Source organism: Lycium ferocissimum, chromosome 3 (assembly GCF_029784015.1).
Source record: "Lycium ferocissimum isolate CSIRO_LF1 chromosome 3, AGI_CSIRO_Lferr_CH_V1, whole genome shotgun sequence".
Taxonomy (NCBI): Eukaryota; Viridiplantae; Streptophyta; class Magnoliopsida; order Solanales; family Solanaceae; genus Lycium; species Lycium ferocissimum.
The window spans coordinates 34,742,784-34,814,872 of record NC_081344.1 but is presented as its reverse complement, the minus strand read 5'-3'; the positions used below and the strand labels follow the sequence as shown (position 1 = coordinate 34,814,872).

Below are 72,089 nucleotides of genomic sequence, written 5' to 3'. Positions count from 1 at the left end.
CTCAGGACGTGTGGGTTCCTGTTGTTGGTGTTTATTGAGCCGAGCTAAGTCTCGGGGGTGTTATATATATAGGGGAAGTGCTGCCGAAATTTCGGTAGACAAAAACAAAGTTAAATGAACTCTTAAGCCTTGAAACCTCTAATTGGTAACCTTGACCATTTGCAGATTTTGAGCGAAACGGGACTTGAGTTTTGGGCGAGCGTAAGACGTATCTAAGGTATGTAACGCTCCCCACTCCTTTCTTTTGGCATGTCTTAGTATGTTAGGTTGATATCGGAACCCCGGGAGCAAACTGCTCTCGAAATCCGACCTATAAAATGGCTACTATTCATTCAATTCAATTGAAGCCTAATGACTCCATTTTGACTAGAAAGCTATCAAACGTCCGAAACCTATGTAAAGGTGATCAGTTGACTTTGAAATCCTTATGTATGATCTTATAGACTCTAAACGTTCATAAATTATGATTGCCACCTCGACTTGACCCGAGGTGGGCCCGCTAACCCCGAGATGCCTTATTTGTTCTACCAGGATCTCTTTTTGGGATAAGTTTCGATAAAGAATCTCTGATTTTGAAATTTTCCCTTATGAAATAATGTTTGAACCCTATGAGATACTATGCTACGTTTTGGAACCATACGTACCACTTTGGAAATATTTTGTGGAATAAACTTCCGTACTAATTAATTATTTGACTATTTTGGTTAATGAATTAACTTATGAAGTAATCACGTTTTGAAAGGCTATTTTGACATACAAATTGCATTGTTTGCTCACGACTCCGCTCGTGCCTTATTATGACTTCGTTCACACGGTTCCGGCCGGTTTTGTGATCGTGCGCCGTATGCCGAATTCGGTAAGTATGTTGTGTTTCGATTTCCGAGACCTCGCCATAGGGCCGGTTACCGTATATGGAGTTATGCTGTGATATGGCAGATGATACGATTTGTTTTGTTGACGCGGTATGTCGCGATATGTTAGGTGTGATACGATATGTTTGGGGTTTGTACGGGATTTGAAACCTTCTGGAGTATGCTGTGTTGTGGCGCCAGCGTCGGAGTGGTGACCACATTCCTGAGCGTTGTGCATGATTTTGATTTGCATTATGTATATATGTCATAATACAGCTTTTGGTTATACTGATTCGATATATTTCTCTCCGTATCCTTATTTGCCTGTGATTTGGATTTCTGTACTCGATGCTTTACATACTCAGTACCTCTTTCGTACTGACCCCCTTTCTTCGGGGGCTGCGTTTCATGCCGTAGTCACGACGTTGGTGATCCTCCACCGTAGCCACACTCTCCTACGTTATATTGGATTGCTCCTTTGATCCGAGCTTATATTTTGGTATATATCTTTGTCATGTATATTTTGATGTATATTTGGACTATTTGGGGTACGGCGGGCCCCCGTCCCGTCATGTGATTCTCGTCGTCCCGTCTAGAGGTCCGTGGACATATTTTGTGGGTCAGTGCCTACTTCCGTATGACCGTGTTTGTATGGTGGTGTGGGCGATCCCATTCGCCGCGCGCCGGTCCGCATATGTATATACGATATTTTGTGGCCCGTGTGGCCTTTGTTGGTATTTTCTTCGTAAAGTGTGGTTATTTTGGTTAGTCCATAAAACAAAGGAAACTCTCGAAATTTTTCTCGGAAATTATCTAAATTTGAAATATAGCCTTGATGGCTTCGTTGTCTATTTGCTCGCATTCGTTATGTTTTGAGGTAGTGTTTGATGGATACGTTTGGGTGCCCAGATCGGGCACTAGTCACGGCCTACGGGGTTGGGTCGTGACAATATACGTGTATATGAACGTATATATGTGTATACACGTGTATACAAAGGGGCCACACACAATTCTTTAATAATGGCCACCATTTAAGTGATTCAATTAATTTAAACCCCTCAAATATGGTCAAAACATCTAACCAATTAAACAAACTAACAAGCAGGATTAATCAGGCAAGTGGACTCGAATTGCAAACGTAGCGTTAATTGAGTTTAAACCATGAACTTTGGTCATTCAATTATGGCCACTTTTGCTCAATTAAACAATTAAGGGATAAATTATAATAATGACCCGCATTGATTAAAACCCAAGAATTTGGCTATTTCAAATAAGGCCAGAATTAAACATCAATTGATTATTTCAATTGTAGCCACTATTAACCCCCATGGTAAACAATTTATAGAATTTAAGCATAATTAAACGTGTAATTAATTATGATTAATTCTAGTGAATTGTATAAATACACGTTGAATATGCAAAATTAAGAATTGAGGGGTAAAATGATTAGTTCATTCAATTAATCAGATTCTTTGAAATAAACAGAGTAAAATGCTTGCTAATTGGTAATTCCAACAATTAAATAAATAATTGTTCTAAACTGCTTTTCTTGATTAAAAGTAGTGAATGTTTCATATTTAATTAAAAAATATATAAATTATTTTCTAAATGATTTAATAACATTATAGAAGTTATTTTGCCAACTGAAATGGCAAAACATTATCTAAATAATTTATAAAATCATTTTGACTTGTAGAAATACATATTTCACTCTGTTTAATATCCAAGGACTCTGGGTAATAAAATAAATCATGGAAGGTCAAAAATTAGGTGTCAAAAACCATTCCATGGCTTGTGGGAGGGGATTTCAATGTCGTTACTAAATATATTAAAAAATTGGGAGGACTGTTTGTACAGATTGTAAAAACAGAGGATTTTAGGCAATGTATTGACACTTGCTTATTGATGGATTTGGGATTTACTGGGAGCATATATACATGGTGGAATGGAAGGTCTCGCCGAGGCATGTATTTTTAAAAGATCGGATAGATGTCTTGGGAATCAAACATTGCATAATAGTTTTTCTAATCTGGTTATTGAACATCTTATCAAATAAGGTTCTGATCACTCTTCCTTACTGATAAATTTGAAGGCTGATAAAAGAATTATTAAGAAATCATTTAGCTTTTAAATTTTGAGTTGAACATGGAATATAAATTTTGGGTTGAACATGGGAATTTTCAAGAAGTGGTCAAGCAAAATTGGGAGGAATCTTTTAGCTCAGACCCCTTTTTTAACTTTCATAATAAGCTAAAAAAGGTGGGTAGAGTTCTTTTTAAATAGAGCAGGGATTCATATGGTGATATCTTTAAAAAAAATTGCTTCTCTATAGGAGGTGGTGCAAGTGCATGAGAGGGAATTTGAACAGAATCCTACAGGGATGAATAGAGAAAGGTTGCAAAGAGTACAAGTTGATTTGATTAGATTCTATGCTATTGAAGAAAAGTTTTGAAAACAAAAGGCAGGAGTGCAGTGGTTTAAAGATGGAGACATAAACACAAAATTCTTTCATGCTCATGTCAATGAAAAGAGGAAGAGATTACAGTTGCAAAGAATTCAAAATCAAGCAGGAATATGACTAGAAACTGAAGCAGAGAAACTCGAAAGCAATTAGATTCTTCTCGCACCAATTTAGAAAAGAATCCAACATTACTTGACTTTTCTATATTGGAGAAGATTCCTAGGATGATTACAAAGGAACAAAACCAGAAACTTTATGAAATGCCAGATGATGAAGAGGTTAAGAAGGTTGTGTTTGGTTTGAATAGGGACAGTGACGGGGGTCCTGATGGCTTCACAGGAAAGTTCTTCCAAGCTTGTTGGGACATTATTTCTAAAGATATGATCAAACTGGTGCAATTGGTCCGAGATCTGCATCTATGAATTGAAAGGTTTGAATGATCAACTATGCAATGAGTTAGAATAATACTAGTGCAATTGGTCCAAGTCAATTCCTAATTTTCATACAATAGCTTGTGAAGTATCATTTATAAAGCAACTTGATTAAATTGTAGAGAGTTTTCTCACCAATTTAAGGCATCACATAAGCACATTCTTTTCCTAATGCAAATTTGTTTTTAAAGAATTCTTTTCTTGTTTCTTTTCTTTTTAAATCCCTTTAGCTAGTAAAAATTGGGAAGTAATATTTTTCTTCCTAATCTCGTTTTATCAATTAAAATAGAATAAACCCATGTACTCTTTTAACTGACAATATAGGTCATATATATAAGATCATAGTAACCCATCATTAATTTTTATTTAGATAACGATAAAATTTTCTATCATAATAAAATAGGAAATATTTATTTTTTAATCTTTTCTGAGTTGAAGTATGATAAGCATTTACTAATATAATCCTTGGTTTTAAAGTTGAACTGAAGAAAAAGGTCAATAGCAACTCCATCGACACTATTTTAAAGATATTTTGTGATTTGAATCAATGCAATATTTTTTCTTATTTTATGACGTTATGGTTGTTGTATCTTCACCTATAACATCTAATTTAAATTGTACAAAATGGCTCGATTGTGTGCTCTATGTGATCATACCTTAAATTTGTGAGGAAGTTCACTACTTAATCAAGTTGCTTCAAATAAATGCTACTTCACAAGTTATTATATAAAAGTTAGGAATTAAATTTGACCGACCATCCTTAATGTATGCATTGAGATCTAAATATGCCCTTATTAGTCCTCTAATGTAACGACCGGTTTAGTCGCATAGGCATTTTGACTCTTTTACCCCTTTTGATCCTTCCACTAGTTCCGTTAGAGCGTGCTTGACTTGTGAGGATGGGTGGAATGGTTCTCGAGGTGTCCGGGCGAGTCTTGGCCAAATTTGAGGAAATTACAGGCTTTAAGTGAAAATGGTCGACCAGAAGTTGACTTTTGTGTATACGAATCTTTTTGGGAATTTTGTCAATTCCATAAGGTCAGGAGAGTCGGTTATAACTTGGTAGAGGGGTTGGTTTGATTCCCGAAGCACTCAGGAGCCTTTTGGTCCTTTGGTTGGAATCTTGTTTTTGGGGGCTTGGGGGGTTAACCGGGTCAAGATGACCTTCGTTGGGAATTCTGAAGGCACGGGTGAGTTCGTAGCGTGTTTTTATACTGGTATACAAGTTTGATTTGTATCCGGAAGGTCTCGAACGAGTGTCGGTTTTCGGTTAAAGTTGTGAAAAAATAGCTTTTTTCGGTTCGGTGTGTCGCACCGCGGCCCGCTTCTCGCGAGGCTTGGTTCGCAAGTGCGAGACCGTGTAAGTTCATCGGGGTCCGCACACTGCGCAGTATTTTTCGGCTGTGTGGGACCGATTTTGTGGAATTTCCACCGTACCGGCGAGAGGGTGAGATTTTAAGTGGGTTAGCACCTGAGGAACATTTTTTCCAGGCGGGTTCCCGCATCTATGAGAGATCTGTTACACCTCAAAAAATCTCACGTCGTTTCAATCGTAAGTGAACTAGCGTAAACCCGATGAGGCCATGGAACTCCTATAAGGTTAAGAAAGACCTTTAACAAGTGTTAAGTAAGTATCTAAAGGTTCCGCAGTCAAGCAAATCGAAGAAATTAAGTTTGTTAAAAATCGGGAAAAATTTGGCAGAATTCTAGACAGGATTTTGGTCCAACTTTAGGGAGGTATATCTTCCAGAATATGAGGATTTATGGAATTCATAGCTTATGTAAATTCAAGTTCAGAGAGTCTTCTTTCCAATGCAACTGATAGATCACAAATCTGAGAAGCACGGTGCCAGGTAAGGCCATACAAAAATGTACTATTTCAAGTCCGGATCGTGCCTCGTAAGCATAATGTTGCATTTTTGAAGGCCCAAGTACGGCCCGTACATTCTAGGCATACTTTGAGGCGGTGACCGACCTTGAAATGTTTTAAATATGTTTTTGGGGTTTATTTTACTCATTTTTCTCTACAACTTCGTCCATAAGCTCCTAAGAAACCCTTCTACTAAGTTTTGAAGGTTTCGAAGTGAAACCAAATTACTTTACCCAAGGACAACATAAAAGATTGGCTTAAGTGAAGAAGAAGGCTTTTATGGCATTGTGGTGCTATTGAGGGTTGTTGTAAGCTAAGGGAAGCTTGGATTTCGTGTCACGACCCAAACTGATGAGTCATGATGAGTGCCTGACCTCTACTGACCAGACACCCTTATGCTTGTGTCTGGATCTCGCTAAACAACAGGATAGCCCACATATAACTTATAACTGTACTATACCGATTCCCGTAAGAACAACTTAATAGTCTATGTTTCAACAACTCGCAACCAACATATATACATACATGCTGAAGATAACAGTGCAAGCTGACTAGGCCGCTACATATACTGTACAACAAAAAGGAGCCGACAAGGCTACATAACATCCCCACTACATACAACTTTCTACAGACCTCTAATGGAGTACAAAGCTATAGAAAGGATGGGACAGGGCCTCATCATACCCATATATACATCTCAAAATAGCATACCAAAATAGACTGCAGCTTCGAACCAAGTGGAGCGCACTGATTACTGATGGGTGGAAGTCTACCGAGTCGGGATCGCCCGTTCGTCTCCATCCGAACACAACGGACATAGAACGCAAATTTCCCCGAGCAATAGGGGAGTCAGTACGAATAATGTACCGAGTATGTAAGGCATAAGAACAACATATACATTAGAATCATGAAAGATATCTTAAACATGAAAGCCAATCTCAACATATACTCTGGGTAACCTAAAGTGCCTCTGCGGCGTATGATATGCATCTTTGCCTTTCAAAATTGTATACATATATCATAGTGTATCTGCTAGTGTTATGGAACGTATAGCTCGATCCATCTATCATGTGATCCCGCATCCGAGGTAATCTCGTAATCTGCCCACTGCAGTGGTATGTACATCTACGTGCCTGCCCGATCGACTATAGCGCGACGCGGGGTAAGAAAATAGCTATACATATATACATACATGAACGACTCGTAAAAGGATACTCTGAACTCCTCTGAGTAATATAAGAACTAGTGTGTCTAGTGTGTCAATATAATAAATCTCTGGAAACTTTAAATATGGAACATATGAAATCAAGGATACAATAGATCCTATATTGTCTACGAATAGAATCTTTGGACCTCGCTCGTTTACTTCTTTCATTCGTATCATAAGGATCATGCCACAATGAATAAAAGGGGTAGCCTTAACATACCTTGAAGTCTATCTAAATGTCAACGTCTACTTCTCGAGCTCGTAAATCTACAATTAAGATAACATAGGTCACAATTAGATCATTTACATCACTTATTATCCAATCCAAGTACGAATGAAACTTCACGAAATTCGGGGATCATTTCCCCTATAATTCTCACTCCCATCCAAATCCAAAACAGACCACAACATACACAACATCACCCACAACAACAACAACATCATATAGAAATATAACAAGTAAAAATCTCTCTCCCAAACTCCAAGCAAAAGTACCTAAAACGTTTTAACCATGACTTTCAACCTATACTTCACAAGTTCTTCATCAATAACCAAACTATGATCCAAATGACCTCAAATACATGGAGAAGAGTATGATATCACCTTGAACAACCAGAACAACAACACATATACATATTTATAACTATATTTCCAGCCCTTCAACACAACCAAATTATCCTCAAATACACGACAAGAACCTTTATTTCTACATCAAGAAGAACTCAAAGTGAAGTTCCCCAAGTTGAAGATGAACTTATTTAGAAGGATTGCTGAATTCTTACCTTAATTATTTGAAGAAAAGGAGTAGGATGAACTGGAGAGAAGACTTCCCAACACTTTCACAAACAACACCTCCAAACCAAGATGAAAATTGCAAGATAATTGCCTTAAAAAGGGCTGGCCGTATGGTTTATTTTGTGAAAAGCTTATAAATGATCAAGAAGTTCCTATATATATATATATATATATATATATATATATATATATATATCCAAACCAAGATGAAAATTGCAAGATAATTGCCTTAAAAAGGGCTGGCCGTATGGTTTATTTTGTGAAAAGCTTATAAATGATCAAGAAGTTCCTTATATATATATATATATATATATATATATATATATATATATATATATATATATATATATATATATATATATATATATATGTATGTGTGTGTGTGTGTACGTACATCAGCTCCCAAAATGGCTTCCTTCACTTTGAAGAATTGATATGTGTCAATTTGTAATGGCCAAATTGCCATGGACGGTGGAAGAGGCAATTGTTGTCTTTACTTGCTAATTGATAAATTACAAGGAATACATATATACAAATAACTACTTGAACATATCTATATTAATTATAGGACCTATATTATGCTAATCATGTGTATTATGCATATTTGCATGCTAGTATATCTCATGTTAACATCATAACCAATCCTTATTACTTTCTAAATTAATCGGCTTTTAATCTTTTCCAACATGTACTTAGCACTTGTTAAACATGATATAAATACTTATAACCTCAAGGATAACCTTGCTTTTCAAGCTTACGTCGGGTACTTATGACACAACTCAAAGTGTAAAGGTACGAGATGTAACATCCTTCCCCCCTTAGAAACATTCGTCCTCGAATGTTTAGCCTATAAAGTCTTATAAAAATTTTGGCAGAGTCTCGTCTATAACTGTACCAATACCAACCTGTCATATAGGAACCCAACATACAAAGCCTCACAGGGCTACACGAAACAATAATAACTATGGCCTCACACGACCAAATAGAATAACTATAAGTATATCACATACCTGAAGTCTGGATCTCCTCAGGAGATAGAAATAGATGTGGATATCCGGATTTCATGTCATCTTCTGCTTCCCAAGTCATTTCCTCAACGTATTATTCCTCCAAAGCACTTTAACAGAAGCCACATCCTTAGTTCGCAATCGACGAACTTGTCTATCTAATATCGCCACTGGGGTTTCCTCATATGATAATTGCTCAGTCACCTGAACATCACCTACTGGTACAACTCTCGAGAGATCTCCTATGCACTTATGGAGCATGGACACGTGAAATACTGGATGTACAGACTCCAGATCAGAAGGTAGCTCTAACTCATATGCTACCTTACCCACTGTACGAATGATCTTGTATGGCCCAATGTATCAAGGACTAAGTTTACCCTTCTTGCCAAATCTCATTTCTCCCTTCATAGGCGAGACTTTCAGGAAGACCCAATCGCCTACCTCGAACTCTAACTTACGTCGTCGCGTATATGCATAAGATTTTTGTCGACTTTGTGCGGTGAGTAATCTTTACTGAATCACCTTTACTTTTTCAACGGCTTGTTGTACTAAGCCTAGACCTACTAGCTGATTCTCTCTAACATCGAACCATCCTATGGGTGATCTACATCTCCGCCCATATAAAGCTTCATAAGGAGCCATCTAAATACTGGAATGGTAACTGTTATTCTATGCAAACTCAATAAGAGGCAAATGATCTCCCAGCTACCTCGAAAATCAATTACACAAGCCCTCAGTATACCCTTAAGTGTATGTATAGTACGCTCAGCTTGCCCATCTGTCTGCGGGTGAAATGCGGTACTAAGACTCATCTGAGTCCCCAATCCATTCTGGAAGGATCTCCAGAAGTTAGCTACGAACTGCGCCCCTCTATCTAAGATAATAGATGTAGGAACACCATGAAGTCGTAAAATCTCTCTAAGGTAGAGCTTCGCATAGTCCTTAGCTGAATAAGTAGTTCTGACAGGTAGAAAATAAGCTGACTTTGTAAGTTTATCAACTATGACCCTATGAGCGTGACATGTGCTTCCTCAAAATTGACAATCATGTTGTTGCTACGTAATTTAAACTCTCGTTGATAGTATCGTATCCCGTACTTTTGTATTTGGATTATTCGTAAGTTGAGACGGGGCCCACACATCGAGATTTTTTCGGACATGTGACAAGTTATATGAATCACATACGTGAAGTTAAACACAACTCATGAAGGACCCTTGGGCCAAATCAAAGTGGAAACCCTCCAAACGAATATTTTAAGAAAATGTTTTCGGGTGACCTGACTTCGAGGGGCAAAAACGGTATTATAAGTTTGGAATTTGGAAAAATACCAAGAGATAGAAGTTGTAGATAATTGAATTAGCTTTCTAACCATAGGTCGTGGGTTTCCAGGTGACATCGGTACAAGGAGATATGGACGTTTTAAGGTCAAAAGGTCAGTGGACTAGGCCAACTCGGGGCCAACCGAATTTGGCCCATGGAAAAAAAAAAAAGAAGGAGAAGAAGAGGCCCAATAGAGGCCATTCGGCCATGGTCCATAAAAAGGACCCAAGCCCATGTAATTAATCATGTGAGGAAATAATAAAAGGGGTCAAATATTCATTTTAGTCCATAGAAGTTTCAAGACAAGAAAGAGATAGAAAAACAAGAGAAAACAAGAAGAGCAAGAAGGAGGGGTTCGGCCACCCCTCCAAATTTTACCCCCAAAAATATTATTCCAAAAATTATTTTCTTGTGGTATTCCTACTAATTCAAGGTTCCTCTACAACTTGGTGTAGTTGTTTTGGAAGATTGAGCATTTGTTTTCTCAATCTCACACTTTGGACAAGTGAAGAACCAAGGAGAAAAAGGTAAGAATTAATCCCTTGTTATTATGTTATGAAGGTTTGTTTGTGTTGTAGTATATGGAAATGAGTAGAATTTATGAAAATATGGAAGTTTGCAAAGTGGGTGAGCATATATGTAAGTGGCCGTATATGTATATTGTTGTATGGATAATATGAGTTGAATGTTAAGTTGTATTCTAGTTGTGGTTATTGTGGAATTTATATTGGAAATGAAAGTTGAATGAAAATTGGATGAAATTGGAAAGAAGGCATGTTGGCCGTGTGGTATATGTTGATGAGATAATGTTGGATTTATTTTGTTTAACATGTTAGTTGTGTTGTTGTGATCTTCACAATGTAAATGAAGATTATATGGGTGAAGTTGGCATGAAAATGGAATGTAGAGAATTATGTCATATTAATGTGATTTTATGATATTAAGATAATGAAGTTGTTAAAGTATAGATTGTTGTTGTTGGAGATGAATTAGTAAGTAGAAAATGTGTTGGAATGGTTTTGTTGCATATATGAGAATTTTGGATGGAATATGAAAATGTTGAACATTGGGTATAAGGCTTGAAATACTCTTGGTTTATGTTTGAATGATCTTGAATTAGTATGTGAACATGAAAATATGGATATTGACTTATAAGTGTAAAGTTGAATTTGGAGTTGTTGCATTATTTGGAAAATAAGACTATTTGCGCTAGAATGCGTTTCTAGTCGATTGTTGTTGTTGTTATATTGTTGTTGGTATGGTTGTTGTTGTTTTGGCCGAGTTTGAATCTCGGGGATGTTATATGTGTAGGGGAGATGCTGCCCAAATTTTTATAAACAAGTATTGATTAAGATTGAAACTTTAAGCCTTATGAATAGCAAATTGGTAAATGTGACCATTTGTAGGTTTTGGACGAAACGGGATTTGAATTTTGGCAAGCGTAAAGGGCAAGAAAGGTATGTAAAGCTCTCCCATTCTTTCTCTTGGCATGTCTTAGATGTACTAGGTTTGAATTTGGACCTCGGGGACAACTATACTCCTCGGAATCCACGTCCAAATTTCTCCCTTTTTCATTCAGGAGAATTGAATTAATTATGTTGCGATTGTTTCAACAAGTCATCCAAGTATCTAGAACTTGTACATATGAAATCCGATTATCTTATACCTCTCATAAATGACATCATAAGGTTTAATATGCGCCGTTTGGGTACGCCACCTTACTTGACCCGAGGCGGACCCACTATTTCCGAACTTTGTGTTGATATTCCGTTTGATCTTCTTTAAAATGAAAACTAAGGGAAACTTTTAACTACCTTTCTAACTTCCAAAGAATAACTGTTATAATTATTTATGTGAATTATATGACCTACTCTGGGATTTGAAACTACTTCAGAAAGATTATTCCGACACGAAACATTCTGACGTCCGAAAGACTTATGCTTTGATTATTGTCAAATGTTCGTTATAAGATCTGCCATCTGAGTATGCTATCGAGTTTCTGTATATGTTTTATATTTTTTGATATGTACAAATGACCCCTGAAGTTCTATTTTGGTAAGAATCCTCCGCGGCCTTTTAAAGGTATGTGCTATGCCTCGTCCGGACCCTTTTTCATGATATGTCGTTTGATTATTCCGTCCGATCTCTGTATATGTTGTACGTTTTATATTGCATTTAGTTTCTCACTACTCCACTCGTGGACGCCTCAATGCTTCCTTCACTGAGCCCGGGCCAGGATATGTTATCACGCGTATTCCACTGCATTGTTCGCCGTGCCTCGATGTGAGGGGCGGTATATATATACATGGGTTGTGGAGTATCTTGTGCCATGTACACTCGATATGATATGATATGATATGATATGATATGGCCATCCGATACGCTATGATGTGTGCACATTCGATATGATCCGATATGTTGTGGCGCCGGTGTCGGGGGCGACCACTTTCTCGTTTACCGAGTCCCATAATGGGGCCGGCTATGGCATATTTTTCGTTATGCATTTGCCTATGTTTTATGAGTAAGCATTTCGATACTACCGGCTATTGCATTTATGTTCGTATCCTCTCGTTCGGTTATGATTCGTTTGTTGGTCTTTATGCTTTACATACTCAGTACCTATTTCGTACTGACCCCCTGTTCTTCGGGGGCTGCGTTTCATGCCGCGCAGGTACACCCAGATGAAGTAAAGCCATTATAGAAGATGTCCAGCGGCATTGGCAAGCTCCTTTTGCTCCCGGAGGCCGCCGAGTCGAGTCCGTGTATTATGTTTCCGATCATTTTGTAGAGACTTTGCGCAGACGAGTTGTGGGGTTCGAATGTCATTTTGTTTGTAGGCGGCTCCATTAGCCGTCATGTCATTTCGTATTATGCCATAAATTCCATATGATTACAAATTCGGTCGGTTTGTACATTACAAAAGGTATTTTTAAAAATATCTACCGTATGTGTCATTTTTGTGTCAAGGTAAATTTATGAGTTCAGAGTCCGAAATATTATGTATGTAATAGGAGTCAGTGGGTTCGCTCGGCTCCAAATGTGGTGTCGGGTGCCCATCACACCCTAGTAAGATTGGGGTGTGACAAAGTGGTATCAGAGCAGGTCTGTCCTAGGGGTTGTCTGCAAAGTCGTGTCCAAAAGAGAGTCCCGTTTATGGTGTGAAGCGCGCCACATCTATAAATAGGAGGCTACGGGGCATCTAGGGATTGTTGACCTTCTTTCTGTCTTAGATCGTGCGATAGAGCCAAGTCATAGGAGGATGAAATTCCTATATGTGGGCCTTACATACGATAGAAAAAAAAATAAGTGATGACATAAAAGTGACAGAAATGAATTTTGATATATTTGTTTCGCTACCGGAAATTGGAAGCTTTGGATGGTTGGAATGCGTCATGTAACCGTATGTTCCGTGAGGTATCGTTGGCATTTGCTGCGTATCGAATTTGAATAGCAACAATGGTCAAAGAGATTCTGCTAAAATTGCTAATTAGGATAATTCGTCAGATACGTCAAAAAGAGGGAAAGAAAATATTGTAAGTAGATAATAAATGAGATGCGTTGTTCAGAGGGGTTATGGATTTGGGGTATGGCGTGAAGAATGATTGTGAAAGAGACGGTTAGCAGCCTGAAAGACCGAAACGGATAACATTTGATGCTTAATAGAAGCGAAGTCTGTTGGAAGACTTAGGGAAAGCCGACAATCGGTTTTGTGGTAAATCATCATGTAGGGATGCCGAGTGGAGATCTATACAAGATCCTACCCGAAGGACTTATAAGAAGTGACGACGAGGGTATATTTGTTACTAATGGAAAACTGGAAATCTAGAACGAAAGATGATTATTACGGAATAAGAAGGGTAAAATAGTAATTATGGAAAATAGGACGTGTTACGAAAACGTCTCGAAATCTGTAAGACTTCGATCTGCCCCAGATTATGTAGTAAAGGTCATGTGACCAAGCGGACATGATTATACTGGCCTTAGAGCATCGTATTTCATCCGAGTTTCAAGGTTAAGCGTGCTAGGACCAGAGTAATTCTGGGATGGGTGACCCCCTGGGAAGTGTACTCAGGGTTCCATAAATGTAGGTGTATGAAATGAATGGGAAATTAGGATAGCCAAAAGGAAATTAGAATATGCGGAATGGTTAGAAATCTTAATAAGGATGGCCACGAAGATAAGAAAAGCCTAATGGCGAAGTGGCCATAAATAGGATAAGATTTATGTGACTAGAATACACAGGTAAAGTGTGAACGAAAAAGCGAGTTATTGAATGAATGAAAAAGACTTACCAAGTTCTGTAGGGAAGGTGTGGAATAAAGGTTATATGTTGATGGAAATAATAATAAGAACAGGAATAGAAAGACTAATATGCTATGTTGGACTAAGCTTTAAGAAACACCTCCCACGCCATCTGTAAGGGGCATTAATTTCATTTGGGAAAAACCTTGCTTTGAAGAAGCATATATGAACGGCGAATTCGCAATTCATCTAAACGGGCTAAAGTATGTTCCAATCACATTTTGTTTGGGTAGGAGGCCCAAATTGACGAGTAATAACGCTCGGTAACCGAGTGCAAAATATACAAGTAAGTAATTATGACCTAAATAGTTCGTTCAGAATGCAAAAATAAATTTGAAGGCAAATCATGCGAATCAAGTACTAAGATGCCCTGCGGTGCGTGCCAGGCTCTAGTTCCTCCTGATGGCGATTGAAGAATGTCTCCTGATAACAGCCTATTAAATTGTGATTAACCGCTTGGAAATGGAATCTGTGGGAGAAATGAAAGGGGTACCGAAGGAAGATGATATTATAAGAAAGTTTGGAATATTTATCGTCAGCATATAATGTTACTAAATGAAGAATTTGAAACGATTAGACGCACTAACTAACTTTTGATGGGAATGAATGAAATACGATCTGGATATGTTGTTGCCAATGACGTTATCCGAGCACTAATCACTAGTGGGGATTACTAGAATGTAGCTCAGATCAATTGTTACAATAGTGATATTACCTGAGCCCTAACCGTCGATATCGAGAATTCCTATTGCCCCGTGAGCGTGTTAGAATTTCATACGGGGGTAATCTAAATTACAGAAGAAGGAGAGGTGGATACGGTATGGTATGCTGAATGTATGGCATGCTGAATGTATTCGGAAAGAACCATGTGAATTTGAAAACTTTGAATGAAGACATAGAACAGTATATAAATAAATAATGATATACGAACACCCTAAAAGGGGGAAGCGACAAAAGAAACTCAAAGGTAAGGTGGAGTCAATCGACATTACGGCACATTTAGTGTGAACGCTTGAATTTTTCGTGAGATCCTATGCCGAAACGAGTTAGTGAAATCTGAAACCGACAACAAACGGATAGTAAGTAATTTAAGAGGACAGTACAAGATAGCAAAACTACGCGGGATTAAAAGCCAAGATGTTGGCTATAGAGTTATTCGTTAATGATGGTACGATGAATGAGTGACAACGGAGAAAAATCTCTTATGGTAGGAAATGAAGAAAAATGTGGAATGACTGAGTAGAGAAAGGGAAAGAAACGCGATAAGATAGAGTGAATGAACTTTGATACGGATGGGATACGTATGATACAATGAATCAGAAAAAGAAAAGGCTATGTCTGAAATCGGATATGATTTATACGAATTATGCAAGGATCGTTATGCAACTTACAAATATTTATGTGCTAAGCAAATCAAATGAGTAAATACTTGATAAGGAAAGTAAGGGGTTCAATGATAACAATGTAACTAAGATATTTTAGATATGATGCAGAAAATACGGAGCTAGTTAGATCGAATTATCAACAATAGAGTCGGTACTAAGGGCAAATAGAACTTGACCAGGGTCAAACCAAAGATCCCTTCCGATATCGATTGTAATGTAAAGAAGGTAGTAAGATTTCATAAAGTTCCGCATCTATTATATCGAATGAAGGCTTAGTATATGGTTAACCCCTGAGATCTGTCCGGAAGGAATTGAAAATACAAGTAAGTCTTAAAACAGCATCTACTCTTAGACTGACGGGCAAACTAAGCGTGTCATCTAGACGCTAAAGGGGTAAGTTACGAGCCCGTGTCATTGATTTCAGAGGCAGCGAAAATGAACACTCGCCTCTTGTTGAGTTTACTGGTAATAATAGCTGCCATCCTAGCATTCGAAGGCCCCGTATAAGGCTCGTATGGCAAGAGGTGTGCGCCATTAATTGGCTGGTCTAATAGTGACAAGGCTGAACTACTTACCACGGATATGATTCAACGGATAATTGATAAAGTGAAACTCATTCGGGAACGGTCATTAGCGACTTAGAGCAGACAAAAAAAATCGTATACGAGTGATCGTTGTCGACGCTTAGAACTCCGGATTGGTAAATCGGACATTTTTGAAAATATCACCCATGAGAGGTGTTATGGAAAAAAAAAACATAGCCGAGATGTCTTGGATCTAATCGGATAATTCGTGAAGTAGGCAAGGTTTCCTATGAATTAGATTTACTATCTAATTGAGGAGCGGTGCATCTAGTGTTCTGCATGTCTATGCGTCGTAAATACGTTGTGACCCCTATAATATTCTCCGTGAAGGAGCATTCAAGGAACAGAAGAGTTGTCCTACGAGAAACGGCCAATAGTGATCCTAGTTTGGCAGGAAAAAAAAAACTGCGTGACAAGGATATGGCTTCCGTTAAGGTACTGTGGCGAAACAATAGTAAGGAAGAAGTGCCCCACTTGTTCTTGGAAAAAAAAACTTATGGGTACTCTGAAATCCTTATTTGATTGGGTCGATTAGGGCATGAGTTGTATGCGAAAACCGTAAAAAGGGAACTCCCCCAAAGATCTTGTGAGTCCCTATAAGGCTAGTTTAACATTCGAGGACGAATGTTCTAAAGGGGGGAGGATGTTATAACCCGCATTTTCAGAGTATGAGCGTGACATGTGCTTCCTCAAAATTGACAATCATGTTGTTGCTACGTAATTTAAACTCTCGTTGATAGTATCGTATCCCGTACTTTTGTACGTTGGATTATTCGTAAGTTGAGACGGGGCCCACACATCGAGATTTTTTTCGGACATGTGACAAGTTATATGAATCACATACGTGAAGTTAAACACAACTCATGAAGGACCCTTGGGCCAAATCAAAGTGGAAACCCTCCAAACGAATATTTTAAGAAAATGTTTTCGGGTGACCTGACTTCGAGGGGCAAAAATGGTATTATAAGTTTGGAATTTGGAAAAATACCAAGAGATAGAAGTTGTAGATAATTGAATTAGCTTTCTAACCATAGGTCGTGGGTTTCCAGGTGACATCGGTACAAGGAGATATGGACGTTTTAAGGTCAAAAGGTCAGTGGACTAGGCCAACTCGGGGCCAACCGAATTTGGCCCATGGAAAAAAAAAAAAAAAAAGAAGGAGAAGAAGAGGCCCAATAGAGGCCATTCGGCCATGGTCCATAAAAAGGACCCAAGCCCATGTAATTAATCATGTGAGGAAATAATAAAAGGGGTCAAATATTCATTTTAGTCCATAGAAGTTTCAAGACAAGAAAGAGATAGAAAAACAAGAGAAAACAAGAAGAGCAAGAAGGAGGGGTTCGGCCACCCCCTCCAAATTTTACCCCCCAAAAATATTATTCCAAAAATTATTTTCTTGTGGTATTCCTACTAATTCAAGGTTCCTCTACAACTTGGTGTAGTTGTTTTGGAAGATTGAGCATTTGTTTTCTCAATCTCACACTTTGGACAAGTGAAGAACCAAGGAGAAAAAGGTAAGAATTAATCCCTTGTTATTATGTTATGAAGGTTTGTTTGTGTTGTAGTATATGGAAATGAGTAGAATTTATGAAAATATGGAAGTTTGCAAAGTGGGTGAGCATATATGTAAGTGGCCGTATATGTATATTGTTGTATGGATAATATGAGTTGAATGTTAAGTTGTATTCTAGTTGTGGTTATTGTGGAATTTATATTGGAAATGAAAGTTGAATGAAAATTGGATGAAATTGGAAAGAAGGCATGTTGGCCGTGTGGTATATGTTGATGAGATAATGTTGGATTTATTTTGTTTAACATGTTAGTTGTGTTGTTGTGATCTTCACAATGTAAATGAAGATTATATGGGTGAAGTTGGCATGAAAATGGAATGTAGAGAATTATGTCATATTAATGTGATTTTATGATATTAAGATAATGAAGTTGTTAAAGTATAGATTGTTGTTGTTGGAGATGAATTAGTAAGTAGAAAATGTGTTGGAATGGTTTTGTTGCATATATGAGAATTTTGGATGGAATATGAAAATGTTGAACATTGGGTATAAGGCTTGAAATACTCTTGGTTTATGTTTGAATGATCTTGAATTAGTATGTGAACATGAAAATATGGATATTGACTTATAAGTGTAAAGTTGAATTTGGAGTTGTTGCATTATTTGGAAAATAAGACTATTTGCGCTAGAATGCGTTTCTAGTCGATTGTTGTTGTTGTTATATTGTTGTTGGTATGGTTGTTGTTGTTTTGGCCGAGTTTGAATCTCGGGGATGTTATATGTGTAGGGGAGATGCTGCCCAAATTTTTATAAACAAGTATTGATTAAGATTGAAACTTTAAGCCTTATGAATAGCAAATTGGTAAATGTGACCATTTGTAGGTTTTGGACGAAACGGGATTTGAATTTTGGCAAGCGTAAAGGGCAAGAAAGGTATGTAAAGCTCTCCCATTCTTTCTCTTGGCATGTCTTAGATGTACTAGGTTTGAATTTGGACCTCGGGGACAACTATACTCCTCGGAATCCACGTCCAAATTTCTCCTTTTTCATTCAAGTAGAATTGAATTAATTATGTTGCGATTGTTTCAACAAGTCATCCAAGTATCTAGAACTTGTACATATGAAATCCGATTATCTTATACCTCTCATAAATGACATCATAAGGTTTAATATGCGCCGTTTGGGTACGCCACCTTACTTGACCCGAGGCGGACCCACTATTTCCGAACTTTGTGTTGATATTCCGTTTGATCTTCTTTAAAATGAAAACTAAGGGAAACTTTTAACTACCTTTCTAACTTCCAAAGAATAACCGTTATAATTATTTATGTGAATTATATGACCTACTCGGGATTTGAAACTACTTCGTAAAGATTATTCCGACACGAAACATTCTGACTCCGAAAGACTTATGCTTTGATTATTGTCAAATGTTCGTTATAAGATCTGCCATCTGAGTATGCTATCGAGTTTTGGTATATGTTTTATACTTTTTGATATGTACAAATGGCCCCTGAAGTTCTATTTTGGTAAGAATCCTCCGCGGCCTTTTAAAGGTGTGTGCTATGCCTCGTCCGGACCCTTTTTCATGATATGTCGTTTGATTATTCCGTCCGATCTCTTTATATGTTGTAAGTTTTATATTGCATTTAGTTTCTCACTACTCCACTCGTGGACGCCTCAATGCTTCCTTCACTGAGCCCGGGCCAGGATATGTTATCACGCGTATTCCACTGCATTGTTTGCCGTGCCTCGATGTGAGGGGCGGTATATATGTACATGGGTTGTGGAGTATCGCCGTGCCATGTACACTCGATATGATATGATATGATATGGCCATCCGATACGCTATGATGTGTGCACATTCCGATATGATCCGATATGTTGTGGCGCCGGTGTCGGGGCGACCACTTTGTTTACCGAGTCCCATAATGGGGCCGGCTATGGCATATTTTCGTTATGCATTTGCCTATGTTTTATGAGTAAGCATTTCTGATACTCCGGCTATTGCATTTATGTTCTGTATCCTCTGTTCAGTTATGATTCTGTTTGTTGGTCTTTATGCTTTACATACTCAGTACCTATTTCGTACTGACCCCCTGTTCTTCGGGGGCTGCGTTTCATGCCGCGCAGTACACCCGTATGAAGTAAAGCCATTATAGAAGATGTCCAAGCGGCATTGGCAAGCTCCTTTTGCTCCCCGGTCTTTGCCGAGTCGAGTCCGTGTATTATGTTTCCGATCATTTTGTAGAGACTTTGCGATACGAGTTGTGGGGTTCGAATGTCATTTTGTTTGTAGGCGGCTCCATTAGCCGTCATGTCATTCGTATTATGCCATAAATTCCATATGATTACAAATTCGGTCGGTTTGTACATTACAAAAGGTATTTTTAAAAATATCTACATTTTTGTACGGTTGTATGTGTCATTTTTGTGTCGGGTGCGGTCACACCTAGTAAGTGGGGTGTGACGAAATATTATGTATGTAATACTTCTTTTAATAACGTGGTACATTTTCTTTGTGCCGGATGAATAGAATGAATTATAGGCTTCTATAACCTACCGAAGAAGCTCCAAATTAGGGACACATAATCTACCTCGGGTGCCCAGGCGTCTTTTCTTTCACAGCCATATCTTGATATGGACTAAGATTGGGCTCCTTCAACGTCATAATCTTTCAACAACTCTAGCCGTCGCCTCTGACGTAAGTTCAACTCCTTCTGCTTAAAGATGTACTGGAGGCTCTTATGATCAGTATAGATATCAACATGGACACCATATAGATAGTGCCTCCACATTTTCAAAGCATGGATCACTGCAGCCAACTCAAGATCATGGGTTGGGTAATTCTTCTCGTGCTTCCTCAACTGTCTAGAGGCATAAGCAATAAACTTACCATGCTGCATCCCAACCCAATACCTGAAGCGCCACAATATATCACATATCTATCTGTTCCCTCTGGAAGAATCAGAATGGGCGTTGAAGTCAATCTATCCTTCAATGTCTGAAAGCTCCACTCACAAGCGTCCATCCACTGAAACTTGGCTGATTTCTGAGTCAGCTTTGTTAGTGGGGCTGAAAGAGAAGAAAATCCCTCTACGAACCTCCTGTAGTAACCTGCCAAACCCAGGAAACTACGTATCTCTGTCGGTGTCGTAGGTCTTGGCCAAGTCTTTGCAGCTTCAATCTTCTGAGTATCAACTTTAATCCCTTCATCTGAAATAATATGGCCAAGGAAAGCCACAGAGTTGAGCCATAACTCACACTTAGAAAACATTGCATATAGCTCCCTATCCCGAAGAACTTTAAGCACCACACGTAAATGATTTGCGTGCTCAGCCTCTGATGGTGAATAAACCAAAATATCATCTATAAATACAATCACAAACAGATCTAGAAAAGGTTTGAATACACGGTTCCTCAAGTCCATAAATACAGCTGGAGCATTAGTCAATCCGAATGACATAACACAGAACTCAAAGTGCCCATATCTAGTCCTGAATGCCGTCTTTAGAATGTATTTCTCCTTTACTCTAACCTGATGATACCCAGATCTCAAATCTATCTTTGAAAATCACTTAGCACCCTGCAGCTAATCAAATAGATCATCAATCCTCGAATCGGATAATTATTCTTTATAGTCACCTTATTCAGTTGTCTATAATCAATACACATTCGCAAGGAGCCGTCTTTCTTTCTCACAAACAATATCAGTGCTCCCCACGGCGATGTACTGGGCCTAATAAAGCCCTTCTCGAGTAAGTCCCTTGGTTGTTCCTTCAATTCTTTCAGGTCTGCAGGCGCAATTCTATAAGGAGGAATGGATATTGACTGAGTATCTGGTAATAAATTAATAGCAAAATCAATCTCCTGCTCTGGCAGAAGGCCTGGAAGCTCATCTGGGAACACCTCTGGGAACTCACTAACCACAGGGACAGACTGAAGGGTCGGTGATTCTGCCTTTACATCCCGAACCTGTACCAGATGATAAATATACCCCTTCCTGATCATCTTACTTGCCTTAAGGTAGGAAATAAACCTACCTCTCGGTGAAGCAGCATTACCTTTCCACTCTAAAACTGGCTCATCTGGGAACTAGAATCGAACTATCATCGTCCTACAATGAATATTGGCATAACAAAAAGCCAACCAATCCATTCCCGTAATAATATCAAAATCTACCATATCAAACTCAATCAAATCTGTTATGGTGTGATAGTTACAGACTATAACTACACAACCTCGATATACCCACCTAGCAATGACTGGGTCACCAACTGACGTAGACACCTCGAAAGGTTTAATCAACTCAGGTTCTACCCCAAACTTACCAGCAACAAACGGAGTAACATATGACAAAGTAGAACTTGGGTCAATCAGTGCGTATACATTTTAGGAGGAAACGGATAATATACCTGTAACAACGTCAGGAGATGACTCACGATCCTGTCTACTAGCTAATGCGTAAATGCGGCTTTGAGGACCGCTCGAGCTAGATGCTCCACCCCTTCCTCTACCACGTCCTGCTGGTGTCTGAAAACCTTGCCTTGAAGGGCGTACAAATAAAGAAGAACCAGCTGCAGACCCTGTAGGCTGAACAATACCTACACCACCCCTCGACGGACACTCCCTCCTCACACGACCTGGTTGGCCACAAGCATAACAAGCATAGGATCCCAGTCGGCCTTTGTCTAGCATGTAGCCTACCACACTGGGCACACCGTGGCAAAAGTGGCCTCATCTGGCCTGACTCCTATCTATACTGAGAACCCGAAGCTCTAGAACTCTGACCCACTCCGAAATAAGAAGGTCGGTCAAATTTCTAACCTGAAAACTGCGGAGGTGCACTCGCCACTGAATGGGATGGATGCCGGCACTACTGTTGTCTCTGTCCCCTTCTAAACTCACCAGTAATATCCAAAGATCTAGCCCTTTTACCATGGTCGCGGTCACGCTCACGCTCTGTCCTCCACTGACGCTTACAATCTTCCAGATTCTATACATATGCCCGTATATGAGAAATATCTATACCTGGCTATAGCGCAGCTGTCGTATACTTATCAATCAGATGGGGCATAACTAGCAAACGAGTCAAAGAGCACACTGTATTCTTGAACACTCATGCTGCCCTGCTGAATAAGCAAGAACCTATTTGCCTGGGCCCGCTGGACCTCTGGCGGCAAATAATGGCGAGTAAAGGCCTCTGAAAACTCTTGCCAAACCGCTGGAGGGGCATCCTCTCCCTTAGATAACTCCCAAGTCTGGTACTACTGCACTGAACATCACAGAGCCTATAAGAAGCCAACTTCATTGACTCAACCTCATTAGCATGCATGATCCTCAAAGTCTTCTGCATGCCATCAATAAAGTCATGAGGATCCATGTTCTGTCTCAACCCGGAAAACTCAGGGGGATCCAAACCAAGAAAATCATTAACCCTCGCACTAACAGCTCTGTCCGCCTGATCAACACCAGCCCACGACGGGCGGGCACGAGTAGGTTACCAATCTAGTCAACAACGGTATAGCGTCCCATATCCCTCCGACCTCGGTGCATCCGGCCGAGGGACCGGAGGCATTGGGGCGATCTTTGGCCGGGGTTGGCTCCCCCCCCCCTGCGGTGCGGGAGAGGATATGTGCGATCGGGAGATGGGATCTCGCTCGAGACTCGCCTGAGCCCCGCTAGCCCGGCCGAGTACCGGCTAGTAGCCTCGCTAGCCACTCTTGGCACGGGCGCCGTAGCTTTCTTTCGAGGTATTGCTGAAATCAGAACAAATTATTAGAAAGTGAATCCTTAACACACAGCTCTATCACACGATCTAGGAGAGAAATAATGACAACATCCTAAATGCCCTGTAGCCTCCCGTTTATAAGTGTGGTGCACAACACACCCATAAACAAGACTCTACTAGACACAATCTATAGACAACCCTAGGACGGAACTGCTCTGATACCACTTCTGTGACGACCCAAACCGATGAGTCATGACGAGTGCCTGACCTCTACTAACCAGACACCCTTATGCTTGTACCTGGATCATTCTAAACAACAGGTTGGCCCACATATAACTTATAACTAGACTATCTGAGACTCCCATAAGAACAACATAATAGTCTCTGTGTCAAGAACTCGTAACCAATATATATACATACATGTTGAAGATAACAGTGCAAGCCGACTAGGCCGCTACATATACTGTACAACAAAAAGGAGCCGACAAGGCTGCATAACATCCCCACTACTTACAACTGTCTACAGACCTCTAATGGAGTTCAAAGCTATAGAAAGGACGGGACCGGGCCCCATCATACCCATATATACATCTCAAAATAGCATGCAAAATAGTACAACGACTCAAGAACCAAGTGGAGCGCGCGACTATGGCGGGTGGAAGTCTCGGGCTGGACCCTTTGTTTGTCTACCTAGACCTGCGGACATAAACGCACCCCCCCCCCCCCGAGCAATAGGGGAGTAAGTACGAATAATGTACCGAGTATGTAAGGCATAAGAAAAACATAGGCATAAGAACAACATATACATAAGAATCATGAAAGATATCTGAAACATGAAAGCTAATCTCAACATATACTCTGGATAACCTAAAGTGCCTCTGCGGCATATCATATGCATGCTGCCTTTTAAAACTGTATACATATATCATAGCATATTTTCTAGTCTTTGTGGAACATACAGCCCGATCCATTTATCATGTGATCCCGTATCTGGGGTAATCTCGTAATCTGCCCACTGCAGTGGTGTGTACATCTACGTGTCTGCCCGGTCGACTATAGCGCGACGCGGTGTAAGAAAATAGCTATACATAGATACATGCATGAACGACTCGTAAAAGGACACTTTGAAATCCTCTGAATAATATAAGAACTAGTGGGTTTAGTGTGTCAATATAATAAATCTCTGGAAACTTTAAATATGGAACATATGAAATCAAGGATACAATAGATCCTATATTGTCTACGAATAGAGTCTTTGGATCTCGCTCGTTTACTTCTTTCGTTCGTATCATAAGGATCATGCCACAATGAATAAAAGAGGTAGCCTTAACATACCATGAAGTCTATCTAAATGTCAACGCCTACTTCTCGAGCTCGTAAGTCTACAATTAAGATAACATAGGTCACAATTAGATCATTTACATCACTTACTATCCAATCCAAGTACGAATGAAACTTAAGGAAATTCGGGCAGCATTTCCCCTATAATTCTCGCTCCCATCCAAATCCAAAACAACCTACAACATACACAACATCACCCACAACATACACAACATCACCCGCAACAACAAAAACATCATATAGAAATAGAACAAGTAAAAATCTCTCCAAAACTCCAAGCAAAAACAACCCAAAACGTTTTAACCATGACTTTCAACCTATACTTCACAAGTTCTTCATAACCAAACTATGATCCAAATGACCTCAAATACATAGAGAAGCGTATGATATCACCATGAACGACCAGAAAAACAACATATATACATATTTATAACTATATTTTCGGCCCTTCAACACAATCAAATTATCAAATACACTACAAGAACCTTTATTTCTACATCAAGAAGAACTCAAAGTGAAGTTCCCCAAGTTGAAGATGAACCTATTTAGAAGGATTGCTGAATTCTTACCTTAATTATTTAAAGAAAAGGAGTAGGATGAACTGGAGAGAAGCCTTCCCAATACTTTCTCAAACAACACCTCCAAACTAAGATGAAAATTGCAAGATAATTGCCTTATTTAGTACTGGTCGTATGGTTTATTTTGTGAAGAGCTTATAAATGATCAAGAAGGTCCTTATATATATATATATATACGTGTGTGTGTGTACGTACAGCAGCTCCCAAAATGGCTTCCTTCACTTTGAAGAATTGATATGTGTCAATTCGTAATGGCCAAATTGCCATGGACGGTGGAAGAGGCAATTGTTGTCTTTACTTGCTAATTGATAAATTACAAGGAATACATATATACAAATAACTACTTGAACATATCTATGTTAATTATAGGACTTATATTATGCTAATCATGTGTATTATGCATATTTACATGCTAGTCTATCTCATGTTAACATCATAACCAATCCTTATTACTTTCTAAATTACTCGGCTTCTAATATCTTTCAACATGTACTTAGCACTTGTTAAACATGGTATAAATACTTATAACCTCAAGGATAACCTTGCTCTTCAAGCTTACGTCGGGTACTTATGACACAACTCAACGTGCAAAGGTACGAGATGTAACATTTCGAGTTGTGGATATTGTTTAAGGTAAGTATATTGGGTCCTTGCTTGTTCTTAAGATTATCGTAGTATTAGTTGGTGTAAATAGTTCAAATAAGCATGAATTAGTGAGTAAAGTTGCTATATGTGAATTATTGAGTTCATAGGTTGTTTTCTTAGTTATGTGGTATGGTATAAGTTTGGAATTCATGATGAATGAACTTGTTATCATGTTATGAGATAAGGGTCAAAAAAACCCTCCAACTATCACTTTTTTTTGAGTTTCATACCTAAACTATCAGAAGGTTGAGAAAACTACCTAAACTATCACTATCTAGTTTGTAATATGTTAACTTCCGTTAAACGATTAAGTGGATTATTCGTTATGTAATATGTAACTTCCGTTAAACGATTAAGTGGATTATTCGTTATGTAATATGTAACTTCCGTTAAACGATTAAGTGGATTGTTCATATGGTTAATGATAGTATCATTCTTGTTATTGTATAGGTCGTGAAGCGGATACGAGTTGAGCTCTTGAGCCGGTGGGTCAAGACTAGGTATGTTAAGGTAAATCTATCTTTCTCTTGGCATGGTTTAAAATGAAACGAAATGCAAACGAACGTTTTCAAAACACTCCACTCCTAGGAAGCAAGGTCCTCCAAGTAATTCATTTCCTTAGGATAGTGTTCAAACATGTTGTATATCAGATTTCAAGTCTTGTTGAAACTCATGGAAACGATGTTAGTATTCATAATGTAATCGGAGGTGTAACGACCTTACGTCACTCTGAAGGAAGTTCTAAAGATTCGAAAGAGTTCCCTAATCCTTACACACTTCCATAAGAGTAAGACATGATGTTATATACATATGTATCTATAGTACGCATACAGGTTTGATTATTGCATCTACATTTATCACCGAGCTATGGCCGATCGGGCAGTCATGCATTTACCACCGACCTACGACCGGTCGGATAGTCATCCATTACCATCGAACCATGGCCGGTTAGGTAGTTATGCATTTACCAACGTGCTACAGTCGGTTGGGTAGTTCACATCACGGTAATGAGGTAGTCAATATATATATATATATACACACATACGGGATTGTACTTATTATACATGTTATGGCCCTCAGCGGCAAGTCAGAGGTTACAGATTGATTCTTATCCCTCTCAGTGATAGTAACTTATTATTATGTTATATTTCATTTCTGCCTTACATACTCGGTATATTCTTCTTACTGACGTCCCTTTGCTTGGGGGCGCTGTGTTTCATGCCACATAGGTGTAGATAGACGAGGTAAGGACTATCCACTATAGGCTACCTCCAGATATCAGTTTTTGGTTGGTGAGCTCCATTTCCTCCTAGAGTATTGCCGAGTCAGGGCTATATATATGTATTTTGCTAATGGGTATGTCGGGGGCGCTGTCCCGACTTATGTACGATGACCATGTTTCTTTTAGAGGCTTGCAAACAATATCATGTGTACAGTTTTAGTCATATCATGTCAGTCTGTTAAGTCGGCCTATATATATTTGTTAAAAGGTGTGCGTCCACCAAACAATATATGAGGGACCTGATTGGATACCAGTTCCCTGATGTAGTACAGTAAGAGAATAACACAAGATTTTTTATGTGGAAAACTCCTTGCTCAAGGGATTAAAAACCACGATCTACCCCAATAGGATTTCAACTCCACTAACCGAGCAACTTCAGATTACAACTGATTGTAAGCTAGGAATTAAATCCTATAACCCATCACCCTTACAATAGCCCAATCGTAACCTTCACACTTGACTACCCCTAGCCAAAGAAACTAATACACCTAGACTAACTCTAGCCTAGTGTACCACTCAAAGGCACCCTTTGAGAATTCAACATCGTGACTAACTCTAGCCACCCACATACTAATACATCCAGACTATCTCTTGCCTAGTGTACCATTCAAGAGCTTATAGAAGCAACCTTGAGAATTTAGAACACCTACAACTAGCTTCTATTTAGAGAAGAGTAGGTTTACAATTTAGCACAAAAGAATAAAGACTCAACAACCTAAGGACCTAAAGCATCTTCAGTTCTGGATCTGGTCCTTCGACTTGTTGAGGCTTTGTTCTTAGGAAACACCTTGAGAGGTGGAGACTTGCACTTAAGATGGAACAATTTGATTTGTGCAAGAATACTTCTTCATTTGAGCATGGTGTTATATATGTAGAGGGAAGGGGGTAAGAAGGTGACAACCCATACTTGTCCCCTGCTGTTGTATTGTTGCTGCACTGCTACAGTGTCGGTAGCTTTACAGCTATAGAATTGACATTTCAACGCTTCAGGGACCTGGTCTCTCATCTGGAGGAACCTGGTCCCTTATCTGTTCTTGAAAGGGCTGCAACAACTCTGCTACTCTGCTGCAATGTCAGTTTCTTTACAGTTGTACAGTTGAACAAGAAATAGCTGGGGACCTGATCTCATCTGGTCCCTCTGAATCTGTATATGGTCCTTCATATATGAACATATCCTACTGGGAACTTGATCTCATCTGGTCCCTCTGAAAACATATCTTTTCTTTCATGTATGAACATATCATGTAGCTTGTGTAGTAAGACTGATTGCATCTGTTCAAGGAGCTTGTCAACATAGCAGCACATGAGATATCTGGTTCCTTAGGGTTTGTCAAATCATCAAAACATAAGGTATTATAACTCATCAATATTTAAACCTTTTTGATTAGTTATTATGAGTTAAGTTCTAAGTTTCGTTATGAGTTAAATATTGATATGACCTTGGTTGGCCCAAGATAAGTCCAATGATATAGAAAATGCAAAGTGTGTGGCACTTGGTTAAGTAGGCATCGGGTTCCAGCCATGATCCTCCGATTTGGGTCGTGACAGGATCTGTCCGCAGATGCGGGATCGCTGAAAATCATGAACTTAAATTTCCCATTTCGAAGCCAGTTCTTTAATTCACAAATTTGAAGCCTAGAGAGAGATTGTGGGTGATTTTGTGGAGCTTTTGGCGAGTACTTCTTTGGGGTAAGTTCCCTATACTCTTTCTGTGTTTTTAATATGTTTTAAGTATGGAATCTCTGGTAAATATCATGAACTAGTTGGGGAAAATTGGGTCATAAACCTAAGATGATTTTTAGAAATCTTATTCAATCCAAATGAGTTTTGTTGGGAAATTTCTTGATTTCTAACCGTCCAATCAATGGGTAATTAGCCCCTAAGCTTGAATCTTCCTTTTATCTCAACAATCTTGGCTATGGGAAGTAGGGGTTTTCTCTAAATTGGGTATTGCCGATTAATGATGGAATTAATGTTAATTTGGGAATAGTTTTTTTATGATAATTAGTGTTTGTACTTCTTACCCTTTGGGTAACCTAATTTCCCGATAAAATTTTGATTTTGCCCTTGTGGGCCCGGTTTCCTTTTTAAGGTCATTTTGGGATTTCGATTTAGGTCTTTGGTAATATGGGTATCGTTAGTTCTGTAATCTAATGTAGAATAATGATCTGATAGACTTTGATTGTTCAAAAGCTTTTTGGAAGGGGAAGGCTTTGACTTGAGGTTCGTGGCACCTGCTCGGTACTGAGGTAGGTTACAGCTTACCTTATGGTTAGACTCTAGTTAATGAAGCATATGTCAATATTAGTTATTGACGGGGAAAGCATGATAGACCTTCGGGCATGGTGTGGAGGTGAAATCCAATTAGGTTGGTATATCAGTTGTTATGTGGGCTTGTCGCCATATGTGCTATAACTGTGTTATGTGTTTGCATTCATCTCTCTCTCTTGATTTGCGATGTGTTCTTATGGAAAGTATCGATGAGTTTTTTATATGAATTATTATTGGTGTTGATATCATGCATGGCGTGCACTCTTATTTCATATGTTGATTGATATGAACTGTGATTGAAAATGATGATAAGTGAAGGAGAGTAGCCTCCAAGGTCTTTGTCGGAGAGCGTAAAAGAGAGATGAGAGTCCGTGATCCGAGGTCATTCTTGGAGCGAGAGCCTACTCATACCCGAGGTCATTTGCCGGGATGAGGGGTACATGGAATTCGCGGGTCCCTCATGGGTCATGGCTATGAGGCATTGCCCTCAGCATGTGTGTGCGGATTGGAAAGTTGGTTAGTGCATTGCATTGCATCGCATTTACATTCACTCATTTATCTATGACTGTGTACATGTCATCTTATACATTTGGCTGATCTTATACATTGACTGATTTGTACTTTTGACTAATCTTATGCTTGAGATTGTTCATGGACTGTACTTGATTGCTTATCTGTCTACCTATTAGTTGCTTTCCTTTATATATGTAAACTAATCGTTGTCGGCATATGATGTTTACCGTCTACTAGTGTTGTACTGATACTACTCTTGCTGCATGTTTTCCTTGAGTGCAGAGTTCGTCGCTGGTTCTACCACTCAGCCTCGCGAATGATCCCGAGGCCTATTTACCAGAGACCCCAAGGTGAGCCACAGCCAGATCCTGCAGCCCGGATCTCTTTATCCTGCTCTCTGTTATTTGAGTCTATAGACAGGTTTTGTTTGTATTTAAGACTAGTATTCAGTTCCGGATATTGTTTTATGAGTAGAGCTCTTGTATGAGTCTAGACCAGGTCTTTGGGTATTTCTTTGTGTATTATTACTTCCGCACATTACTTAGTATTTATATATATTGAGACTGCTTATGTAACTGTATTTCAATTCCGCATGATTACTTAGAACGATGTAGAGTACGGAAAGAGTTCGCCACCAGGGAGATAGTGTGGGTGCCAGTACGATTCACGAGTTGGGTCGTGAGAAGTTGGTATCAAAACCCTAGGTTAACGGTCTTACAAATACAAGAGAAATGTCTAAGTGTTCGTTTAGCTAACACTAGCTCCAAGTATACAAATTCCAATTGTACCGATTTACGAATAAACACAACCAGCTACCAAACGGCCCTAAGTGTTCGTTTAACTAACGTTAGCGCCGTGTCCGTTTAGCTAACACTAGCTCCACGTATTCCAAACGGTTCAACGGAAGTCAATCTACATAATTCAACAGGTATACATCATCATCTCATATTAAGTCCATTTGATACGTTCGGAACTTTAACACATGAAAAGAATAGTTTTTTAGACAAATACTATTATCATTAGAGCTATCAAGGATCTTTATTCAAAGGCTGCAAAAATATTACATGAGCAAAGGAGTTCTTAGTAATTAGCAAATAGAGTATGTACCACGTGATCCCCATTTAAGATTCTGGAACAATGTAAAACCTGTCTCCGTTCAATTCTTTGTGTCGACTTCTAATTGGTTTGAGCGGCTGGTGGATATGAGAGGGGTAGTCACAGAAAATCAAATTTACAAGAACTGACCAGATTTGTGATGCTTTAACTGTTACAGGGCCATATGTTCGGCTGATTATAAGCAGAAAATATGGTGTCCTTTGTACTCTGATGTTATATTCTAACCACCCAAAATAGTAGATCACCTTTTCTTCCCTTCTCCCGCCAAATTATCTACCTTTTTCTTATACCACAATTATATTAATTGTTTTAATATCTCTTTCCTTTCCTATGCACCAAAAATAAATAAAAAAAGGCCATACTCGCAAATTGCTCACTCAAAAATAAATGAAGATAGCTCAATCTTGAATTTAAAAAAAAAAAAAAAAAAAAAAAAAAAAAAAAAAGAACCTACTGTACTAACCACATGACAATAAATTTATTTTACTTTGAGAAGTCAATGTACAACATGGGAAATCAGTATATAACTCACAGTATCACCTAATATTCCAACTACTACAAATGAAAAACCTAAATCCTTGCTAAGCAAAAGTATTATTATAGTACACCAACAAACGCTTTACCTACAGATCTTTACCAAACTATGATAATTGTGTCTTGCACGATCAGTAACATCATTAGCTTTCCTGTCTCTATCAACCCTCCTCACTGTCTTCATTTTTAAGGGAAAGCAATAGTACTCCCTCCGTCGTCAATTTATGTGATGTAGCTTGACAAGACATAGAATTTAAGAAATAAATAAAGATTTTTAAAATTTATAGTCTAAAACAAGTCATATATATCTGTATAGTTATAAATCATTTCATTAAGGATAAAGGAGAAAGCTTTAAGTTCAATTATTTCTAAATATAAAAATATATCATTCTTTTTTAGACAGACTAAAAAAGAAAGCGTATCACTTAAATTCGGACAGAGAGAGCAGTCTTCTTCTTTTTTTATTTTTAAAGTAGAACGAAAACTCTAGTCCTAGAATATAGAAGTTCTTAACCACCATCAATGCAGTATTATTGCTACTACAAAAAGAACGGAAAAGGCTCAACTATGCCATCGAACTATCGGAAATGGCTCATTTATGCCACTCGTCAATAGTTTGGCTCATTTATGCCATCGAACTATAGGAAATAGCTCATTTATGCCATCGAACTATAGGAAATGGCTCATTTAGGCCATTCATCAATAGTTTGACTCATTTATGCCATTACTCGTTACCAAAATGACTCATCCATGTCATTTTTCATTGACGACGATTTTATAATACAAGATATGACATGTGGCCTCCAATTAGAGGTCTACGACATTTAATTAAACCAGCCCAATTTTAAATATCAAATTAAGAAAAAACCCGACCCATACACCCTGCCCACCCACAATCATAATCTAGTTGGAGGCCACGTGTCATATCTTGTATTATAAAACCGCGTTAATGAAAAATGGCATGGATGAGTCATTGTGGTGCAGTAATGGATAAATAGTCAAATTGATGAGTGACATAAATGAGCCATTTATATAGTTCGATAGTATAAATGCGTTATTTCACTATAGTTCGATGGATAAATGAAATAAACTATTGGCAGTGCATAAATGAGTCATTTCCGATAATTCGATGCCATATTTGAGCCTTTTCCGTAAAAAGAATTAAAAATGTAAAAATTATTTTTTATTATTTTATTCGGTCTTACCTTCCTCTTTTATTATTATTTGTTAGAAACTGAACATAGCAAAATAAATAATCATTTGGCTTTTCTTTAATAAGCACTATGGTCTCTTAAATATTTCACATTCATAGTACTACTAATTTATATAACACTTGCAAGTTCCCAAGCCAAAAATCTTGGAAGTCCCCACCCTCGCTCTCCTGAAACCCCTATTTTCTATTTTCCACTGTCATCCTGGATTCTTCTCCCAAACAAAAGATGAGATCCAAAATCCAAAGCCCCATCAATCTTAAGCTCATTCTCATTGGTTTTTTCTTAGTTTTTCTACTCTTTTTGGTACTGAGATCAACTTTTTCACCTTCTTCTCAGCAAACTCAATCTCTTGATCACTCATCAGCTGTTTCAAACTCATCATCAGAAGATCAAGAAACTGATCAAGATCAGCCAAAATCTCCTTCAATAGCTTGTCCAACACATACTTGTAACAAGATATCTCCATCACTAGCAAATGCTTTAGTCCACTATGCAACTTCAAATGTTACCCCACAACAAACATCCAAAGAAATCTCAGTTTCCTTAAGAGTTCTTGAGAAGAAATCCCCTTGTAATTTCTTGGTCTTTGGTTTAGGCCATGACAGCTTAATGTGGACAGCTCTAAACCATGGTGGAAGAACGGTTTTTCTTGAAGAAGACAAGTCATGGATAGAGCAAATACAAAGCCAATTACCAGGTTTGGAATCATACCATGTTATATATGACACAAGAATAACTCAAGCTGATGAACTCCTGGAAATTGGAATGAGCAATGAAGATTGCAAGAAAGTGACAGATCCAAGATTTTCCAAATGCCAACTTGCTCTAAAGGGGTTGCCTCAAGAAGTGTTGGAAACTGATTGGGATTTGATAATGGTGGATGCACCAACTGGTTGGCATGATGGAGCACCAGGAAGGATGACTGCAATCTACACTGCTGGATTGATTGCTAGGAACAAAGAAAATGGAGAAACTGATGTATTTGTTCATGATGTTAATAGAGTTGTGGAAGATCAATTTTCAAAGGCTTTTCTTTGTGAAGGGTATTTGGTAGAACAAGAAGGGAGGATTAGACACTTCAACGTTCCTAGCCATAGGGCGCGTTTGGGTAGACCTTTTTGTCCTTAAAGAGGTTTTTTCCAAGATTTTTCCAACTTTATTTCTCTAAAAATAATTTTTATTTCCTTGTTGCTTGCCACATTTATTTTCATTCTCTTGTTTGATCTACTTACTTATGTACATTGAGGAATATGTTAATTGGTACTATTATCTTCTTTGATATAAAAATAATATTGGGATTGATTTCATGGTGGAAGTTTAATTTTATTGCTGGGGCTAATTTCTTCCTTCCTACAGTAAACTTCAATATTTATCTAGGACCTTTTTCTACGTATTCCTTTTACGTAAGAATGCACTAAGAAGCTGCTTAAGGAATAGGGAGGGTGTGTCCAGAAAATCAAATGGGTAGGAACCAAGGCTAGGGATGTAGATGCGTCTAAGTTGTGGTACTCAGGAAGCTCGAGGAGTAGGAATAAAATAGGCATTTTTAATAGATAGGGAACTTAGGAGCAAGTGGTAGAGGTTAGCAAGGTGAGTGAATGATCAGATGATTGTCATTAAGCTAAGTTGTTTTGGAGGGATAACTTTTAACATAATTAGTGCATGTCGCCGCAGGTGGATTTGGATGAGGAGGACAAAAAGCTCTTATGAGGAAGTTGGATGAGGTTGTTAGAGGTATCCGGCAAACCGAGAAAATATTATTAGGAGGGGATTTTAATGGTCACATAGGGACCACTTGAAGAGAATAGGATGATGTACATAATGGTTTAGACTTTGGTGATAGAAATGAAGGAGGAGCTTCGCTTTTAGATTTGCCAAAGCTTTCGAGTTGGTCATAACTAACTCGAGCTAGCTTCTAGAAGAAAGAGGAGCACTTGGTGACCTTCTGTAGAGTGGCTGCTAAGATTCAAATAGATTACTTACTCATTAGGAAGGATGATAGAGGTATATGTAAGGACTGCAAGGTTATTCCGAGCGAGAATCTTACAACCCAACATGAGCTTATGGTTGTGGATTTAGGTGTCAAAGCAAGAAGAAGAAGAAGAAGAAGAAGAGGGTGGCATATGACCAGCCAAGGATTAGGTAGGGAGGCTTGACTGAAGCCAAGGCATAGGAGATTGGGGAGAAGATGGCTATGGGGGCTTGGGGGAGTAGTGGGGACGCAGAAAGTATGTGGGCTAGGACAACGGAATGTATCAGGGAAGCAGCTAGAGAGGTGTTAGGGGTCTCGAGGGGTAACCTAGGTGGGCCTAAAGAAGCTTGGTGGTGGAATGGAGAGATTCAATGAAAGGTTGAAGTAAACAAGGTTTCTTATACGGTGTTAGTGGAAAGTTTCTACTAGGTGGACAAAAGAAGGGATAGGGAGAGGTATAAGATGAGGAAGAACAAAGTGAAACTGCGGTCACGGTGGCTAAAACGACAGCTTTTGAGCATCTATATGAAGAGCTCGATGCAAAGGCGGGGATAGAAAGTTGTATAGGCTCGCCAAGGCGGGAAAGAGGAGGGTCAATGACCTGTACCAAGTGAAGTGCATCAAGGATGAGAATGCCAAAGTGTTGGTAAAAGAGGCACACATTATATGGAGATGGCAAACATATTCCCATAAGCTCTTGAATGAAGATGGAAACAAGGATATCCTTATTGGGGGAGTTAGAGCATTTCGAAATTGTAGAGATTTGGGTATTATAGGTGCATAAAGGCTGCGGAGATTAAGGGGGCTATTCGAAAGATGAGGCGGGAAAGAGCAACCGGGCCAGACGAGATTCCGGTGGATATTTGGAAGAACGCAGGCAAAGTAGGTATGGAGTGGCTAATTGAGTTGTTTAATATCATAATTAGAACGACTAAAATTTGTGGGAATAGACGTGCAGTAAAATGGTTCCAGTGTACAAGAATAAGGGTGATATTTAAAAGTGCAACAACTATAAAGGTATCAAGCTACTAAGCCACACTATAAAAGTCTGGGAGAGGGTGGTCCAGATGAAGATAAGGAGGCGTGTGTCTATCTCTAAGAACCAATTTGGATTCAAGCCGGGGTGATTGACTACAGAAGTCATCCATCTTGTAAGGAGATTGTTGGAGCAGTATGGGGACAAGAAGAGAGACTTACACATAGTGTTTATTGACCTAGAAAAGGCATATGATAAAGTCCCTAGGGAGGTCCTTCAGAGATGTTTGGTATCTAAAGGTGTACCTATAGCTTACATTAGGGTTGTTAAGGACATGTACAATGGAGCCAAGACCCAAGTTAGGACAGTGGGAGGTGACTCAGAACACTTCTCGATCATGATGGAGTTGTACCAGGGATTAGCCCTTAGCCCATTCCTATTTGCCTTAGTGATGGACGAATTGATAGGCATATTCAAGGGAATGTGTCATGGTGTATGTTATTCGTAGATGACATAGTATCAATTGACAAGGTGCGGTGGATTTAACAGTAGGCTGAAAGTTTGGAGAAAAACCTTAAAGTCTAAAGGTTTTAGGTTAAGCAGGACTAAAACAGAGTACTTGGAGTGCAAGTTTGACTTAACGCATGAGGTGGAGGTGGAGTGGAGATCGAGGCACTAGTCAATATAGGAGAGAGGAAGATTCAAGTATCTTGAGTCCATAATACCAATGAAACGGAAAGATATAACAATGATGTCACATATCATATTGGAGCGGGTGGCAAATGATGAAAATACAACATGAACGAAATATGAAATTTAATACACAGGGATCTTCAAATTTGTGATCGGGATCGTAATAGTGACCACAAACTTCGCATTTGCGGCAACTGGTTCGCATTGGACCACACCAGACACCAACAACAATCCAAACTTCGTTTTAGCGCTCGAAACTCATCCAGAACCTCAGTTACCAGTTTCAAAAAAAAAAAAAACTCATCCAGAACCTCCCAGACACAAACCATATATGCATTTTGATCATAAAACATGCTACGAACCTACTCGAGCACTCGAAATTCCCAAAAGAAGTCATCTTGACTTGGTGTTGACCAAGGTCAACTCCAATTCTTCAAGATACTAGATTTTCCACCAACGATCCAAATCACACCTGAATGCCTTGGGACCCGAACGAACAGCCCAACTAAGTCAAAAATCACATTCTAGACCTAATGGAATCGTCGAAACTTGCAGGGATCTAGTAGCTCAGTTAGTTGGCTACCTGAACTTTCACCTTGTTGGTGAGTGTTTGAATCCCCACACTGTAATCTCCTCCCCCATTTCCCCTTCCCCTACCCACTATGTAAAAAAAATAATGGAATCATCAAAACTTCAAAAATGACGCATTTACCCCCAATGTTAACTTTGGTCAAACTTCCTCATTTCCTTAACTTAAGAACTTCCAATTTTGCTAAAATTAATCCGGAACTCACCCGATTTCCTTGGGAACCACGCCACTCATCCCCGCAAGTTATAAATATAAAGATGAAACTAAGAGAAGGGTATTTTGGGAAAAACAGGCCTAAAAGCTCAAAACGACCTAGCGGGTCGTTACAACCATAGTTTAAATGTGTTTCTATGCGTTATCCCTATTCTTTTTTAGTTTCATTCAATGCAATTACCTTTACTTATTGCTGCCAGTGAGTTAGATTTTAGCATCTACACAAACTACTAATACAGCTAACCAAAAAGAAACCGATCGATCGATGAGCTTAATCGGAGAAGCAGTGGAGTAAAGCCAGAAAGAGTTTATCATTATTTCCAATCATAAAGTTTGATTACCGAAGAGGGATTAAAATCTTGGGATACATTAGTAAAATAGAAGCCATCTGGTTTCACTATCTAAAAGCAATCAGATGTATCAAGTCCTCCGTGATCTGCACATGCCCCTGAATCTCTAAACACCTCAAATGCTTTGTTCTGAGCCCCACCAAAAATGACAAAAGAAAACGGTCTCCACAAAGAATCTCAGACTGAAAGTAAACTGAAAGTTTTCATTAGACTTGGGGTAATGATATCCAAGATCGTCATCTCCAGATACACAATGATATATTAACTGAGGGGACGTCGTATTTATACGGTTCATTACATGAACACCAATGGAAGAATACCAAACGATAAAAGTCTGGATCCGATTTTCATATTATTATGCCTACCAGTAGCATTCATCTCTTGTAAATAAAATGTTATGAACAAGCAAAAAATTAAAGTGCAGCTCATGTTTTTTGAGTACATGTTGAATAATCTTTTTCTCTGAGTTGTATCTCTCTTATAAGAGAAATTAAAGCAGATTGTGTAATATATGTGATACTATCTTATTAGGAGGTTATAATTGTTCTTTGGTTTTTGTCAATTGTCATAATCTTGACAAAGTACAGGGGGGGCTAATATATCATATGGAAGAAAGTGAATGTGGTCTTATTTGGATAATTATTTAACAATATTCAAATTATCTGCAGATTACATATAGATTTCGCAAAAGGGTTCAACAAAGGATAAGACCAACATTATGAGATCATGACATAACATAGTGGGAATAACATTTGGAAAGAAAGTTAATTTGGTCTCATTAGTAAGTTATTTATCAAATCCAATTTTGAAATGTTAATTGCTGATGACAATAGAGCATATGCTATAGATATACTTTTTACTTTCCTATGAATAGGTAAACAGTTAAATATTTATATATATACTAGTTTAAGATAACCCGTGATTACATTATAACTTTGAACTCTTGTTTTATATATTGAAATTGGTAGATAAATTTTTATGACTTTTAGATATAAAATAAGCTTTATTAGTGCATTAATAATGTACTATTATATTTGATTTTTCATACCAAGAAATAGTGATTCCAGCTATTAACATCAAATGTATCGTATTAAGTCTTTTACGGTTTCAAATGATAACTGATGTGTATTTGTAGATTATGTGTTGTTAGTTGATTAATTAGTTACGTTATGATTTTAAAATTTCAATTGTTACTCTTAAAATTTTGTTTAAAAATAATTAAGTGAAAGCATCAAGTTGAAGAATTGAAGAGTTTTCTGTGTGTAAGTTTAAAGAGAGAGAAAGTGTAATAGTTGGTCAATGAAAAATAACAAATAAAAGGAAAAGATGAAAAGTAAAAAGAAGATACAGTTATAACAATAAAAAGCTGTGGCTGGTGGAAGATGAGAGTGACAATGGTCAAAGGAATAAAATATTTATCGGGCAGCGCCCAATCACATTACTCCATTTTAGTCAAATTTACCAAAATAGCCTCGGGAATAACAGGGTGACGCCCAGCTGCCAGGTAATAAATGGAACATGAGCCACCACACCACAATAGGGAAATGATGTGTGGTGATTTTCCCAAGGATTAACACCCCTGTTGTACTGTTATATCGACGTGTAAGGTTTGGATTGTTTTCCAACGGCCCTGTTGGACCAATTCTGGTACAATTTTTGTCTTTGTGTGTGACTAGGTGCATTCGTGGTTTCTGTTATGTAACGATTGGGAATCATTTTGTCCTTGGGTGTACCATTTTCGTATGATTTTAGAATTGTTTTTTGCCATTAGTACGATTAGGATAAAATCCCTTTTGTTTTACTTAATTTTGAATTCTGATTTTGTGCATGAGGGGAAATTCATTTAGAAGAGTCTAGAATCTTTCATTTTTGTCCCTAGGGTAGATTCCCCCCCCCCCCAGTATAAATAGATATGGTATGTGACATGAGAGGAGATCTTCTTTTTTCTGGAAAAAAAAGGGGGCTGCTCGACTGTGAGGGTTTGAATTTTTTTTGATAATTTACTCAAATATATAGAAATACTACTAAAAATAGATATAGATACTACTCTATATAGAGGAGATTACTCTGAAAAAACAGTGCATTACACACACAAAAAAAAAAAAAAAAAGGAGAGAAAAAGGCTTGTAAATGTTATAAAATAATACAAATTGAGAGTGAAACAAGAGAATTAGGAAGGAAGCTTGAGGAGAGATTTTATTGTCATATTTTGATGGTGTCATGCTAAGGAGATAAAACCTTCCTATTTATAGGAATAGAAATACTAAATCACCAAGTAACTAGTTAAATTCTAACTAGATGAGTCTCATAGTAACTATAGTTATTACCTAGTTACATTGGTCTCCAACCAAACCTTGCTCTCCAAGTAAATAAATACATATTTTATAATACATGGACATTCACTTATAATATTATTTACAACACTCCCCTTGAATGTCCATTAATAGATATAGTGTCTCGTTAAAATCTTACTAGGAAAAACCCTGTGGGAAAAAGTCCTAGTGAAGAAAAAAGAGTACACATATCTAGTAATACGCTTTGATAACTGCCTCATTAAAAACCTTGCCAGAAAAACCCAATGGGATAAAACCTTAGCTAAGGGAAAAAGAGTACAGCGCATATTTCACTCCCTCTGATGAAAACATCATTTTATTTCTCGGAGACGGTGCATCCCAATCTTATATACCATCTTCTCAATGTTGAGGTCGATGATGCCTTAGTTAATAAATCTACTGACTTGTCACCTAATAAATCTGCTGACTTGTCACTTGAATTTCTTGAATATACTTTCACCGCTCTTTTGATGATCATGTGTGAAAATAATTTTCAGCGAGATATATTTCTCGCGTGTCACCTTCAATGTATCATTTTTTCAGTTGAATTATGTTCAAGCAACATTGTCTTCATATAATGTAGTGGAACTTCATTCTTCAAGGAGAATCCTTTGCATTTTTGAAGAGTTAGCAATAACTGACTGTCTCATAGAACAAATGATATGACAACACCCATATGTGCACACATATAATTTGTTTGAGCTCGGATTTTATAGAGATCATATAAATGCCCTGCATTTCATAACCAACAAATCTTTGATAATAATGGTTAGAATTAATAAATTTATATCACTATTTGGTTCATTATGATGTCTCCACGGGTAGAAGTAAGGTTATATCTTGCTTGCATATCAATAAAAGCATTATCTCATAGAAAATAATAGCAGGATATATTAGTGCATCAATTGCATTAGGAGATGGTACTTTCTGACCATTTTCGTGAGATCCAAAATTGATCTTTCTTTATGTTAAGTGATTTTACTGCCATTGGGGTACTCAATGGAATCTCTTTAAGACCTTTTAAATCCTTTAAGAATTTTCATATAAACTTCCTTTGTCTAGCTAGACATGAAAATATTTCATTATACGCATTCAAGTCCTTTTTCATGCCTTTGTCATACTACATGATACCTCATTGCATCCACCACAGGAGAACACATCTCCATACAATAATGTCAGGACTTTTGCGAAAAATCTTTATACCACAAGGCACGAGCCGTTCTTTATATCTCGTGAATTTATTTTTCATCTCACTTTTTGCTCAAAAGTTTCTTTATACCCCACTGACATTATATCTTCAAATGTTTGGACTATAGATCCAAAATATTTCATATTTACCACTTGAAACTAAATATACTTGAATTGCGTATTTTCATTTGGCCAATCATCTATCTGCTCACATTTCTTGACAAATTTGAATTCAAGATCCTCGTCACCATTTAAATGTTGAGTGCTACATTTTATCAAAGATACCGTCGACGGTCATTTGAGATCGGTTCCAATGCGACATAACTTATCGAGATCTCTTCATTTTTTTTCATCATTTTCAAGTACCTGAACCTTTCCCAAGGTTTCATGAAGTGTTATATCATGGTGCTCTTTTAAAACACTTGCCTCATTATTATGGCCATTTTGATCATTTGCTCCTCTCCTTCTTCAAGGAGATTTACTTTTAGAACCGATTGGTCTATCACGCTTTAGGCATGCCATAGATTCTATCCTTCAAGGACTTTAATTCTAGTAGGAGCATTTGCAGCTGGAATATGATTTTCACTTTGGTCAGCAAATGCGTCTGGCAGTTAACTTGAATTATATGTTAAACGAGGATCATACTAGTGATAATTCATTATATATAATTTATTTTTCCAGCTGCTTATCATCTCTCCCCCTAATGTTAGGAAATCTAAATTTACCCCCAACCTTATTTGGGGACCCATCTTTGTGCGTTATGGTGGAGCAATTGAATCATATACCGCACATTCACATTTTTAGATGGGAATTATTTGGTTCCTGACCTTGAACCAATTGTGAGAGGGGAACCTTGTTGGCTTGATGCATATAAGCTGCTACATATTAAATAACACATCTCATACCAAAACTCTGTTTGGGAGATTTGTTCTCATAACCAATTGTTTAGCAACTAATTAGAGGCATGTAATTTATGCTAAACCAACTTGGATATAAACCAGTATTATCAACGTAATTTCATAGTTTGGAACCATGCTCTTAATTTAACAATTTGAGCACACAACCTTGGAAAAATCAAACTGCAAGTTGATAACAAATGCACATGTGACCATAAAATAGATGCATCTATTAAAATCATATAATAATAAAACGGTCCACATGGCGAGTATATATATATATATATTATATATATTTTTTATGTTCCAACATTGTGGGATTCAATCCCAACTTTAGCTGGTATAATGTTCAATTTATCATGAGAACAAGTAGCACAAAAGAATTCTTGAAGAATATTTTATTTCTTTAATATATAATCACGTGAATTCTCAATTATTTTTGCATCACATTAGAACTGGAATGGCCAACCGGTCATGCCAACTGATATTTATTTCAATAAACTTCTAGTTTACTATCGCATGTGATTCCATCATCATGCTTATATTTGTGTGGTACAAACATGAGGGAAGCAGGGTAACATTTCACATTTATATTTCTTACCCGCAATAATTGTATTAATATGAAGAGATTAAATCTTTCCATCATTAATAATAGTGTCAATATGAACGCCCACTTTGGCCAACACCTTTGAAACTGAATAAGTTTCTTTGAGACTTACTACAGTATAATGTTTTCTTGATAATCAATTTAATTCCTCCAATGTAGTAATAAATTTTCTCTTCCAGAGCTCCCAATTAATTGTGTACTACCACATATTTCATAACACCATCCATATGGTGAACATATCCTTTAAAGGAGAAATTTATATCATTTCGGTCAAATTATTATAGGCAAGACTCATTTCTCTTTAACCTTTTCCTGTCAATGATCATCATCGACAAGATGATCTATGATTACTTATACCACAATTATGATTTTTCTCAAACCTCCCCTAGAGGTGAGTTGTGGTATTAGCATAACCATACATAAGCACGTCTTTATCCATATCTTTTATTACATCTTCTCACATTCACTTTCAAGAATGGGCTAGCATTCACGATGCTTATCATACGTCACATTCTCTTCAAGGAATGAACTATAATCATTTGCATGTGCTTTATAAATTTTCATTATAAGCTTATTGTCATGCCTGGGAATTTATCATATTTATATGACCCACCTCAATATCACTTTGAAAGGTCAAGTGAGCCTTCACTTTGTATTCCTTTCTTTTGATGGAGGATTTATATAATTTATCAACTTAGGTAGCATGACAATCGCGTGCCCACGACATTTCGTACCACATTGAGGCAAATATTACCTTCACCTTTTGAAGGATCATTTTGAGAACCCATAATGTTCTTCCTTTTATAATTATCACAATGATGCCTATTATTTTGTCCCTTGTCACGTCCACGTTTCATCACAAACACAAAATTTGCCTTAGCATCATTATATCATTAATATGGTGCATGACTCATACCCAATGTCTTACTCATATAATTCGCTGGGACTTGAATCTAACATCTTATCATTATGGTGCATCAGGACTCGAACCCGATGTTTTTATAATAGGCCAAACTGCATGCACCGAGACTTACCCTGAAGTCTTTAAATAAATTACCACCGGTTGTGATGCAAAAAACAAATTTAATTACAACGAGGCTTATATAAAACATTATCAGTTATGTCCCCCTGAATAGTAATAATTAGTTCTCCCTCAAAACTTAATTGCTGCAAGATATCAACAATAGACGGAAGACGGGACGAATCGTTCCAGACTAATTTTTCAAGATAGAAAAATCTCACCAAATAGGCCTTTCTAGGGCAAGCTAAATAATGCAAATGCTCCCAATAGACATAAGCGTACTAAAATTGCATTCACAATTTATCATCATTAAGAATAATGAATAGTACCTAAAAGCATGTATGAATCTGATTAATATATCCTTTATATAATTTAGGATCAATAGTTGTCAGCACTTAGAATTCATTATCAAGAATATTAAAGGTCACTATAGTTAACGGAAGTGAAGAGCTAAGTGTGCTTTCTGATCATGATCTACTCCTCCTTTATAATACACATATAAATCATAAAATTGGAACAGTTAAAGGGTTTGTGGCCAAATCCTAATCAAATTCCAATTTTGGTTTCAATAACGTAACCTTAGATTCACATCCACTGTTTGTGGAGTTAAGTGGCAGTAGACCAATCATACATGTTTTCGAGTGTTCGAGCCTTTGGTGTTTAGATCTGCAACATGCTTATTCAATTGTTTTCAAGAAATAACATCTCTATAACATTCAGAAATATCACTATATCTAAATTCACAAAAAATAATAGGACAAAACCAAAGATGATTAGTAAGATAAACCCCAAGGTTATAAAATATAAATTTTCATGTAGAAGATAGTCAGATGTGCAATAGGGAAGTAACATTCTTTTAAATTGCTTCGATGGTTAAAACCTCACCTTCCCACAACTAGATACATAGAAATCTTTAACCATCCATCTTTATTACAGTAAAGGCTTTCCATAACCAAGTAAATAAGTGTTCTTTTTCTTTCATGATATATATAACACAATATTGACTTGCCAAGGGCCTAGACTGCAATGGTCTGTTTTTTAGAAGAATGTAATAGTTTAGTTACCTGATATGACGAAATATTACCTACCAGTCTCGCTCAGATAGTTAGAGCCTCGTGCTGATAATGTGTTATAAAATAATACAAATTGAGAGTGAAACAAGAGAATTAGGAAGGAAGCTTGAGGAGAGATTTTATTGTCATATTTTGATGGTGTCATGCTAAGGAGATAAAACCTTCCTATTTATAGGAATAGAAATACTTCGTCACCAAGTAACTAGTTAAATTCTAACTAGATGAGTCCCATAGTAACTATAGTTATTACCTAGTTACATTGGTCTCCAACCAAACCTTGCTCTCCAAGTAAATAAATACACATTTTATAATACATGGACATTCACTTATAATATTATTTACAACAGTAAAAGGTTTTTGAAGTGTTTGTTGCTGAGGGCTTGATTCAATCTCCTCATTTGATCTTTAGGTTGCCTTTGCAAGAGGCAATATCCCTATCCTATTATTTAAATCAGTTCAGTCTTCATATGAGTATTAAATGATTATATTATTGTCTAAATGTGTGTTTGAAACTTCGTTTCACTAGTTTGGATACATTTCTGCCTAGTTTTAGTTAATAAGTGAAGTGTTGATGTTGTTTAAGACTGATGTAATGTGATTAAGCTTGTTTGTGAATCATGTTTGAGTTTTGTTTTGTTGTTTCCCCTTCTGGGATTTAGAGCTAGGAAATGGGATTTAGAGGGTGTTGTATGGAACTCAATATAATCTATATCAAGTTATTTAAAGTTCAGTTTCTTTGTTATATGAAATTGTTCATTAGGTTTGAGTATTTAATCCTTTTCTTGAGATTTTAGTTCCTTATGCTGTGAATAAGGTCCTGTCTAACAACAATAGATCAATTTTGTCTACTAGTTTAGTTGTTTGGTGTGTTTTTTATTCTAGTCATGCTCTGATTGATTACAGTATTAAAAGGTTTGAATTTCGCCTTTAGAAGCTTTGTTAAAGTCCAAGTTTAGAAGTCAAAATTGATCCTTTCCTAGCATTTGTTGGATTAGAATCACTTCTAATGGCGTAACTTCTTTTAAAAGGGTAACTTAAGGTTTTTTCTGAAATTTTCTTATTAGTAGAATTTTTGAAGTCTTAAAATTCACCTCTAAACCTGTGGGTATTACTAATATTTGCCTAGAATCTGCTATAAAAAGAAAGAAGGACGCTGTTTTGTTTAGACTACGTTGTGTGGATCTCATTTTTGATATAACATTTTTCCTTTTCTCTTGCTAGCTAGATTATCATGGAATGATGTCATGTTTTAATTTGGACTTTGAAATGTTAGGAAGACAGACTTTTATACACCCTTATTGTTTGAATAGGTAAGGAGTATAAAAAAGGATTAAACTTTGCTGGATTTACTGTAATGCTAAAATAGAGGACAAAAATTTGCTTTTGAAAGATAAACAAGTTGTCTGCTAGTAGTTTGTGATCCCAGACCTATGTGTTCACATATTCCTCCATCCTCCCTGGTATTGTTCAGTCTAAATATGGTATTGATGACCTAAGAATGGAACCATGATCCCCTATGCCCAAGGCCTAGTTGTTTGTGAGTGTTTCTATGTGTACTCTTCTCTGTTTGTGATCACTGTGATCTTGTCTGATCTTTTACTCAACTTAGGGTAGATTCATGCTCCCATGACCCTTATGGACTTGTTTAATTTTGTTTTGATCACCTTATTTGACTGAGTAAGACCTTTGTTGTCTTCTTTACTTTGTTTTGGACTTTTGTATGTAACCTTTAAATAAAATCAAAAAATGTAGAATTCTGTTGGTTTTATAAAGTTGACTAGGATGTAAAATGACTTTGGTGAATAGTTAAGACCTCATTGACTTAAAACAGGCTAAGATTAGAAATTCAGAAGCCATGACCTTGAACTTGCTACTTGATTTTGTAGTACCTTGTTATGATATAAGTAAAACCAGTTAACTCACTGCTATTTAGTTAGTCTAAGAGGTGGTTAAAAGATGTAATTCTTAGAAATTATGTGGCATTTGCTTGTTTTGATTGAGGCTAGAACTGATTGCTTGCTTGCTTACCTTGCTTTTCCATTTCTGAACCTTGCTAATTTATGTGAAGATAAAGGGGATTTTTCTTGTAACTTGTTGGATATATTTGGGACTGCCTAGATAGAAGGTTAATAGAAATGTGAAAGATATAAGGTTTGTGGTTGATCCCTGATACTAGAAAGAGTGTAAGTGCCATTTTGAGCATTATGTGTGCTTGTCAATACTTACTCTGTTGGCTCATCTAGAAAAGGTTGAAGTGTAGGGGGGTTGGAGGTTAGATTTCTGTTAAAACCAAGTATAAAAATCTAAACTAGTTCTTGAGATTACTGAGTGACTTGCTTTCCCCTATTATCTGTTATTTACCTAGAATTTGTTGCAGTTTATTCCTTCTTATAAAATTGTGCTCTTTGAGTTGGTTCTTGAAGGTGGTTTTCTGGGAATTGTTGTACCTAGTATTTCAATATAGAAGAATGAGCATGGGAGGTTTAAAACTAAGCAAAAATCGCAGGAAAGGGTTAAAATCAGTCTGTGTAGTTGTCTTTTTGTTTCTTTGCCATTTACTTGATCAATTCTTGGCTTTTATGACATTACCTTGTCTGGGCTTGTTGTTTCGGGAGTACCATGACCTAATTCACTACTTAGAATTTAGATAAAGCACCACAAAATCACTCTTTATCTCCTTAGCGGAGTATGATTTAATTTCCTCTAGAAAGTTCATAAATGAGGACCATAAGTATGATCCCGGTTCGTTTTTCATCTCACTGCTTCAACCTTGAACTGCTTTACTTCCTTGCCTTTCTACTATCAACACTACTTGTCTAGCCTCCTAAAAGTGTGCCATGACTTCCTTGATTATGCTATGCGTGGTTCTGAATTTTAATACTCAATGTCATGCTAAAACTAAGATCAAAACTGCTATTACTAAAATAAATGTGATACCTGCACACTTGCACCTATGGCTGATTTGTGAATTTCTATAGCCCATGTACATGAGTTCCTACCTCTGCCTGCTGGTTGGTGCCCATAATAATTTTAGTATAGTATTTTGAGCCCAGGATAGTGTCATGAACCCATTTTGGCCACAGTTAGGGCTAAATGAATCTGTAATTGCTCTCATGAAAGTCTCTTGTTATTTGTGACTTGCCATGCCTACAGTTGAACTATGTTTACACTTAGGTTGGTTTCACCCTCTCAGAAATTTGTTGATCCTGTCTTAGTTGTTCTTTATGCCATAGTTAAGTTCTGTTGGACCTTATATTCATGTTAAACCTTCATGTTCTTCCTAGTTGTCCCATGGCTATCTTCTGAGTCCTAGGTACTTGTTGTGCCTTGCCTTAAGTTATCCTTGCATTGCCTAAAGCTGAGCATTTCCTTCCCCTTGTGTCTGATGAACCACTCAGTGGTATTTTGTTTTTTTGTTTGATTGTTCAAGCTTTGGGCAGTAGCTAGAATTTGATGTTTGCAATTGTGTGGATTTCTGGGGAATTTATGGTTTGTACATGACTTGAATGTGGTGTTTAGAGTCAAGGTTAAATTGAATATGTAGTGTATATCAAGTGTATATGGAGGGTAGGCCCTTTAAAGGGTTTTGCTCTTCATATATATAAGTGACGCACTGGTAGTATATCCCGTATATTAGAGTCTTGACACTTAGTAAATTAGGAAGAAAACTGAGTAGTATATTGCGTGTATCACAGTTTTGACACTCAAAGAGAATTTAAAAGGGAGTGAGTTTGGGCCTACTACTTGGGTCCATTATTTGTGACTTGTGTATCCGAGTTGCTACCATTGTTTTGGGTTTTTATTTTGTGGCATTTGGGACTGTTTTGAGTTGTCATTAATATGGGCTTGGCCCAGATCTGATGTAATTTATTTTTTGGGCATTGTAATAATTACCATCATAGTTTTAATCTAGTACTTAATTTAATTGGCGAGCATAAACTAATGTCATGTATGTCCTTTACCTCTATGTTCATCCAAAAATCATTGGTGGGCCCTAACGGGGCCCACTAACGTATCTAGATCGAGTCAACCCAACATTGGAGCAAAATGGAGCATACGTGGAATTAAAAAGCAGGCCCGATTTTGCATAAATGTTTTCCTTTTGGGCTTGGTCGGCCCAAATTCTCTACCTCATTTAAATTATATACTTTAAATTGATTATTTGCCTAATTATCGTGCCAATTGGAACCCTTATGAGATTGCCATGTTTTAAAGTCGTCAAAAAATGAATTTGCCACTAAAGATAAGACTAAATTTGGGGCATTAACACCATTTGGGACTGATTTGACTAAAGGACCAAAACTGCTGATTTTATGAAGTTTGTGACTAATTTGAGCATTTATAAGAAAACCATGGACTTGAACGTATGGACTGATTGGACAAAGCTTGTGAGACTAATATGATTATTTAGACTTGGGCTAAAAAGAATAAAATTTGATTAAATCTTAGCAAAAGATAGAGTAAAAATGGACTATATAATATTATATGGATTATAATAGTATACCTACCTTATTTTCTTAAAAACTACTTTCCAATACTCCTAAAAAAAAAATTTTCAAAATTATTTTTTGGGTGGACTTACGTAGAGTCCTACTTAGGCTAAGAGCCTTCGGCCATTAGCCTAAGTGTTCTAGTCCGACACCCTAAACGCCCATTTTGAGCAAAATTTTACCACTTTTGATTCTTAAAACGTGGTGTATTTTTTGCATGAAATGACTAATTTCTATTTGCGGGAATATGAAACAAAACAGTTTTATCACCATCAATTTCTATTTACATAAACATACTATTAGAACCTGTATGTCAACCGTATTTTACGGATCCTTAATATCGAGGTGCCTAACACCTTCTCCGGGGGATCACCAGAACCCTTACCCATACTTTGGTTAGATTAGGATTCTTTTAAAATTTAACCGTGTTGAATGAACCCTTTTTCGAACTGGTTTTCCTAATTTTCTAAAAATTATGTGGTGATTCTAAAACATTATCCATTTAGAGTACCATTACGTAGAGGTATATTTTTCCTTTTTCCCGGTACGATTGACAACCGTACTCCCCCGGGATACTTTCCTTTTTAAATGAGGCAAGTGCAAATGCGAATTGAAAAAAATATCGACCCGCTACAACTGGTGCAATGGTCAATGAAATAATTGTCCTAAGTGTTGTTATCTTTTCCTGTGCCCCTATTATGATCATTCTCCTGTTTTTTTGTGATGTAGACAAGAGTTATAAACAGGAAGATGTGTAACATGGTGCTCGGCTTAGTGCTAAACTCACGGAGATACATGCTATTTCTGAGACTTATAATGATCTGCAAGTTACAGTCTTGCCTAATACCCAAGACGAACCTCGAACAGAAAAGAGAGCGAGTTCCCGCAAGAAAATAGCTTTGAAAAAATGGAGGTAATGAGTCATTCTTGGCTAATGGAAAAACTCCACAAATAAAATTTTATGGGTTTCTCTGTGATGGTCTTATAAACATGGCGACTCAACTGAGAGAAGGAAGAACTGAGCTCAAATAAGAGATAGACCAATTTGGCTCAAATATCTATGACCTGCAAGCTCACTTAAATAAAGAGGTTGAGGCATCTAATACCCAACTATCAATTGTTGTGGATAGTAGTCAACATGGGTAGTAGAAAGAGAAATTTCAACCATTCGACCAGAATATTATTGATGATGCCAAAGCTGAGGGAGTATATAATGTGGAGGATGTCATAATAATACAGTTTGGGAGTGGGGCATGTTGAACCTCATTCTAAATATTTTTCTATATTATGTTTGGTTGCCAAAATGCAAATCGAGTCTTCCAAGCCTATGGAGAGGTGCATAGATGAGGAACAAGACCCTTACATTCTAAAATTTTCCAAGCCTAAAAGACATACCTCATTTAAGAGCCAACAAGTGCAAGATGCGACTGTTATCAAACTGTATCCAAAAATATAAAGTTCAACAGAAACAGAATTTGGAAAATTTTCAGAAAACGTAAAACAGAAACTAGAAATAAATAATATGAACAATATCTGAAAGTATATGAAAAATCAAACAGAGCCCACTGAATTCACAGTGTGTCCTTAAGGAAATTATTCCCCTCAATGTACCCGAGGTGTTGGAATCTTTCCTCCCAGGATAGAACGATTTACTCACCAAAATAGCGGTACAGCAAATTTTAATGACGACAAACCACTCGAAGGTAGTATATCACATGAGATTTTAAGAAGTGCAGAAAAGAAGAAGAAGAATATCAGAAAATTTCATAAGTAAAAATTATGAGGATCAACGAAAATATATAACCATTGAAGCACTGATTGGGAAAAGGTTTGCAACCTTTCAGAAAAGTCACAGTTTTAAAAACAGAGGGAAATTTTAAAATAATCCGGGAAAGAAAGGGGTCGCGGGTCAGACACGCGAATCCGGGTCACTAACGGGCCTGGATCTAGATATTTTAATTAATTAAATAAATAATAATTAATTAAATAATTAAAATTAAAGAAAATTTGGTCCAAAAAGATTATCAATCAAATCATTTGATCGAATCCGAATTCAAAGCCGAGCGACGATGACGGCGTGACGGAAGACCCTCTTCTTAACCCTTTAGCAACAAGAAGGAGTGCTTCTACTAATTTTAAGTAGGAGAATTTTTCTTTCCACTACCAATGAGGGACAAATGCTTATTTCATAAAGCAAGAGGGAACAACTCATTTTCCTTCCATTTCCCATTCAACCTATCAATTAAACCCAACAGCGACAACTATTGCTCGATTTTTTGATTTCACACCATCGCCCCTGTAGCGTAACAGAAAATTTGATGCAAAATTGGGGGGGGGGGGGGTGAAATTCATATCCTCAAGGTGGAGTAAAAAGTGGTGAATGTGATGGTGTCGTTCCGCAACATTAAATCAAGCGCTTGTTGGGAGGCAACCCAATTTTACAGCTTTCTTTAATTTCATTTTATTTTTCATTATGTTATTTTTAAAGTGCTTTTTTTTTTTTTTTTTTTTTGTAGGAGTATGAGCATGGAAGCAAAGTCATTGGGAGTCTACACAAGCCAGAAACAGAGTTAGAACTATGTGTGGAGTGTCTGCATAAAGAACCAAGGATATTGGGAGAAGTTTGAGTAAACCATGAGCTGCTAATACTTTAGCGTTTGGCCTTCCAGGAGTTTCTTTTACCCTCCCATTATTTATGGTGTGTACTGAGGACAGAGCATAGTTTTAAGTATGAGGTGGGGAGATAATCTTTGCTCAGTTTTTGTAGTAGTTAATAATCTCTCTTAGATTTTCTTTGTGCGTTAGTTCTTTTCTGAGGGATGTAGCTTGAACCGGGTAATTTTAAAAAAATTAGGAGTACAGACTTTTTTCGACGATGGGTGGTTGACGACCATCTTGAGGGAACTTAGTCATCAGGTAGTAGTAGGAGTCTCTAGCCATTAGAGTCCTTTGACTACTAGGTGTTCGGTTTATGTGCAATATCAACAAAAATAAGCAATTCTCAGGATTTAAGTCAGGAACATGCCTAGAAAAAATGAATACAGTCAAGTGGCTTTCGAATTTCTCCCCTTCTTTCATTCGGCCGATCGGGTACGCACTTCGCCATGAAACATCTTGGTGATCTTCATTTCTTTCTTAGGAATCGAATCCCTATTGGAGTCCTCCCACCCCATAGAAAGGGGTTAACCTCCTCGTTAGCCGGACTATGAATAGGAGAATCTTAGTTATGTTCAAGCACTCTTTCGGTACGTCTCTTGAAACAACTAAGCTCGTCTACTTGACTCTTTTGTGATCCTATTGGCTTAAATATGTTTTCATTAAAGTCATGCTATTGTTTTCTTGATTTGAGGGTCGATAGGGATCCATCTTGAGTGATCATGTGCCATGTATGTGTGAAATTCTGCAATATTCCATGCTTTCATAGTGATGCCTAGAACTTGCCCGGTGTGTATGTAAAGCGAAATGAATTATGTTGAGTTAGGAGATGATATGGGCATTTCTTTGATTCGCCATATTTTTAGCCATCTCTTTTCCTACTCGTATGTCGATATCCCTAGTCACCCCCATTGAGCCTTTAACCTATTTCTTTGGTAACCACATCTTAAGCTTATTCCCGTTGTTCTCATTGGCCTAAAATTTGATCCTGTAACTCTTAGAGCACTTTAATTGAAAAATTGGCGCTAGAAAGAAGTTTGAGAAGTTGAAAAAGAGGAGAGCTGAAGATGGAAACTTAAGAAAAAGATTAAGGGTGCACTTATTGAAAAAGGAAAATATATATTTTTAGAAGCGAGCGGGAATAAGGGAAAAAGAATTAAGTCTTGAAAAGATAAATAAAATGTGTGCTCCTTGCTAGTAAAGTATGAAAAACGTGCTTAAGTAAATTGGGGAAATAAAGGAATGTTGTGGGTGAAAAAGGAGGTTGAAAATTGGCGAGTTGAAGAGCTGCGCTTAAGAGAAAAAGTGTAGTGTATTAAAGTGCTTTGGGAGGATAGTCACTATTTTAGCCAAATAATTCCTATCCGTCCCTTAGCCTACATTTTACCCTTTTATAGATAATTAGGATAGTTTAATTTAGTAAATAGTTAATCACAAGTCCTTGTAGGGTTCGAGACTCGATAGTCTTATCACTTTATTACTTATACGACTACATGTACGTGCATGTGCGTTTGGGAGCAACAATTTATTCATTTTGAACCATAATAAAAATGTCAAAAGCTCTTTTATATAAGAACGGGGGAAGTAATATTATAGGAACCGAGCTTGAAGAATTTATGTGTGGGTTTATTAATTTATTATACACCTATCATTTCTCTTAACCGAAATAGATAGGATAATGTAGAAAAGGTAGCAGAAAGAAAATCAATATCATCACTTGAACAATAACCTTTAAGGTGAATTTCAGTCTCCTCATAAGGTATTTGCTTTACCAACAGTCCAACATGACCAAAAAAGAAGTATTTGCTTTACCCAAAAAAAAAAAAAAAAAAAGATATCACATGGAACTCAAGCTCTGAGCTAGTGGTTCCGCTAAGAAGGGGTAGGCCTATGGTATTTGGCTCGGTATTTCTAAAGTTTGTGATCGGTAATTTGATAATCGGTAACTGAAAGTAGATACCAACTACCGAACCGAAAAAATTTCGTTCGGCTAGGTTCGATAAATCAAACTTCAGTTTAGATAAATCCCAATATGATATAAGAGATTTACCATTCAAGAGACCAGCTATTAATAATAAAGCATCATTTAGTTCATGAGTCTGTATACATCGGAAATATAGTGTTACACGTGACATGAAGGAAGAAAGACACGTGGCAGATAAGGTTGAAGAATGGCGTGGTGATTGATTTAATTCGGAAGGAATGTTTTCATGCAAACCCGGAGCAAGTGTTATGAAGCAATTGGTACGGGTCATTTATAGGCATTAGACGTTATGTAACCGGTCCGGATTCGGAGCTGGACATTACACTTTTACATTTAAGTGACACTTATTGGTTATTATTTCTCATTATTAGGAATGAATTGACTTAAAGCTAGTGATTATCAACTATAAAAGGAGCTTAAGCTCAATGTAGTAGGATATTTTTTTCACACAGCAATACAATTCATATTCTGATTATTAGCAAAATTGTCCTTTTGTCATTCATTTTGTTCCAAGTTAATAAAAGTTCCTCAAGGCTAAGTGTTCAACCGGAGTAATATCCAATGAAGGATTTCCTCCGAGCTCATACGGCCCACGCTTATTTTACTGTTTTCTTGCTTCATATTTACTTGATTTCATTGCTAATTGCTATTATTTTATACTTTTTCATAACAAATCAATTCATGTATCCTTTAAACCACTAACAAATTTAATTGTACTTTTTTTGGGGTAAACAGTTTGGCGCCCACTATGGGGCTAAGGATAATAGTGTTATTGTTATGTTTCTCTGATTACATTACTAATCATTCGCAATTCTATGAAATCAGGTAATACCAGATTATGGAAAATCTTTGGAAATAAAATTGATGGTGTGTTGAACAATACCAATGCAGAGGAGATAGATCCGGCAACAGGAGAAATCAAGGCAAGAAACTCAGGGATCCAAACACACAGGGAATGATTTGACTCCCAATGATAATGATGATGTGGAGGAAGAAGTGAGAGCCACTGATCCAGGATAGGCAAAGATTTTCGATCTGCTGGAAAAACAACAGAAGGCAATTGTTGACTTGCAAGCAAGGAAAGGTGGTGTTGATGCAAATCTCATGGACACAGCTACGGATCATGGAGAAGGCAACAACAATGATTTTGGTAATAACGCAGCACAAAAAGTCATGCAATATCTGAAGGCTCTGTCCAGTCGGCTAGAAAAGAGCGAAAAAGAATTGAATAGCCGATTGGACCGAAACAAAAAAGAGTTTAAAGCATTTAATTCATGGATAGACCAAATTTCGGGTGCACTACCGGTATTGAAGGGACCAGATTAAAAAAGATATGTACAATTGCCATTCCCACGAAGTGCAATGCCTAAATTGATCCCAAAGAGGTTCAAAATAGCGAATCTACCCAAATATGATGCAACCACAGACCCCCAAGAGTATGTGACCTCGTACACTTGCGCCGTTAAAGGCAATGACATGCAACCGGATGAGATCGAATCTATTTTACTTAAGAAGTTCGGTGAAACTTTGTCCAAAGGGGCAATGACATGGTACTCCCTACCAGGGAGCATTCGATCAATTCCTTCGAAATGTTTGCGGATGCTTTCATCAAAGCACACACTGGTGCGAAGAATGTGTCTGCAAGAAAGGCTGATATCTTCAAAATAGCTCTGGAAGATACAAAATTGTTACGGGAATTTGTTATAAGATTACAAAATAAACGGATGTTGCTACCATCAGTACCGGATGAATGGGCGGCAGAGGCATTCACTAAAGGTCTGAACCCTAAAAGTTAAAGCGCTTCATTAAAATTGAAGGAGAACTTACTGGAATTCCTAATACAACGTGGGCGGATGTTCACAATAGGTACGAATCAATAATATGAGTGTAAGATGATCAGTTTGGATTACCGGCTAGATCAACAGACCGGAATCGATACCATGACAAACCTAAAAGAGGTGTTGATTCGGAGTTCATATCTTGGAAGGAAAGCTACCAACCTTATAGACAACCGGGGAGGTCTCGTTCAAGGCCGGAGCGAAGTCGTAGCAGCCAATTCAGTGACGAACAACATTGAAAATCCAAGGTTATCTTAATATAGTTTCAACATTAACTTAGCCAGGTTACTCGCGGCAATCGGGAAGATTGAGGGTGCAAAATGGCCCAAACCAATGCAGTCAGACCCTAGTCAGAGGAATCTAAATTTGTTCTGCGATTATCATGGGACTCAAGGGCATCGGACCTCTGATTATCATTACTTACGTGATGAGGTTGCGCGGCTATTAAAGGATGGTCATTTAAAGGAGTTTTTGAGTGATAGAGCTAAGGAGAATTACGGTAAGAATAGGGATTCGAGCAAACAAGAGGTTCAGGTTGAGCTGCATCATGTGATTAATATGATAACTGACGAACCTATGGATACCAGAATGTCCTTTTCAATAAAAAAGGATAAGTTGTCGGAAGCATATGATCAAAGAGCCCAAGGACTTATGCATGAGGTTGTAGTATCGTTCACCAATGAAGAGGCGAAAGACTTAATTTCACCTCACCCCGATACTCTGGTAATTTATGTTATGATTAATCATTGTAGAATTACAGATGTTGTGATTGATCGAGGTAGTTCGGCCAATGTCATTCAATGGGGAGTCATTGAACAACTGGCAATGACGGGCGAATTGACGCCATTCGTGAGAGTATTCAATGGATTCAGTGAAGCAAGTAAAACAACGAAGGGGCAAATCGAGCTACCAGTTAATACAGGTGGTGTGATAAAAAAAATACGAGGTTTTACTGTAACGACCCACCTGTTCGTTATAGCGCTTTTGACCTAATTACCCTTGTTGACCCTTCCCCATATCGTGTTAATATGATATATAACTTAATAAAGTCATTGGGTTGGGTTCCGCAAGGTTCGAGTGTAGATTGAGTCATTCATGGAGAAACTAGTTAAGTTGACGAGTTAGAGTTGACCATGGTCAACGTCGGGTTAGGATGACCCCGTGTCTATGTTTTGGAAGTTCCAATATGTTATTATGATTATTTTGAACTTGTCCACAAGTTTTGGTGAGGTTCCAAAGAGTTCATATGGGTTTGGGGTTGTGTCACGCTCGTATTCGGTGTTTTGCGCTGGAGGTTTGTTGATAGAAACGGCTCCAGATTGATCATCCAACCTTTTTTTTTAGTGAGGTTTAAACCATTAGATCCGTATCGAAATTACAAAGCTATAGGAAAAAGAATCGTCGCGTTTCGGCTCCGGATGAGGGAGTTATGCCTGTTTTCGTTCGGGCTATTCCAACTGGCCGCTGGCAGCGACCAGAGGACCGCTATAGCGGTCTGGGAGACTGCCACAGCGGTCGGGTGACCACCGTAGCGACCTAACTAGGCAGTAGGTCCGTTTTTAATGTCTTTTTTCAAGTTTTTCCCATCCTAAACCCAAAAATACTTCCTTAGAATGTGAGAGGCTATTTTTCTAGGGCTAGGGTGAAGTTCCTCCTTGAAGGTAAGTGAAAACCCTTGCGTGATTCATTATTTCTCCTTCCTCAAATCCCATGACAAGCTTAAGCTCCATTAATGGTGGATGTAAGATTTAAAATCCAAGAATTGATGAAACCTTCAATAGTTGGAGGGTTGGGGAGAGAGCAATCGAAAAGCATTCACAAGCACTTTGGGGTAAGATTCTAACCTAGTATTCATTATTTATTTGTCGATTATCATCATCTCATAGTTATCCTATACACTAATTGTGAAGAACTATTGGGTTAAGAACCCTAGGGCTAAAAATCGAAAAGATGAATTCAAATATCTTGTGATGAATAGAATTTCATGAAATTAAGATTGAAGGTTAACCAGATGATGGGTAATATAATTATGCACTAAATTTCTCGTTTGACCATCATGAACCCGGTTTCACATTGTAGGGTATTTTGGATATTTTTCTAAAATTATAGCAATATGGGTATCGTTGGACTCGTCTAGACCTGTAGAGTACTATTTTAACTATATTGTATCTGAATTTTTAATAAAATTACATTTTTGCCCTTGTGGCTCGGGTTTGGCTATTTTGGATCCATTTTTGGGTTTTGGGTAAAACTATGGCAATATGGGTATCCTTAGATTCGTATTCTGATATAGAATTCATCTTTGATAGACATTAATCATTTTGAGGTTCTCCAAAGAGAAGGCAAGGCTAAGGTTTGGCGATTTGAGACTATTGCTCGGCATTCTAGGTAGGTTACGGCTTACTTTAGTTAGACTTTGATTAGCGAAACATATGTATTATACAGAATTGATGGAGGAAAGCATGATTAGGTCTTCGGACATGGTGTTTTGGTTGGATATTAGCTAGGTTGGTATGACTTCTGATTTTGTGGGCTCGTCGCCATTACTTTATGTACTGAAATATGAGGTGTAGTTGTATTCATACTGTGGCGATTCGGGATGGATTTCTATTAGGTTGATTGTTGTTGATGGTGGCTCGTGACCCCGTTATTGTGATTAGACTTATTACCTGAATTGTCGTGTTGTACTCAATTCTCTCTTATTATGACACACATCATCGGAGAAAGGAAGGAATACTGAGTTTAGACCTGAATTGTGATTTACATATTGATGATAATATGTAGATGAACACTTGATGTATGATTTACTGTTGATGATAATATATAGAAAAGTGGAGCTTCTTAGTGATACAAGACTTAGTTGTGAGTCGTACTTGCTACATGTGGAAGAAAAGAGAGACATAGACTATTATGTTGGTTGAGACGATTGTATGATTCATTTCATGGCTGAGTTGATCCAAGTCTTAATATGACTTGTGGCTTTATGACTTATACCTTCACTGTTGCTTTATTGGCTTACATCGATTTACCACGTTTACACTCATTTATGCGTTCATACACTCATGCATGATGGAAATGGTTTGGAAGACTTATGGCATGATGCCTTGTGTTTGACATTGATATTGCTAATAGTCCATACATACTAATGAACTGGAATACGTTGAGACATACATTGTGATATGAAATTAGTGAAGAAGTTAATATAATCTTCTTGTTGCACTTGTGATACTATTTGATACATGGTACTTGATGAATTGATCATTGGGAGTGATGTGACAATGTTATGGAAAGGCACATATGTGACCTAGATTATGGGCTCGTGGTCTGACGTTCTTTTCAGAGACGAGAGGTATATTGATATGGCTGCGACTGAGGTTCTTTTCGGGGCGGAGTATTTATGGCTCGGGTCCGAGGAGTGGGTCCGGAACGAGGGTACATGGACACCATGGGTCCCCTGCAGGTCATGACTTCTGAGCTATGACATCAGTAGCATGTGTGTACAGTGTGTATTTGGCCAGTGCATTACATTACATTGCGTTGGACATCATCATATTTTGCATTGCACATCATCACATTTTATTCTGCATTATTATGTGCACGTTTGTTTCTGATTTTGGTATGGATGTTAAATGCCTATTATAATATAATGATGACCATTGACTAAGTAAAATTATGGATTAGTGACCCTACCTAGGGAAGGAACTTGGGCTTGTGATTATCAGGTGAGATTATTGAAACTTGACAGACTTGTGGGTTAGAAGCTTCATCTTAGGTTGTGACTCTGTTATGGGATATTCTGTGACTTGGATTTGAGTATTAAGTGCCTATCTGTCTATCTTGTTGATTTTATACTTATATGCGTGAACTAATCTTAGTCGGCCTATGATGCTTACCAGTACATAGTGTTTGTACTGATACTACCTTGCTGCACCCTTTTTGAGTGCAGATTGTGTTCCAGAGATTTCATCCAGATTACATCTCTAGCTTGAAGCTAGTTTGCTCGATCAGATCCGAGGGTGAGCTTCTGTCCATGCCTTGCCACCTGAAGATCTCTCTTTCCAGATATCTATTTTTATTCCAGACATCATTTATTATTATAGTTGAGATATACTTCATTATTTAGACAATGTTAGTTAAAGTCCTTGTACGATGACTTTCAGATTTTGGGGGTGTAATAGTTAGACTTCCGTATTTATATTATCTATTAATTATGAATTGTTTATTTATTTATTCATTCACATAATCATTGATTGTTTAAGTATAAATGATTAAAGAAGTTAAAATAATGGGTTAACGGATAAGGGTTCGCCTACTAGTGATAATAAGGTAAGTGCCCGCACGATCTGTAATTAGGGTCGTGACATTTACGTTGTAAATGGCAGCATTGAATGCCATGCTATCTTGGGGAGACCTTGGATTCACGATATGAAGGCAGTACCTTCGAAATTATGTAAACAGGTAGAATTTCCAACGTCAGATGGAATTGGATACATCCGGGGAATGGCTAGTGGTGAAAGGAATATTCGGCGTCAAGGTTGCTATGAAAAATGAGTGAAACTGATAAAGGGTAAGTTGCCGATATTCGGAAAAGAAAAAGAAGTCACGGTATGTCCGTTAAAAAAAATGAGAGAGTGTTACTGGACCAGACTATGTGGTTTGGTATCCCCGAAGCAAAATTGGGTAAACTACCCATAATGGCAGTGATCCAAAAAGCGACCCAAAAAGAAAGCTTACATGCTACTAGATAGAAAGGAAGCCGACATCACGTCGTTTGAAGTGAAGTTATTATTTAAGGTACGTTTTCTGATTTAATAGTGTTGTTTCCTTTTAGCGCTAATGGTTGTTTCAGGTAAAAGATGTTTACGTTTTTTCCACGGAAGAAAAGGAAGCATTTACAAGCATATGAAGACCGTTCGCAAAATTCTAAAAACACTTGCTACACTCTTTTTCCCTTCGACCGGTTTTTATCCCAAAAAAGGATTTTTGCGGAAAGATTTTTAATGAGGCAACAACATAAATAATGTTACTGTAAGTGAAGAAGATAATCAGAACGGATGGATTACAAGGATAAAGAGGCGCTGGAGATTGTTCACTCTATGTTAGATATAAAGTCAAGAGGCTGAACCCAAATAGAACATTAGGGACTGCCGAAGAAAGGGGCAAGTGATGCCCAAGTTTTCTTGTACAAATACTGGAGAATTTCTCCAGAATATAATGTAGTAAAAATCCGGGACCGATTGCCGGTGCTTAAACCGATTAACGAGAAATCCGGATAGTTTAGTCACCCCCCCCCCCCCCCACACCCAAAAAAAATTTAATGCATTCATTATTGTAAATCAACAGAGAGAAATTCATCAGTCAAATAGAATTTTTCTCTACAAATACTATACTATGATTTAGAATTACATATACTCGAGCGTTTTGAATTCTGTCAGAGTAAACGAATTATCGAATGAAAAGCTTACATTCAAACAAATATGTCAAACTAAATTAGAGACGTCTAATTCATCATCATAAGTATACGGTCTTTATTATAAATAATTAAGTCGGAAGGATTCTGCTTGACCAATATGAAAACCGGTTATAAAAAATACATTCGGAAGTATTTAACCAGAATGAAATTATTCAAAGTATACATTCGAAAGTAGTTAAGCCGAATGAAGTTACTTAAAGTATAAATTCGGAAGAATTTAACCCGAATGAAATTATTCAAAGTATACATTTGGAAGTATTTAACTTGAGTGAAGTTATTTATAGTATACATTTGGAAGTATTTAACCCAAATGAAATTATTTAAAGTATACATTCGGAAGTATTTAACCCGAATGAAATTATTCAAAGTAGACATTCAAAAGTTATTTGCCCGAATAAAACTACGTAAAGAATGCATTCAGAAGTGTTTAAACCTTGATAAAATCTTATAAAGCGTATGTCTGGAAGTGACATTCCCGAAACAAATTAGACTGAAAGAGTTCGAAAGGAGGTAATACAAACAAATATAAAAGTCGGATGAAGAGATCTCTGATATTTACATGAAATTAAATATGATGGGAGTTCATCATTGGTCAAAATTGAGGTCAAAAAATGAAGTAAGGATGTTGTTTGAACAGTCAGTCGATTATGTTTTCATAGAAAGACACAAATGCACAGAAAAGTCATTTCTGAAAAAACAAACCGGTTGAAGTTGAATGTTCACTTTTGAAAACTTGATCATAAAAGATAATAAATATAGGGGTATATGTAATGAAATGTCTTTGCTTTAAAGACGAAGAATAATTGTTTCTGGCATGAACAAACGAATAAGTGCTAGAAAAGGAACGGGAGAATGCGCAAAAAAGCCTGAGTCGTGTTATTGTATGAAAGGTTTATTTCGAGTTTGTTCTTCTTAGAAACAATAAGAGATATCGAAATTTGACAACTATGAGGTGCAAAATTAGATCATTCAATAAAGTGAGAGACACCTCCAAGGATCGACAAACCAACCTTGAAATCAGTTACAAACCCGCGAAAGGGACCGGCATGCTCGGTCCCATGGTCTGCCCAGGTTTAATCCAAAAACAAGAAAAAGGTTCACAAATTAAACTAATGTTCAGACAAAATGGCGCTTCAAATAGAAAATAAAGGGGCTAAGCGTTTGGAGCATCTCCTATAGCAGGTGGAACATCAGAATCTTCACTCACCGGATCATTTCCCTCGGTGCCCTAGATATCTTCAATAGCCAATTCAGCGACTTCCAAGTCGATTTACGCATTAAGGACGTAGGAAGGTCAAAGTCACTGGCACTTGCCTCTTCAAGAGTGTCCCTCCGGGTCTTCAAGATAGCTAGATCACGATGAAACCTTAACTTTTGGCATCTAGCTGGGAGGCGATTACGAGAAACCTCATCGCTGGCAAGCTGGTCGTGATCATTGCTCAAATCATTCTCTAACTTGGTCGCTTTGTTCTGAAGGCCGACATAAGATGATGTTAGTATCTGCACGGAATTCTCGTGGTCTCTTAAAAAATTGGCCAAATCCTCCAAGCACATTCTAAGAGAAGCTTAGAGGGAGTCAGAACCTCGAACTTCGTCCTGGAGCCTCTCTACTTTGGCCCTAAGATGATCATTGTCTTCTTGAAGCTTTTCTTCTCCGGGGAAGAAAGGATGGGTCGGGCAAGATCCGCAGTGGACGTGGCAACTACATGACTCTGAAAAGGGATATTTAGTGGTCAATTGAAAATACAGGGAGCTAGCGAAATAATTTATAAGAAAGATAACACGGGTACCTGGAGGAATAAATTAGCTAGGTGAGCAAGAGAGGAATCCAAACAAACAACCAGAGGTTTGAGGTGTGGAGATAAAGCCGATGTCCCAACATCAACACTTAAGGGTGGAACAGCACTCCCTTTTGATGGTTCAAAAATCATAGAGCAGGGCTTTCCGAGTAAATTCCAGGAAGCTTTGGGTTCCCTAGAAGCCTTATTGGAGTCTTAGGGTAAGTGCTCTTTAGGTCTGTCAACCTTTTGTTCATCTTCATCGTCCTCGATATGAACTACCTCGTGTTTAGCTTCATGTTGAACTTTACTCCACACCTCAATGAGCCTATGTCGAGTCCGCACTCGAGAACTAATTCCAATCGGAGGAGAATTGGTAGCATCTTGTGGCCTGCTTTTACGGCTGGTGGTGTAGCATAAACTATGTTTCACAGAGCCACTTTGCGGGTAGTGACTCTTCGGGAAGCTGATTTTCTCATGGGGAGGCCTGGAAGAGAAAAATACATAAAAAGAAGAAAAGTAAAACAAAGGAGGTGGAGTTGTACTTGATTGGTAAATTTTCGTTTTGCTTACCGTGGCTCTTCCCCTTCCGCCAATTGGAAGTCATGCTTCTCCAGGTCCGGATCACGTTGGGAGAAGTGCGCAACTGGTCAACTTCTCATTCGAAAATCCCAACTATAAGCTCTGGCTCAACAGGAACGGCTGAAAAGGTGTGGAAATTCAAGATGGATTTAAATGAAATAAGGAACGAGACTGCTATAAGGAAAATAAGATCCTTATGAAATACTTACGAGTAATATTCCACACTTCGGGGAATGGCTCAGAAGTTGGACAGTGCAATTGACAGGTTCGGATCATCACAAACCTATGTAATAATCCTTTGTCAAAATCATCTTCCGGGCTGATCAAGCTACGTCTCCCTTGGGGAAATAAATGCACCAATCCTCCTCGGAATAACCGAGGAGAATACAAGTGAATTAGATGGTCAAGAGAGAACGTGATTCCGGCTTGGTCAGCCAAAATTTGAATGTAATAGACTAAGCGCCAAACCTGGGGAGCCACTTGACCGATACAAACTCGATAGCGGCGACAGAACACCTCGATAATCTCAAGACTCGGTAGCTTGAAACCTATCATAAAAGGGTAGGTATAGACCGTAGAAAAACCCTCTACATGATGGTTCATCCTGGTTTTACGGGCTAAAGACAGCAACATCAATTTCTAGGTTAAAATTACAATCCTTACGAACTTTGGGAAGGACATCAGCAGTTATCAGTGAATTAATCTCTTCGACATACTCGTGGGGGTCATCAGCACAAAAATCCTCATGATATTTAATTCCTGAGGGTCGAACATTGGTGGCAAGGGATTGCAAGTCGACTTTTTGACTTGTAGGAGAAACATAGGTTTTCTCTGAACGGGGTATAGGAGTTGGAGTGTCGTTATTAGATCTATCCTCTGAAGAACAAGTAGGAGAAGGGTCAGATGATGAGGCTGACATGGTGGTGGTTTTTCTTGCAAAAATGAACAAGTGAAGGGGTGAATACAAAGAAGGTTTTTGGGGAAATCTTTCATATAAAAGAAGGATTTGGTTGAATTTGGGACTAGATATTGTCCTTATTTATACAAGACGATGATGGTCAGGGTCACGACTTTTCATAAATGGTAGCTTTATGTCAATCGACATGATTGAAAGGTCGCTGACGTTTCGCATAGAGGGCATTGAATGGGGATTTGACGATCGTCTCTTCGAATGAACCGTCAGGACGTTTCAGTTTCCCACCAGAAGACTGGTGTTCTTGGAAACGTTTCAAATCCATCCCCTGGTCTCACCTTATTGTTTCACCGGGAAGTGGGAGGGACTACCTGTATACATTGGAAATATATTACATGTGGCAATAAGAAAGAAAGACACGTGGCAGACAAGATTGAAGAAGGGCATGGTGATTGATTTAATCCGGAAGGAATGTTTTCATGCAAACCCAGAGCAAGTGTTACGAAGCAAATGGTACGGGTCATTTATGAGCATCAGACGTTATGTACCGGTCCGAATTCAGAGCTGGACGTCACACTTTTATATTTAAGTGACATTTATTGGTTGTTATTGCTCATTATTAAGCACGAATTACAGCTTAAATGTAGTGATTATCAACTATAAAAGGAGCTTAAGCTCAATGTAGTAGGATCATTTTTTTACACAGCAATACAATTCATATTCTAATTATTAGAAAAATTGTTCTTTTGTCATTCTTTTTGTTCGAAGTTAATAAAAGTTCCTCAAGGCTAAGTGTTCAACCGAAGTGATATTCAATGAAGGATTTCCTCCGAGCTCATACGGCCCAAGCTTATTTCACCCTTTTTTTGCTTTATATTTACTTGATTTCATTGTTAATTGCTATTATTTTATACTTGTTCATAACAAATCGATTCACGTATTCTTTAGACCACTAACAAATTTAACTGTACCTTTTTTGGGTAAACAGAGTCGTGATGAAATTATTCAAGAGGCATTGAGTGAACATAGGACATGCGTACTTAGTTTAAGAGACTACAGTTACTGAATTTTATCTTGAAGCTAAAAGAATCTTATTTGTGTTTCCTTCAGTATATCCACTTCATAGTAATAATTCAATATAAATATAAGAGTTTCCCTATTTGAGAAATTAAGCGTATTTGAGCTGTTTGATCCTTAATTTTTCTCTGGGCTTCCTTAGAAGTCATTCGTACAAATACCCCAATTTTTGGGTGGTCGTTAATTTTTGGCCCTCGAATCTTTAGTCTTTAATTTTTGTTGTTCAGCTCTTTAAGTAAAAAATAAGAGAACGAAAGTACCCATGACACTGAAATAACAAATAACTTTTTGTGGGGTATTAATTTATATTTACGCATCATAATATCCAACACATTAAGCCGGATACTGTAAAACTTTCAAAACTCAATACAATAATTGCCAAAAACACATCAAAACTCCACAAAAACAGGCACGTTATTCAACTAAAAAAGAATAAAGAATACATGCCCCAAAGAGCATTAAACTCCAGTTTCAAAGCACTACAACAAATTCTGAAAAATACTATGGGACTTATGATGCATAACTTAATTCCTAGAGGAATTATGCTCAGCGAAGCAAAAGTCAATTTCAGAAGATAAAAACCTCTATAAATGTTACACAACTTATGTCAGGAGGGCATAATGTATTTTTTCTTAAAACCACAACACAAACACGCACATACATCGTACCATTCCACATTAGCTATGAAATTGTTTTTCTCTAAAAAGGATAAAGAACATGCGTCCCAAAAAAGCATAACTCCAGTTTTTGAGCACTACAACAAATTTTGAAAATACTGTACAACTTATGCTGCATAACTTAATTTATATAGAACTTATATCGGAGCAAAAGTTCAATTTCAGAAGATAAAAAACACAGAACTTATCCCGAGTGAAGCAAAAAATCATGCTTTGTATCTGAAGTTATTGGCCCATGGTCCTTAGTGAGAAAAGGACCTAGAACAAAGAAGAAGGCCGATAGGAAGTTCAAAGCAATTCAAAATGGACCTTAATTGAATCATGACTGTATAAGCTATTTTGATGTTAAGATATTTAATATAGATGTCAATATTTAATAAAGTATATAGAAAGATATAGTTGAGATTGAGAGAGAAGATTCTCAAAGATGCCCGGAGTCGTTAACTTAACGGCTAAGGACGGAAAATGGATAGGTAAGGGTACCTTCGTCAATAAATCCTCATTAAATGAGCACCAGGCGCAAAAATTAAAAAATAATGCATTTGAAGGACGATCCATCCAAAAAACTAAGTCTAATTTCTCTTTGGGCTTTGTTAACAATACTAATACTGATGAGCAGTAGAACTTATGCCAAGCGAAGCATGTATAGATAGGTAAGGGCACCTTCATCGACAAAGTCTCTTTAAATGAATGATGACTGTATCAGCTATTTTGATATTAAGATATCTAATATAGATTTCATTCTTTAATAAAGTGTATAGAAAGATATAGTTGATGTTGACACCTAATTTTTAACCTCCCGTAATTTATTTTAATCACTCAGAGTCCTTGGATAATAAATAAAATGAGTTGTGCACCTTGGGTTTAAATAACTTTTATGTAAATTGTTCAGGTCGGTATTTTACTCCTCTAAATTGATAAAGAGGTTTTTTATGATATCACAAATTATTTAGAATTTAATTGGCCCTTTTTATGACATTTAGGAGATACTTGCTAGATTTAATCAAAGAAAAAGTATTTTTAAGAAAATAATCATTTGTTTAATTGTTTAAATTGTCAAAAATCAAAATTAGAAAATACATTATTCCCTTCAATTCAAGGAGTTTGAGTAATTAAAATAATTGACAATTTCACCCCTTAATCTCTAATTTTTGTATAATTTTATAATTTGTCAAAATTATTTATAATTGCCAATAGATGTTTTAATTAGGATAATTAACCAATTAGATGGTCATTATTGCAAATTGACTTTCAATTGTTTAATTATTTTTGTTATGGTGACAATTAAATTAACTAATTCATGGGTTTAAGGAAATTGGGATCATTTTTGTAAATTTAGTCTCTTAATGTCCTTGGTTGAAATAACCAAATTCATTGGCTCAAATTAATTAAGGTCACTAGTGTAATTTAATTTTAAAAATTGGCTAATTAGGCCAAATATGGCCATAATTGAAATAATCAATCAGATTAAAATCAATTAAGGTCATATTCGCAAAATTAAGCCCATTTACACAATTGGCCGCTTTTAAAATTATTTGATAGGTTAATTATGTCCTAATTTGATTATAATTGAAGTGTTATGATCAATAATAAATATTTTAGTTTTGCCTGTTTATTAAATTAGCCACTTTACCCTATATATGCGTGTATACATTAGATATACATATATATATGTATACATGTTATATACACAAAAGGGCCATTCTCATTTTCTTTATGACTTGGACCGAGTCCAGCCCAAAATGGACCAAGACCCCCGGCCCAGTCTGCATCAGCTTAAGGGATACACCCCTTTTTTTTCATTTTCATTTACACCAAACGAACCCTATCCCTCACCCTCTTCTCTCTCGTTCCCTTTCTTTGCAAAAACCCTAGGAGCCGCCGCCTGCTCTCTTTTTATCTCTCGTCTAAATATGGTAAAATCACATACTAGATGTAAGACACGCAGCTTTTGCGGAATCATTTACATGAAACAATTAATTTCAAGGTTTGTTTTCACCCAGATCTCTCCCAAACACGGTAATAGACTTTTTCTTTTGCTTTTCTTTTGAAATTATTCAGTCAAAAGTTGATCTTTCTTTGTCTTATTTGTTGTACTATGTTCATATTTACTCAAACCTCATTGGTTGGGGACGAATGGTTTGGATCGAGTCAAACGAGGCTCAGATCTGACCATTCGCTTCTTGTTGAAATCATTTTAAGCTATAGATGTCGTTTTACAAGGCTGATTTCTGAGAAATCTTGTTGTCCCACATCGGTATTTTTAGGGTTCTATTTATAGAACCCCTACCCTCACCATGAAAGAGGTCAGGAAAAAAGTTAAAAACAACCTTAAGAGGCTAGAACTTCAAGTTTAAGCTTCTCAGTATAAAAATTTTAAACTTTGCTTAAAAGTTGGGGTTTTCCTTAGTTCTAAAATTTGTTTTCTTGGTTGTTCTGTGTCTGGTGTGGCTGAGTGTGGGATTTGAAAGCACAAAAAGGCCTTCAAATTCATTCTTGTCTACGGCTGCACCTGAAAAAGGTAACATTTTAATCCAGTTATTTATCTTGTTATTTTCAATAGTTTTGTTATGTGATAATACTCTGCTTGTTGTTAGTTTGTCTTGGGTTTGATTAGTGGTAATTTGCTGCCCTAGTAATGCTTAAGACTCATCAGGAACTTGAGACAGATATCACATTCTTGTCCCACTAATAATATACTTAGCCTCAATAATGGTTGCTAGTTGAACTAAATATGTGTGCTTAGATAATGTTTCTTGATGTTTCTCCATTAGTAAAGATGTATAGACTGAGGTATACTCTATTAGATGCCAAGGTTCCTGCTTGGTTGTTCCTCCTTTAAACATAATGAAGTATAGTTATATGATTGACATTAGTGACTAATATTAATCCTGTTGAATGTGTGAGACTGTTAAAGAACTGTGATGGTCCATTTTGAGTAGTTTGAGGTAGTTGCCAATATTGTTGATTGAATTATGCTATCCTGGAGTCTTCAATCTGTTTTCCTGAGCCTCTACATACTTTGTTTATGTCATAATTAGTGGTATAAGTCATGATTAGGATAAGTAAAGAATCATGATTGGACTAAACCAAGGCTTAATGAGTCTAGGCATACTTATATGAGTTTTATAATGTGGTCAAGGCACTAGAATGAGATTGAATGAGATCTAATTACAGTTGAATAAGCCTAAGTATACCTAAGTTTGTTTGAATATGTCTGGATTGGTCTAAGATGGCTTTGAATAGTTGTCTATTATACACTAAAGGTAAATATAAAGCAATCAATACTCTTGAACATAATATAGAAATCCTACAAGGAAGATTGAGACGAAGGTCTATTTATTTGGTACAATGTGCTTCCAAATGGTTCATTAGAGGCTAGTATAGGCTTATGAAGCTATAACATCATTTAAGATGAATCAGGACTCCTAGATACTACTAGGATAATTGTGTGACATGATTGTTTATTTAAACAGAACTTAGTCTTATTGTTTATGTCACCAGATCCTCCCCCTTCTATATATGGTTCATGCTTGAGTCTTCAAAGGGGTCTAGTGACACTGAAAAGGTGATTGAATCCTGATATACTCTCTGATTGTTAAATTGATTAATCAACCAGTGAAATGGAACTGCTTGAGTCTCAGGATTGATGTTCAGTTTGAAACTTAAGTTTATAATGATTAAGATGTCAAGTTTTTTTTTTTTTTTTTTTCAAAGAAGTAATGTCAAAAAGGAATTCAAGACAACTTTCATAGTAAGACCCTAGGTTGAGTTAATTGCAACTACTAACTTGTGTGGTCAACTAGGTGTTTAACTGGGATTTGATTTAAAGGCAGTGTTAAACTAAATCTTAACCACAAGGTCTTGGTAGTTGTCACTGGGCATGAGGATGAGGTAAGGAGTTGAGAGTGCCTTAGGAGAGTAAAAGGTGAGCTTAGCTATGAACTAGAAGTAATGACTAGTGGAGCCTTTGTTCCCTTTTTACTGAAAGCAAGATTCAGGAAAGGGTTGGGGAGGTGATGACCTCACCCTATCCTGTTTCTCGTTCAGGACCCTGAGGTTCCCTTTTTCTCCTGAAGCTCATCCCCGTGGCTGTGGGATACACAGAGGTCTTATGTTTGGTTAAGAGAAGTTTACCATGCTTGGGGGGATCTTTTGAGATTTTATGCTATCAAAACCAAGTTAAAATAAAGTATGGGGGTCTATCACATGCTCTGTCATAATCAAAAGGGTTAAAAATTGCAACATTGACCAAAAATTTTGGGGGGAAGTAATTTTTCAGGACCTCGATTCATGCCTTAGAGTTCAAGATTTCTCGTTTTTTTTTGTTTAAGAGTGAGTATGTTCAATAAAAACGTGTATGACATATCCATGCTTGAACTGTCTGTGTTGTTGTCACAGCCATAGCTTGAATTTGGAAAGAGAAAACTTTAGTTAGGATAAGATTGGTAGGAATTCTTTCCTTTGAACTTGAACTGATACATTTAGACCTTACTATGCACTATTGTATAACTTGGATTGAGAAGATAAGGGTGTCCTCTGTTTAATGAGGTTTTTCTCTATAATGATGATGTATTTAAAGTCATATCATGATTAGAACTGTAGGATGAAATAGCTTAACACTAATCCTTGTCAAAGGGTAAATAAGTGATAAATTAGAATTGGTCTAATGTTGTTGTTTAAGGATATTGTGAATGTTCTTAAGTAGCTTATGGACCACTTGTCATAGGATGGTCTTTTCAAAGATACCTCAAAGAGAGGGCAGGGAAGAGTCAAGCCTAGCTTGATTCACAGTACTTCCTCTCCAAATGAGGGGTGTCATGGCACATTCTATGAACCCATGGGGGGCATCTCTGTCATGAGAGTGCATTGATCTCCTTAAGCTTCCCCATTTTATCAAAGGTTTGAAATAGAAGGGGGGAAATTAACTTGCCTAAGTTTCTAAAGAAACTGTGGAAACTAAGAAAAGAAGTTGGTTGTTTAAATGAGTTGACTATTTTTCCTTTCTGAGGGAGGTGGATCAATTTGACGCTGTTAGTAATAAGTGCTCTCTTAAAGAAGAAAAAAACTAAGAAATGCTTAACACAAAGAGTCAATTGGGTTCTTGTGCCATTGTCTTTCCATAGACTTATACAAAAGTCCATGAGAGGCATAGATTCTACCTCATCTGAAGCTATGCTGCATAGGAGTCCTGCACCTTTTTCTTGTACATGTCCTTATTTTTGTTAGCACTCCTGCATTATTTTAGCTGTCTAAATCTATTAAACTCAATCTTCAAATGTGTTGTTGTTTTATCCATTTGAGCTATGAAAGATTAGAACTATCCTATGTCTTTGCTTCTTGGTGCTCAAATTTTCTTTATGATCACGATTGCAAAATACTCAATCTTCCAAGCCTGTGAAGTTCTACTGAGTGTTGTTATTGTTTAGTTTCATGAAATATGCACATGTATTTGGTCTTATCCTATATGAAAGTCATAAGAATTACTGATTAGTTGAGATTATAAGGTTTGAGTAGGAGCAAATTATGTCTAATAGATGTCTACTTGAACTAAGTGCACCTTGGCCTTAGTCTAGGATAGATTTCTGCTAAAAGTACATGGTTTAACTAAGTGATTCATTGGGTCATAGACTTTTGGGATAGTACTTAGAGACTACAGATACACAAAGCATGTGCAGGATAATGATAGGGGAGAGGTATATACATATAGTATACACTTGATATACACATCATAGTATACTATGTGTATATAAAGGAAC

The 72,089-nt window shown here is 37.3% G+C and overlaps 2 protein-coding genes across 2 annotated transcripts; both read left to right on the top strand.

Annotated features, from left to right (window-relative positions):
• Positions 1–33,063: 33,063 nt before the first annotated feature.
• Positions 33,064–34,259, top strand: LOC132050187 (glucuronoxylan 4-O-methyltransferase 3-like). The gene has a single exon (XM_059441312.1). The coding sequence runs from the start codon at positions 33,178–33,180 to the stop codon at positions 34,078–34,080; it is 903 nt and encodes a 300-aa protein (XP_059297295.1). The 5' UTR covers positions 33,064–33,177; the 3' UTR covers positions 34,081–34,259.
• Positions 34,260–55,539: 21,280 nt separating this feature from the next.
• Positions 55,540–56,823, top strand: LOC132048852 (uncharacterized). Its single transcript, XM_059439538.1, has 2 exons — positions 55,540–55,768; positions 56,111–56,823. Exons 1-2 carry the CDS (start codon positions 55,540–55,542, stop codon positions 56,821–56,823), a joined length of 942 nt encoding a protein of 313 aa, XP_059295521.1.
• The last annotated feature ends 15,266 nt before the right edge of the window (positions 56,824–72,089 follow it).

Coding starts and splice junctions, on each gene's coding strand:
- LOC132050187 (XM_059441312.1), top strand. CDS start 33,178: ATGAGATCCAAAATCCAAAGCCCCATCAATCTTAAGCTCATTCTCATT.
- LOC132048852 (XM_059439538.1), top strand. CDS start 55,540: ATGGTACTCCCTACCAGGGAGCATTCGATCAATTCCTTCGAAATGTTT. Junction 55,769..56,110: donor GGCAGAGGCATTCACTAAAG/GTCTGAACCCTA, acceptor ACATTAACTTAG/CCAGGTTACTCGCGGCAATC.